Here is a 54,686-nt window from a genome sequence, read left to right on the forward strand (position 1 = left end):
GTGAGTGTAACGATCCCGGCAGTCTGAGTCGGGTCCTGTCTGGTGACTAGTTTTTCTGTTCGTGATCTCCAGTTTCCCGAGGGTTCGGGAACGCTCCGGGAGCTCTCTTGATTTCCGCACCTGCATCCCATCAGCAATCTGCACACCTGGTCCTGATCATCACCCTTCTTAGGCTCTGGCCTAACATCCAGTTCCTGCCGGATCGTTAGCCATGAACAGTAGGTTTACCAGAGTATCAGTCTTTGAGCCTAGCGTTAGTTTTGTTGTTTTTGCACCGTGTTGGGTTGTTGCTTACTTACCCCCCGTTTTGTTCCATCTGCAGTCACCCGTCCGGAGCCTTCATCCAACCTCTGCCTGGTGGTCGGCGGCTGCCGACCCAGGATGGGATCAACCACTGCACCCCCAACAACTAATCAACGCCGCCCGCTCTGTTCCCGGATTATTCAGCATCACTCTTGAATTTGTAATAAACACTCACCTTCGTTTCAACTTACCTTGTCCTGGTCTGCTTCTGGGTTCTGGCTTAGCAACTCGTGACAGAACGATCCGGCCAGTAATAGACCCAGCGGACCTGGACTCTGTTCGCCATGCCATTACCCATCAGGAGAAGATGTTGGGCCATCATAGCACGGTACTACAGGAGATCGCGTTGTCAGTTCGGAACCTTTCTACCGGTCTGACGGAGGTCCAGAACCAACGCAAGTTTCCGGTGGAGGATCCACTACGGTTTCACCCATCTCGCCTGCCGCTTCTGGAGCTGTGTCCTTCCGTGAGCCCGAGGTTCCGACGCCGGATAGATATGAGGGGAGCTGGGAAGATGCCGTTCCCTTCCTTATGCAGTGTGGATTAGTGTTCGATCTGCAGCCCTACTCTTATGCCACAGACAAGGCTAGGATAGCCTTTGTGATTGCGTTGCTGCGTGGTCGAGCGCTGGAGTGGGCTTCAGCCGTTTGGGGAACGACAAGACCCCTGCATGGCTTCATACCAGGGTTCACGGCCGAGATGAGGAAGCTCTTCGACCATTCCGTCCGAGGGAGGGACGCAGCTAGGCGCCTGTTTTCGCTTCACCAAGGAACTCGCAGCGTGGCCGACTTCGTGATCGAGTTCAAGACGTTGGCTGTGGAGAGTGGGTGGAACGAGGAGTTCTCTGCAAGCGGCCTTTTACCAGGGTCTGTCGGAGCAGCTCAAGGATGAGTTGATCTCCTATCCGGAGCCTAGTGACCTGGACAGCTTGGTAGCCTTGTCTATTCGGGTGGATAATCGAGTCCGAGAGCGAAGGAGGGAGAAGCAATGGGGTCCGTCCAATCGATCAGCTTCTCAGTTCCCAGTCGGGTCGGGTGGTGGACCAGATCACGTCGATCATTCTCCACCACAAAGATTAGTGGAGAGGTCCTCTCTCCCGATTCTGAACCCATGCAAGTGGGGCGGCACGGGTTAACCAAGGAGGAGCGTCAACATAGACGTAAGACCAACTGCTGCCTCTACTGTGGTAGCTCGGGACATTACATCTCCACTTGTTCCCGGCGGTCGTCAAACTGCCCGGCTCGCTAAAGTTGGGAGGACTTTTAGCGAGCCAGTTTCAACCTCTCAGTACCTCTGTCAGACCCCGTTTCCAGCTACCCTTGTGAACAGGAATCAGAGCTTAGCGATTAACGCTTTTATCGATTCAGGTGCCGATGGAAGCTTTCTTGATGCCGAGTTGGTGGAACAGCTGGGGCTTTCCAAGGAGCAATTGCCGGAAGCCATTGAGCGACCACTCTGAACGGCAGTAGTCTGGCACGTATCACGATGAGGACTGAACCGGTTAAGATGCGGTTGTCGGGGAATCATTCTGAGATGATTTCATTCTTCATTCTGCCGTCTTCCCATGTTCCTCTGGTCCTTGGATACCCCTGGCTGAAGGAACACAATCCCACGTCGATTGGGTGACGGGCAAGGTAACGAGTTGGAGCCTTGATTGTCATGCTAACTGTCTCAAGACTGCCTGCCCCATTCGGTTCCCAGTCAGGTGATTGAGGCTAAACCCCAGATTTGTCCCTGGTTCCCGAGACATATCACGATTTGGGGGAAGTTTTCAGTAAGCAGAAGGCTCTGTCACTCCCTCCCCACCGACCATATGATTGTGCCATCAACCTGTTCCCTGGAGCTGTCTACCCCAAGGGAAGGTTATACAGTATCTCCCGACCTGAACGTGAGGCGTTGGAGACCTACATCAAGGAGTCCCTAGCTGCTGGTCTCGTTGGTCCCTCGTCATCACCCCCTGGGGGCAGGATTCTTCTTTGTGGGTAAGAAGGATGGCTCTCTTCGACCGTGTATTGATTATCGGGGGTTGAATGACATCACCGGTCAAGAACAAGTATCCCCTGCCCTTGATGAGTTCTGCCTTCGACTCCTTACAGGGTGCTACGGTGTTCACTAAGCTAGACCTACGCAATGCGTATCACATGGTCCGGATCAGAGAGGGGGAACGAGTGGTTGACGGGGTTTCAATACACCGATGGGTCACTTCGAGTATCAGGTGATGCCGTTTGGACTGACCAATGCTCCAGCCGGTATTCCAGAGTATGGTGAACGGCGTCCTGAGAGATATGATCGGTCTCTTTGTGTTTGTTTACCTGGATGACATTCTGATCTTCTCGAAGGAACCTTCCGACCACGTCCAGCATGTCCGGCAGGTTCTGCAGCGATTGTTGGAGAATCGCCTGTTCGTGAAGGCCGAGAAGTGCGCGAGTTTCACGCCCACACGACATCCTTTCTCGGGTACATCATCTCCAGGGGAGAGATTAGGGATGGACCAGGAGAAGGTTAGAGCGGTTCTGGAATGGGCCCAGCCCGGTACGAGATTGCAGCTCCAGAGATTTTTTGGGGTTTGCGAATTTCTACCGCAGATTCATCCGGGATTACAGCCGTGTGGCCGCTCCGTTAACTGCCTTGACTTCCAGTATCAGGACCTTCAAGTGGAATCCGGAGGCGGATCGAGCGTTTCTGGATTTGAAGAGGCGATTCACCAACGCACCGATTCTCTCTCAACCGGACACGGCCCGTCAGTTCGTCGTTGAAGTGGACGCGTCTGATGTGGGGAGTTGGCGCCATCCTGTCGCAGCGATGCTCCACGGACAGTAAACTCCATCCCTGCGCCTACTACTCTCGTCGCCTTTCGCCTGCGGAGAGGAATTACGATGTGGGTAACCGGGAGCTTCTCGCGGTGAAACTTGCCTTGGAGGAGTGGCGCCACTGGTTGGAGGGGGCGGAGCAACCGTTTATTGTCTGGACTGACCACAAGAATCTTGCTTACGTGCAATCGGCTAAACGTCTCAACTCCCCCGTCAGGCCAGGTGGGCGTTGTTTTCGGACGATTCAAGTTTTCCCTGACGTTCCGACCTGGATCTAAGAACGGCAAGGCGGACGCCTTGTCCCGGATGTTCTCCAAGACGGAGGAGAGTGGGTCCAAGACCGAGACAATTCTCCCCCGGAACTGCGTCGTGGGAGCAGTTATGTGGAAGATTGAGGAGGAGGTGCTGGCGGCCCCTTCGGACTCAGCCCGGTCCCGGTAACGGTCCACCCGGTCGGTTGTTTGTGCCTGAGTCGGTTCGTCCTGCTGTCCTCAAATGGTCCCACGCCAGCAAGATGGCTTGTCACCCTGGCGTGGCTCGGACAATGGCGTTTCTTCGCAGACATTTTTGGTGGCCTGCCATGGCCGAGGATACTCGGGGTTTTGTTGCTGCCTGTCCAGTGTGTGCGCAGAATAAGAGTACCAATCGGCCCAGCTCTGGACTACTTCACCCCCTTCCTATTCCCGGCGACCATGGTCGCATCTGGCCCTGGACTTCGTCACTGGGTTGCCCGCTTCTGAGGGGAACACGGTCGTTCTGACTATCGTGGACAGATTCAGCAAGTTCGCCCCACTTTGTGCCAATTGCCAAGCTTCCCTCTGCCTCGGAGACGTCCGAGATCCTGGTTAGGGAGGTTTTCAGGGTCCACGGTTTGCCCAGTGATATCGTTTCCGACCGTGGCCCTCAGTTTACCTCTGCTGTCTGGAAGTCCTTCTGTTTGGCCATTGGAGCTACAGTCAGTCTCACATCTGGTTTTCACCCCCAATCCAATGGTCAGGCGGAGAGAGCCAACCAGAAGATGGAATCCACGCTACGCTGTCTGGTCTCTTCCAACCCCACCTCCTGGGTCTCTCAGTTGCCTTGGGTTGAGTATGCCCACAATACTCTCCCTACATCTGCCACTGGGATGTCTCCCTTCCAGTGCCTGTATGGCTACCAACCTCCCCTGTTCCCTTCTCAGGAGAAGGAGCTCTCAGTGCCTTCTGTTCAGGCCCATATTCGCTCGTTGCCACCGGACCTGGCATCGGGCCAGAAAGGCACTCCTCAGAGTTTCGGACCGGTATCGGCTCCAGGCGAATCGTCGCCGGATCCCCCGCTCCCACCTATACCATCGGAGATAGGGTTTGGTTGGCCACACGGGATCTTCCGTTACGGACTGAGTCTAGGAAGTTGTTACCGAAGTTCATTGGTCCGTTTGTGGTGGAGAAGGTGATCAATCCAGTGGCAGTTCGACTCAAACTACCGAGGACGCTCAGAGTCCATCCCACCTTTCATGTCTCCTGCCTCAAGCCTGTCTTCCTCAGTCCTCTGTTGCCTCCTCCGCCTCCTCCTCCTCCTCCTCGGATGATCGGAGGTGGTCCTGCCCACACGGTGCGTCGCATCATGGATTCCAGACGGCGGGGCCGGGGTTTCCAGTATCTCGTGGACTGGGAGGGGGTATGGTCCTGAAGAGAGGAGTTGGATTCCGCGGCGACAGGTCCTAGATGCTGACCTCATCAGTGACTTCTACCGCCTCCATCCTGGCGCTCCGGGAGTCCGCCCGGTGGCGTTCGTCGGAGGGGGTACTGTAACGATCCCGGCAGTCTGAGTCGGGTCCTGTCTGGTGACTAGTTTTTCTGTTCGTGATCTCCAGTTTCCCGAGGGTTCGGGGAACGCTCCGGGGAGCTCTCTTGATTTCCCGCACCTGCATCCCATCAGCAATCTGCACACCTGGTCCTGATCATCACCCTTCTTAGGCTCTGGCCTAACATCCAGTTCCTGCCGGATCGTTAGCCATGAACAGTAGGTTTACCAGAGTATCAGTCTTTGAGCCTAGCGTTAGTTTTGTTGTTTTTGCACCGTGTTGGGTTGTTGCTTACTTACCCCCGTTTTGTTCCATCTGCAGTCACCCGTCCGGAGCCTTCATCCAACCTCTGCCTGGTGGTCGGCGGCTGCCGACCCAGGATGGGATCAACCACTGCACCCCCAACAACTAATCAACGCCGCCCGCTCTGTTCCCCGGATTATTCAGCATCACTCTTGAATTTGTAATAAACACTCACCTTCGTTTCAACTTACCTTGTCCTGGTCTGCTTCTGGGTTCTGGCTTAGCAACTCGTGACAGTGAGAAAGGAGGTGGTTATCAAGGATTGGTCATTTCTGCACTTGAGATATACATTTGCTAACTCCCCACAGGGAGTCCTATAAGAATAAGGCAGAGGCTGTGCTAGTATAAATATTGAAACATAGCCAAGGTCTTGAGCACCTGTATGCAGTGATTAACAGTGTTTTCCCAGCCAGCCCTGCCCAGTCCAATACACTGCATTCGGTAAATGATGAGAGGACAAAGTCCTGTATGATGTGACAGTATATACAGATACCTCCTGTCTGAGCTGACCCGTGTTTGCAATGCAAATAGGATGTGTGACTGGCTGTTGCATTTCCAAGCTATCTGTGCAAACATTGGGGAATCAATTGATATTGATAGCCATGTCTTGTTTTACCCAAGTTAAACATATGATTAAACATCTTATTATGTAATTTAGGTGACTATCGATTTAATGCATCTTTTTAGATGATATCCCACACACTGGTTGAATCAATGTTATTTCCACGTCATTTCAATGAAATTACGTTGAACCAACGTGGCATAGACGTTGTATTGACGTCTGTGCCCAGTGGGATGGCACAAAGTCACCACAGCGTGTGTCTTGTAAAGTATTAGCAGCTATCTTGATCTATATCATTGACCTTAGAAAGTGGAAGAACCTGACACTCATCTCTACACAACTGAAACAAAAAGGTCCCCTGTGGCAGAAGATTCAGAGGGAAAGGGCAACCTTTTCTCAATGTTCTTCTCGCTTCAGGGCCCAATTTAAATCAGTTAACCGCTTTAAAGGACTGTCTATTGCAGAACTTCTGCTTTATGACTTCACCACTGTGACCGGATATGGATCTATCTAACGTGGTCCATCAGTAACAGCTCACCATCATTTCGATCTATGTTAGCCTGCTGAGCTAAAGCCTAGGCATTAGCTTTGGGATCCGACACAACTCAGGTCTCAGGCCAGGTTTAGTCATCACACAAGCAAGGTTCCGAACCACCTTCATTACACAAACAGTGATGCAGCCTTTATTTATCTTTTATGTGAGGTACAGTTTACTGTATTAGTAAAAGCATGAGGGTTAAATGCATCCATTACGTCCACTGTCTCATCTGTTATTGAGATGGCATAACCATAGAGATAGAATTACAGTACATTGACTTGAATGCAATTCTCCGTTCTAGTTATTCTATTTCTGTGGGCATAACCTGCAGAGGGCAGAGTGGTCCCCTTTAGGAGAGACAACTCCTCATGTAAACATTGACAGTACAGGGAAGACTAGTGGAAACCCAGGATGTACTTCACACAGTGAGATCAATCAGTCAGCCAGCTAAACCTTCGTTTGCGCAACAAAACATGACGAAACAACTGAGGGTTTCCGTTTAATCAACAACTGTAAAATGTCTCCACACACTGTATCTCAGTGGTATCTTTGCAAACAGCTCAGATCCATTGGAAGTATTGGAAAAGAAAGGCAGCATTCAATACACAAGATTCATAGCCACGCAATAGTGTGAATAGTTACATCATACCCTATTATTAGAGATATGTGCATGCACACATACACACACACACACACACACACACAGGCAGGCATGTACTAGAGCAGGGGTGGGCAAACCTTTTAGCTCAAGGTCCACATTTAGTTTTTGAAACCAAGTGAAGGGCCACATACTATATGCGTGACAAAACATGTGAAGCCTTTATTCATTTTCACATTGACACGCAACTACTAGTGTACTGTAGGTGTACATATGCTTGCAGAACAATTCTACCCTGGTACCATCTCTACCCTTGTTTTTTGTGAACACATTTTTCATAAAATTGATATAATTCATAACATCACAGACACAGTCAAACACACACACAGATCCTGCATCTCTACCCTTGTAAAGTACAATCAAACTTACAGTCGCAAACTTAAATATATATATATGTTATATGACTGGAGACATTCAAAATGTAACAGCAGATGGATTTTAAAAAAAACGATTCAAACATTTGAGTGAAACATATGGTAAGAGCATCTGTTTCAATTGGAATGGTCTGTTTTTGAAAGCAATCCTCATCTCCATTGTGAGCCATATTTACAGTTATCCAATCACCTCAGCCCAAATCTGACTGATTAGTTATTACCTGCATCCAAGTGCATTGCTGGATAATTCTCACTGCATAACCATCACCATGAAAAAGCATAATCCTTGCCTACCCCAGTCATGGTTATTCGAGCCTTAATGTGAACAATGGGTCTGATCACCTCTCTTGGCAAGGGCAACAAAGTCTGGTGTCATCTTTGATATAGAGATTCTCAGAACAGCTGACAAGTAGTCATTTGTTAGATTTGTTGTAATTCGAATAGAACAAGCATCCTTTGGCGTGCTTTTCAATGTTTGGAAACTTTGTTTCATTCAGTGAGCCATAGAACTGGTCTATTGTTGCTGTTTTGTACTTCTCCTTCAAAGCACTGTCACATTGGATGTCGATGAGCTCCAATTGTGCCTGGTGGTGCTTTCTCACTGTCGAAAGACAGGGGGCATGATACAAGCTCCAGCTCAGTCTCAATCTTGGTGAAGTCTGAGAAGCGGCGGGAAAACTCAGCATGCAGGTCGATCGAAGTGCTACTGTATGTCTCAGTCAGTGCAGCACTGCGATGTGGGCGCATTCAGTGCGTCCAGTGTAGGAAAATGAGCGAGAGACCGGCTGCTCATTTGTCCGGAGAACAACATAAGTTTGGCCTTGGATGCTTTCACGTTGGAATATAGTTCAATGACAAAAACACAATTTCTCTGCAGTTTTACATTTTGATCGTTCAAATGCCCCAATATGTCCACACCGAAAGCAAAGTCGCCCAGCCAGTCTGTGTCTTTCAACTCGGAGAAGTCGTCAGCTTTACCAACCATATTAAGGAACATACCTATCTCCCCTCTCAGTTCCCACACACGGCGAAGTACTTTTCCCAGTTTTATCCAGCGCACATTTGAATGGTACAACAAGTCCTGGTGCTCTGCCTCTGTGTCATTGAGCAGCTGAATGAACTGACAATGGTTAAGCCCCCTTGCCTGTATAAAGTTGACAAGTTTTACAACCCACTTTGACAACATTTTCCAGCTTTAACACACTTTTACCCCAGGCTTCCTGATGAATAATAAAGTTAATAAATATACATTCCTCCGAGTTAGGGCTTTCTTCTTTTACTTTGCTTGAAAAATGACGATTGAGATTATATTCCTTAAAAACGGCAACACTTTCTTGGCATGTTAGTAAAAAAGTATTTTGCTGTCCATTCTTCTTTAAACACATGAAATTCAGAGTCCACTTTTCTCATTTTCGCAGCACTCATTTTTCATGTCAAAAGTAGTCAAGCAATGAAGTGGCTATGATGGCTGAGGGCATTCTGAATCTGACTGTAGGCCCAACTACAGAGCGCGCTGCCAGGCTACAGCGCTATCTATTGGAGGTTGTTTGTATATCGTGGAATGAGTAATTTTAGGCCAAAAATAGTTACTCAAATATAATTATATTTAATACATACTTGTACTAGAGGGTATGGTAGACAAACGACTGACATTGTACATTTTTAGGCTGTTGTGAAGCCTTATTACTGAGTGAGTGAGGGTGTGTGAATATTTGCTTGTGTGTGTGCAAGAGCTCGTCTAAACAGAGATCATTCATTGAAACACATGGAGGTGACAACACACTGACTGTTTTAAACACTGTTGCATACTGTATACTTGTAATACACAGCATACTAAATGACTGATCTCAATCCATTTCCCACAGCTACTCTCTCATTTGAAGTCCTATGTATCCTTCAATTTGAATAATAAGACATATAACTTGCAAAAACTACCAAAGACCATATTTTTCCACACCATCAAGCCCCAAAATACAACATGACAAGTGATGATATTGTGCTATTGTAATAGTTTTGAAATCCAAACATAGAAAAGTTACATAGCGTGTGTGGCGCAGGGAGCAACTCTATCCCCCTGCTCTCTCTAAATCTACTAGTGGACTATGGTCCCTCCAACACTTAGTTTTGAACAAAGATTATATATATATTTAAGCTGGTTCCTTTCTGGTCCACAAACATTCTTACAGGTCACAAGCATACTCGTCAGGCCATAACAAAGTTGAAAACCCAAAACATCCAAGTACACAGTCAATTCCGCCTACAAGACATCACAACCTATGACAAACAAGAGCTCATGAAACATTCACCATGAATATCATTGACCCAATAGCTCAAATAGTAATAATAGTCCAAAAAAATTAACTCACATGTTACTTGTCTTCTGCTTGGTTGAGTTTGCTGCCCCGCCCCTCTTCTTCTGTTGGGACTGAGAGCCCCCCATGTTGACAGGACTGATACCCCTCCAAGGGGACTGGGCCTTTACCTGTCTATGTGTAAGTCTATACACGTGCGTTCTAATTTAAGTGTGCACGCGTGTGTGGGGGTTCAGTGTCATCCCAGGTCAAGTTAGCCAGTGTACTGACTATGATTCCTACTACTGTACTGCTGCAGTGAATGACGCTGCAATGTCCATCTGAAACAGCCCTGATACTCTGACAGTTTCTCTCAGCTGGCCCAAGCCTCCTCCCTCCCTCTCTCACTCCTATTGCTGCCTCCCTCTTTTTCCTTCTCTCTTTCTCTCCCTGGCCCCTCCTCCCTCCCCTCTAGCACACACATCCCTCCACGCACGCACGCCACACGCACACACACCCCAGTGAACAGACCGTGGTAACCATTTGGCTGGGAGTTATTGTACGCTGTAATAAATCCAGGTGGGGACAATAAAGGGAGGAGGCTGGAAGGTACAGCAGATAAAGGAGGCAACGTTTCTTTGCCATACAGAGATGTCATGTGAATATAATATGTTTTGCGTCCTAAATGGCACCCTATTCCTTATAGTGTACTACTACTATAGTGTACTATCCATAGGGCTCTGTTAAAAAGTAGTACATTATATAGGGAATAGGGTGCCATTTGGGAAGCATCCCAGATAGCAGGCACACAACAACCCATGAGAGCAAACAGGACTCTGCTTGATGTGACAACATGGTGATAGATACTTCTAGTTCAACCTGTTCCCATGCAGTTTAGGAAGGAGGGACGGTACCATGTTTTGACAAAAATCACCTTTTATTGCAGTACACAAAAATGTGAACAGCAGTCCAGTCATTCCAAACATTACAGTTATAAGGAAGCGATTGTCTGACCAGATAGCAATGCAATTGGTAGTTGCAGTATTTGGAACTCACATTGGATTATATGCCTTCCCGTCTATTTTAATGTTTCAGTACTTTTTGCACAGATAAGTGCTGTTTTGCATGACGAAAAGTCACCATTAGCGTACTGTAAGAAGAAAGACGCAACTTAGTGTGACAAGGAGGAGACACATATAACACAACATGAATGAGAATTTCCTTACAGTTATGAATCCACACTGGATCAATACCATAAATAAAAGCAAGAGCTTATATCCTTTTGTCAAAGAAGAACCATGGAAAAACTTTCAGACAACTTTGTTTCAGGATTCAAGTTCCCATAAGCCAGCAAGAACAGGTTCTGCTGCTCGCACTGACTAATCCTTTTCATTGCTGAACTAATTTACCACATCATAATGCTTCATCTCAGATTAACAGTCTATCTGGCAGGGTTGGGCCGTCAAATCCTGTTGAACACAATCAGTTTAGAAAGTGAATGAATTCATTTCATTCATGAAGAGCCCATATGGGAACAATGGGCAGTGTTAAATTAAATTAATTCATGAATTCATCACTCAGAAAAACCAAACATGAGGTTTCATTAGTACTTGTATCAACATTGTTTTCTTATCTAGCCTAGCCTACCGCTCAACAAACTGCCCCGTGACCTGTGCATAATAACAGAGGTCAAAGTTATATATACCAGACACCTCTCTATCACACACACACCAGGTCTTCATGTGACACATCTGGAAGAGTCATGTAAACAAATATTTTAGATACTGTACAGACTAAGCAGCGGTCGGCAATAGGTGGCCCATGGGCCAAAACCGTCCCGCAAGTGTTTTCTTTTTTTATCGGGGGGAGGTTTAGTTTTGGTAAAACAAGACTGTAAAATCACCAGGAATTCAACAAAAAAATATTTTTATTCACGAAATCGGTTCCCAAGTATTCCTACAAATAAAAGAGAGACATATTTGATCGTTTCAATGTAATCAAGGTATGAAATGATACTTATTTTAAAATACAATCTCTTTTTGGGTTTATTTGTGGTCAATTTGTAGTGTACAAATTATAATTATGTTCCACCCCCCCGACCATCCACTCGGACATACTACATACTGCAGAAGTACATACCTAGACATGTCTACTGTACGGACTAATATTACAGAGGTACATCCCTAGCCACTACAGGTACATACTGTCTACTACAGACATACATTACCTAGCCACGTCTACTATAGACACTACTGATAACAGATAAGAAGAAAAAATGCTTCTTCATTGAACAATAATAGCATCATGGTAGGAGTCCTATCTGTCTGTGCTGTTCGTGTTCACAATATTGATCGCAAAGATAGCCTTTTAGCCGACACCTTGGCATTGTCACATCGCCACCTTTCAAAGAGGATCATTCTTCCTTGATCATTTTCACATAATGTTCAGTTACATGTTTAAGAACATCAAATCAAACACTGCTTGAAATTAATTTGCTTAAACGTTGTATCCGTCCATACTTTTGAGAACCGATTTAGTGAATCGTTATTTTGCTGTAATCAGTTACAAACAGTGGCATGAAACAGGTTGAAAACAAAGACTAGGTATGCACAGCCTGACATCTACTGGTAGACTGAGAGAAATGGCATTGTTGGTAGTCGTTACAGGCTTAGTCCCTGAGAGGCACTCAATAGTTTCCCACTCTAGCCATGACATGATTTCCCAAAGTTTGCCTTAAATATCTTGGACAGGGCTTGCCATCATAATTACAAAACGTTTTATAATTTATAGTGTACTTGCTTTTTGTCTTTTTATATTTTAATAGTTGAGTCCCCTACTCATGCAGTAGGCCTCATTGCCATAATGGGACGAATGATGACCACTGAGATAGATAAATGTGACATAATGTTAAAGTGATCCAAATGATTCAATGTGTTTTGATGGGGAAGTTACTAGGCAACCTCACACACAGACCAGACACATATGGTGTAGGCCTTCAGTACATCCTAGCCAGCAGCAGTGACAGTGCAGTCTTACTCAGCGTTGGGTTTCCATTGAAAGGCAGGGGACCATGAGGAATATGGGGGTGAGAAACAGCAGTGTTGAGTCAACATATCCCTATTACTTCCTACTCAACAAATGATAACTCATCCACCCCAGTGCACCCAAACTACTAGGGGAAACACTTAAAGACAACAAACTCCCAGAGTCCCTTCCACAACTACAAGTCTTTAAATGGCAGGGTCATGGAGTGTCTGGGAATCTCTCCCTGTAACTCTCTTTTCTAATACTGCCTGCTGACATATTCCAATGGTTATTTTCTAATACTGATTACATATTCCATTGTTTTCTCCCTAGTGTTACTCAGAATGGTATAGGCCTCATAAGCTCAATATAAATGGATTGAATTCAATTGATTTCAATTCAGAACATTTGTGCTAGCAGCCATGGATATCTTCAACTCCCAGGAAAACTGGGAGAAAACTGGGGGAACTTGCATTCCAGTGCCCCAAAATGGGAATATTCTGGGAATATATTTATATTCCCAGAAACTGCAACTTGCTTCCCCTCCAAATGTTAAAAAGCAGACTGGGGCTGTGTCTGCAAATAATACTAGCTGTCAAATCCTTGTTTCCTCCCAAGTTTCCTCAATTCCTTTCAAAGCCCATTGGAGGAAAGGATCCAAGGTCCCGCCCTCTGACCTCCTTCTCCAATGATCTTTGAGACAAATTGAGAAAATAAGGATGGAGGAAGAAAATATTTTACGGCTAGTAACATTTTCACCCAGCCATATGTTGGCTGCTCCCGCCCCTTTAACCCCCACTTCCTGTTCAGCTGAGCCTCAGCCTCAGCCTGGGGTGTGTCGGAGAATGACCTCATCTTCCTTCCAGCTCCAAGGGCCTCGGAAATGTCAAAAACACAACAGCACATGATACAATGTGCCTGCCTGCTAGCTTGAGGCAACCAGTAAGCCAAAATGGAGAGTTTATAAGAGTTCTTCACTCATATTAATTCAGTCATAATGTAACTAAAAGAAAACACATGGAAGGTAATGAACTTTCCAGCACGCTGGCTGTCATTATTTGACCCTCTGTCTGAGCTGTTCTCTTTCTGGGGTTAACGCTGTGTTTGTGTGCTGTGAAATGGGAGTCCCACTGGGCACAGATGTCAATTCAATGTCTATTCTACATAGGTTCAACATCTCATTGAAATGACGTGGAAACAACCTTGATTCAACCAGTGTGTGCCCAGTGGGGTGTGTGCGTGCGTGCTTGGTGAGCATGTGTGTGTGGTGTGCACGCGCACATGTGTGAGGGTGTATGTGTGCGTGCGTGTATATTTGTGGATGTGGATGTATAGGCCCTGTATTTTAAGCCACGAGTTGCACCCTGGTCACTTCAGACAGACTTTCCATTGCCTTGTGTATAGTGCTGTGTGTGTGCTGTTGAGCCTTGCCTTGTGTATAGTGCTGTGTGTGTGCTGTTGAGCCTTGCCTTGTGTATAGTGCTGTGTGTGTGCTGTTGAGCCTTGCCTTGTGTATAGTGCTGTGTGTGTGCTGTTGAGCCTTGCCTTGTGTATAGTGCTGTGTGTGTGCTGTTGAGCCTTGCCTTGTGTATAGTGCTGTGTGTGTGCTGTTGAGCCTTGCCTTGTGTATAGTGCTGTGTGTGTGCTGTTGAGCCTTGCCTTGTGTATAGTGCTGTGTGTGTGCTGTTGAGCCTTGCCTTGTGTATAGTGCTGTGTGTGTGCTGTTGAGCCTTGCCTTGTGTATAGTGCTGTGTGTGTGCTGTTGAGCCTTGCCTTGTTGTCACGAGTTGCTAAGCCAGAACCCAGAAGCAGACCAGGACAAGGTAAGTTGAAACGAAGGTGAGTGTTTATTACAAATTCAAGAGTGATGCTGAATAATCCAGGGAACAGAGCGGGCGGCGTTGATTAGTTGTTGGGGGTGCAGTGGTTGATCCCATCCTGGGTCGGCAGCCGCCGACCACCAGGCAGAGGTTGGATGAAGGTTCCGGACGGGTGACTGCAGATGGAACAAAACGGGGGTAAGTAAGCAACAAACCAACAAGGTGCAAAAACAACAAAACTAACGCTAGGCTCTAAGACTGATACTCTGGTAAACCTACTGTTCATGGCTAACAATCCGGCAGGGAATGGATGTTAGGCCAGAGCCTAAGAAGGGTGATGATCAGGACCAGGTGTGCAGATTGCTGATGGGATGCAGGTGCGGAAATCAAGAGAGCTCCCCGGAGGCGTTCCCGAACCCTCGGGAAACTGGAGATCACGAACAGAAAAACTAGTCACCAGACAGGACCCGACTCAGACTGCCGGGATCGTTACAGTACCCCCTCCGACGAACGCCACCGGGCGGACTCCCGGAGCGCCAGGATGGAGGCGGTAGAAGTCACTGATGAGGTCAGCATCTAGGACCTGTCGCCGCGGAATCCAACTCCTCTCTTCAGGACCATACCCCTCCCAGTCCACGAGATACTGGAAACCCCGGCCCCGCCGTCTGGAATCCATGATGCGACGCACCGTGTAGGCAGGACCACCTCCGATCATCCGAGGAGGAGGAGGAGGAGGCGGAGGAGGCAACAGAGGACTGAGGAAAACAGGCTTGAGGCAGGAGACATGAAAGGTGGGATGGACTCTGAGCGTCCTCGGGAGTTTGAGTCGAACTGCCACCGGATTGATCACCTTCTCCACCACAAACGGACCAATGAACTTCGGTAACAACTTCCTAGACTCAGTCCGTAACGGAAGATCCCGTGTGGCCAACCAGACCCTATCTCCGATGGAATAGGTGGGAGCGGGGATCCGGCGACGATTCGCCTGGAGCTGATACCGGTCCGAAACTCTAAGGAGTGCCTTTCTGGCCCGATGCCAGGTCCGGTGGCAACGACGAATATGGGCCTGAACAGAAGGCACTGAGAGCTCCTTCTCCTGAGAAGGGAACAGGGGAGGTTGGTAGCCATACAGGCACTGGAAGGGAGACATCCCAGTGGCAGATGTAGGGAGAGTATTGTGGGCATACTCAACCCAAGGCAACTGAGAGACCCAGGAGGTGGGGTTGGAAGAGACCAGGCAGCGTAGCGTGGATTCCATCTTCTGGTTGGCTCTCTCCGCCTGACCATTGGATTGGGGGTGAAAACCCGATGTGAGACTGACTGTAGCTCAATGGCCAAACAGAAGGACTTCCAGACAGCAGAGGTAAACTGAGGGCCACGGTCGGAAACGATATCACTGGGCAAACCGTGGACCCTGAAAACCTCCCTAACCAGGATCTCGGACGTCTCCGAGGCAGAGGGAAGCTTGGCAATTGGCACAAAGTGGGCGAACTTGCTGAATCTGTCCACGATAGTCAGAACGACCGTGTTCCCCTCAGAAGCGGGCAACCCAGTGACGAAGTCCAGGGCCAGATGCGACCATGGTCGCGGGGAATAGGAAGGGGGTGAAGTAGTCCAGAGCTGGGCCGATTGGTACTCTTATTCTGCGCACACACTGGACAGGCAGCAACAAAACCCCGAGTATCCTCGGCCATGGCAGGCCACCAAAAAGCGTCTGCGAAGAAACGCCATTGTCCGAGCCACGCCAGGGTGACAAGCCATCTTGCTGGCGTGGGACCATTTGAGGACAGCAGGACGAACCGACTCAGGCACAAACAACCGACCGGGTGGACCGTTACCGGGACCGGGCTGAGTCCGAAGGGCCGCCAGCACCTCCTCCTCAATCTTCCACATAACTGCTCCCACGACGCAGTTCCGGGGGAGAATTGTCTCGGTCTTGGACCCACTCTCCTCCGTCTTGGAGAACATCCGGGACAAGGCGTCCGCCTTGCCGTTCTTAGATCCAGGTCGGAACGTCAGGGAAAACTTGAATCGTCCGAAAAACAACGCCCACCTGGCCTGACGGGAGTTGAGACGTTTAGCCGATTGCACGTAAGCAAGATTCTTGTGGTCAGTCCAGACAATAAACGGTTGCTCCGCCCCTCCAACCAGTGGCGCCACTCCTCCAAGGCAAGTTTCACCGCTGAGAAGCTCCCGGTTACCCACATCGTAATTCCTCTCCGCAGGCGAAAGGCGACGAGAGTAGTAGGCGCAGGGATGGAGTTTACTGTCCGTGGAGCATCGCTGCGACAGGATGGCGCCAACTCCCACATCAGACGCGTCCCACTTCAACGAGCGAACTGACGGGCCGTGTCCGGTTGAGAGAGAATCGGTGCGTTGGTGAATCGCCTCTTCAAATCCAGAAACGCTCGATCCGCCTCCGGATTCCACTTGAAGGTCCTGATACTGGAAGTCAAGGCAGTTAACGGAGCGGCCACCACGGCTGTAATCCCGGATGAATCTGCGGTAGAAATTCGCAAACCCCAAAAATCTCTGGAGCTGCAATCTCGTACCGGGCTGGGCCCATTCCAGAACCGCTCTAACCTTCTCCTGGTCCATCCTAATCTCTCCCCTGGAGATGATGTACCCGAGAAAGGATGTCGTGTGGGCGTGAAACTCGCACTTCTCGGCCTTCACGAACAGGCGATTCTCCAACAATCGCTGCAGAACCTGCCGGACATGCTGGACGTGGTCGGAAGGTTCCTTCGAGAAGATCAGAATGTCATCCAGGTAAACAAACACAAAGAGACCGATCATATCTCTCAGGACGTCGTTCACCATACTCTGGAATACCGCTGGAGCATTGGTCAGTCCAAACGGCATCACCTGATACTCGAAGTGACCCATCGGTGTATTGAAACCCGTCAACCACTCGTCCCCCTCTCTGATCCGGACCATGTGATACGCATTGCGTAGGTCTAGCTTGGTGAACACCGTAGCACCCTGTAAGGAGTCGAAGGCAGAACTCATCAAGGGCAGGGGATACTTGTTCTTGACCGTGATGTCATTCAACCCCCGATAATCAATACACGGTCGAAGAGAGCCATCCTTCTTACCCACAAAGAAGAATCCTGCCCCCAGGGGGTGATGACGAGGGACTGAACGAGACCAGCAGCTAGGGACTCCTTGATGTAGGTCTCCAAAGCCTCACGTTCAGGTCGGGAGATACTGTATAACCTTCCCTTGGGGTAGACAGCTCCAGGGAACAGGTTGATGGCACAATCATATGGTCGGGTGGGGAGGGGAGTGACAGAGCCTTCTGCTTACTGAAAACTTCCCCCAAATCGTGATATGTCTCGGGGAACCAGGGACAAATCTGGGGGTTTAGCCTCAATCACCTGACTGGGAACCGAATGGGGGCAGGCAGTCTTGAGACAGTTAGCATGACAATCAAGGCTCCAACTCGTTACCTTGCCCGTCACCCAATCGAACGTGGGATTGTGTTCCTTCAGCCAGGGGTATCCAAGGACCAGAGGAACATGGGAAGACGGCAGAATGAAGAATGAAATCATCTCAGAATGATTCCCCGACAACCGCATCTTAACCGGTTCAGTCCTCATCGTGATACGTGCCAGACTACTGCCGTTCAGAGTGGTCGCTTCAATGGCTTCCGGCAATTGCTCCTGGAAAGCCCCAGCTGTTCCACCAACTCGGCATCAAGAAAGCTTCCATCGGCACCTGAATCGATAAAAGCGTTAATCGCTAAGCTCTGATTCCTGTTCACAAGGGTAGCCGGGAAGCGGGGTCTGACAGAGGTACTGAGAGGTTGAAACTGGCTCGCTAAAAGTCCTCCCAACTTTAGCGAGCCGGGCAGTTTGACGACCGCCGGGAACAAGTGGAGATGTAATGTCCCGAGCTACCACAGTAGAGGCAGCAGTTGGTCTTACGTCTATGTTGACGCTCCTCCTTGGTTAACCCGTGCCGCCCCACTTGCATGGGTTCAGAATCGGGAGAGAGGACCTCTCCACTAATCCTTTGTGGTGGAGAATGATCGACGTGTTCTGGTCCACCACCCGACCCGACTGGGAACTGAGAAGCTGATCGATTGGACGGACCCCATTGCTTCTCCCTCCTTCGCTCTCGGACTCGATTATCCACCCGAATAGACAAGGCTACCAAGCTGTCCAGGTCACTAGGCTCCGGATAGGAGATCAACTCATCCTTGAGCTGCTCCGACAGACCCTGGTAAAAGGCCGCTTGCAGAGACTCCTCGTTCCACCCACTCTCCACAGCCAACGTCTTGAACTCGATCACGAAGTCGGCCACGCTACGAGTTCCTTGGTGAAGCGAAAACAGGCGCCTAGCTGCGTCCCTCCCTCGGACGGAATGGTCGAAGAGCTTCCTCATCTCGGCCGTGAACCCCTGGTATGAAGCCATGCAGGGGTCTTGTCGTTCCCAAACGGCTGAAGCCCACTCCAGCGCTCGACCACGCAGCAACGCAATCACAAAGGCTATCCTAGCCTTGTCTGTGGCATAAGAGTAGGGCTGTAGATCGAACACTAATCCACACTGCATAAGGAAGGAACGGCATCTTCCCAGCTCCCCCTCATATTTATCCGCAGGCGCGGAACCTTGGGCTCACGGAAGGACACAGCTCCAGAAGCGGCAGGCGAGATGGGTGAAACCGGTAGTGGATCCTCCACCGGAAACTTGCGTTGGTTCTGGACCTCCGTCAGACCGGTAGAAAGGTTCGAACTGACAACGCGATCTCCTGTAGTACCGTGCTATGATGGCCCAACATCTTCTCCTGATGGGTAATGGCATGGCGAACAGAGTCCAGGTCCGCTGGGTTCATTACTGGCCGGATCGTTCTGTCACGAGTTGCTAAGCCAGAACCCAGAAGCAGACCAGGACAAGGTAAGTTGAAACGAAGGTGAGTGTTTATTACAAATTCAAGAGTGATGCTGAATAATCCAGGGAACAGAGCGGGCGGCGTTGATTAGTTGTTGGGGGGTGCAGTGGTTGATCCCATCCTGGGTCGGCAGCCGCCGACCACCAGGCAGAGGTTGGATGAAGGTTCCGGACGGGTGACTGCAGATGGAACAAAACGGGGGTAAGTAAGCAACAAACCAACAAGGTGCAAAAACAACAAAACTAACGCTAGGCTCTAAGACTGATACTCTGGTAAACCTACTGTTCATGGCTAACGATCCGGCAGGGAATGGATGTTAGGCCAGAGCCTAAGAAGGGTGATGATCAGGACCAGGTGTGCAGATTGCTGATGGGATGCAGGTGCGGAAATCAAGAGAGCTCCCCAGAGCGTTCCCGAACCCTCGGGAAACTGGAGATCACGAACAGAAAAACTAGTCACCAGACAGGACCCGACTCAGACTGCCGGGATCGTTACACTTGTGTATAGTGCTGTGTGTGTGCTGTTGAGCCTTGCCTTGTGTATAGTGCTGTGTGTGTGCTGTTGAGCCTTGCCTTGTGTATAGTGCTGTGTGTGTGCTGTTGAGCCTTGCCTTGTGTATAGTGCTGTGTGTGTGCTGTTGAGCCTTGCCTTGTGTATAGTGCTGTGTGTGTGCTGTTGAGCCTTGCCTTGTGTATAGTGCTGTGTGTGTGCTGTTGAGCCTTGCCTTGTGTATAGTGCTGTGTGTGTGCTGTTGAGCCTTGCCTTGTGTATAGTGCTGTGTGTGTGCTGTTGAGCCTTGCCTTGTGTATAGTGCTGTGTGTGTGCTGTTGAGCCTTGCCTTGTGTATAGTGCTGTGTGTGTGCTGTTGAGCCTTGCCTTGTGTATAGTGCTGTGTGTGTGCTGTTGAGCCTTGCCTTGTGTATAGTGCTGTGTGTGTGCTGTTGAGCCTTGCCTTGTGTATAGTGCTGTGTGTGTGCTGTTGAGCCTTGCCTTGTGTATAGTGCTGTGTGTGTGCTGTTGAGCCTTGCCTTGTGTATAGTGCTGTGTGTGTGCTGTTGAGCCTTGCCTTGTGTATAGTGCTGTGTGTGTGCTGTTGAGCCTTGCCTTGTGTATAGTGCTGTGTGTGTGCTGTTGAGCCTTGCCTTGTGTATAGTGCTGTGTGTGTGCTGTTGAGCCTTGCCTTGTGTATAGTGCTGTGTGTGTGCTGTTGAGCCTTGCCTTGTGTATAGTGCTGTGTGTGTGCTGTTGAGCCTTGCCTTGTGTATAGTGCTGTGTGTGTATACTCAAAGATGAGGTTTAGAACCCCTCTACATACTTTACATAGTCTGCAATTGTCACTCTATCCTCCAGTCATCTCACTAGGCCTCCTACTTCAAAGAACCTTAAGTTACCTCACCTTACATGACCTCACCTTTCAGTTAGATGGCTTTTCTTTACTAGCAGGTTTACTAGAAGCTGTGTAGCCTGCCTGTGTTAGCCTAGAATTCAATCCAACCCGCATTACAGAAAGCCCAAACTGTTGTACTCAAACATGAACTAACAGTGTTATGAAAATAATGGGCTGCACCCACTGGGTTCAGACTTTTTTATTTTACAACTTTCCTTTTTCATCCAAATAAGGTGCATCAGTGCATCAGTGCATGGATAAAGTATCCTGTGGTTTAATAATTCTTAAACATGAACACATCACAAAGATGTGGTAGAAAAGCCATAAACAACGAGCTTAGAGGCATGAAAATGTACAAACTAGTAGTGCTCACACACAATCAAAGACACTGGCTGTGGCGTCAACTCAGCCGGTTGTTTCCTAGAGCTTATAAAAAAGTGTATAACATTGCCACACTCCCACACTGAATAATAAAAGTCATGAGAAAAATGAACACTTTAATAGTAATCCTCTCTTGCCAGAACCCCAATGTCCAGACAGTTAATGGAGAGTTTAGGAAAATTAGGAATTAGGTTCAAGCAGAATGGACAAACTACAAAGAAAGATGATTCAGTAGAAGAAAACATTTGCTCTCATAGAATCTCCTTCCTCGAGGACAAACCCTAACCCTAACCCTAACCCTAGCCTATATATTATAGAAACAAATATATATTTGCATGTGAAAATGTCATGGGATGCATTTGCTCCATTGAGTCCCCTATTTGGTTCCACTTTACTTGAACCCTATGTCATAAGGTCTAAATAAAACTGTTATAATCATGATACAACAGATTAACAGTCCTAACTAGCCTAATGGTGTGATCTTATGCTAACTGACTTCACATAGTTATAATAGCCTACCTTTATGAAATGAATACAACACAAGATCTATCATCATAACCAAGAGACTATAGGACCTATGTTAGTCCAAGTTTCATTCACAGGAAACTTGGTGAATAGATGAGACAATGGCTTCAAATCATGTTTTAAAAAGTAATTGCTCTCATGGAATGTTACTCTTTAAATACAGATATTGTGATGATGATAGGCTACAGACTTTGGTGTCTGCACAAAGGTTTAGAGTGTGACTTTTAACATGCACGCTTCTTCTTCAACCAAGAAATTGCCATAACCATAGAGATCCTGTTCTAATTCCTAATTCCATGGCCATAATAACATACGCCTATGATGTTGTGCTAAAGTGAGTTTAGAATAAATGTTTAAAGCAAAACTCTACTTCAAAGTGTAATATAATTAATATTCCAAATTAGTAATGTGATGTTAAATTTTTGTAGATGCCATCACGATACATAACATAACAGCATTATCAAAAAATGTTTTAAACAATTGCGTTGTCGAGAAGGAACCTGCAAGTAAGCATATCTACTAAAACATTAAACCTTTTTTTTGTAATAGGCAAGAACAGTCAACACAGAACTGGCAATTATAGCCTATCGTCCAAAAGTTAAATGTCCTACTTTTCCAGTGAACTTTCCGGATAAATCAGCTATCCAATTTTCCACAGACGTCAAAGATGGTATTATGGAGTTATTTTCTTCACTATGAAAACGTTCCTTGCGAACCAAGATGTGAGAGGCAGTCCCAATGCGCGTTCTTCGAAGAGAAGTGGCGTATATTACACGCGGATAAATGGGAAATGAACTTTCCAGGGCAATATGCTAGGAATGTGACTTAAAGAAACAGTCAGTTAATATACGAAATGAATCTTACGAATACGAACACAATGTTCACCTCTCTTTGGAGTACAAGGCTAAATAGGCAACAGTGTGGCATGAAGTCTACTGTAGTAATTTGATAAGCCTATTATTGGCTGCTGCAGACAGTCAAATCCTTGCAGGCTTTATGTCTGTTATTCATCACCCCAAACCAACCCCCTCTTTTACGCTGCTGCTACTCGGTTTATTATTTATGCAGTCACTTTAACTCTAACCGGTGCCCCCTTACATTGACTCTGTACCGGTAATCCCTGTATATAGCCTCCCTACTGTTATTGTATTTTACTACTGCTCTTCAATTATTTGCAATTTTTTATTTTTTACTTAACACTTTATTTTTTATTTTCTTAAAAACTGCATTATTGGTTAAGGGCTTGTAAGTAAGCATTTCACTGTAAGGTCTACACCTGTTGTATTCTGCGCATGTGGCAAATACATTTTGATTTGATATATACACTGCTCAAAAAAATAAAGGGAACACTTAAACAACACATCCTAGATCTGAATGAATGAAATAATCTTATTAAATACTTTTTTCTTTACATAGTTGAATGTGCTGACAACAAAATCACACAAAAATTATCAATGGAAATCAAATTTATCAACCCATGGAGGTCTGGATTTGGAGTCACCCTCAAAATTAAAGTGGAAAACCACACTACAGGCTGATCCAACTTTGATGTAATGTCCTCAAAACAAGTCAAAATGAGGCTCAGTAGTGTGTGTGGCCTCCACGTGCCTGTATTACATTTACATTTTAGTCATTTAGCAGACGCTCTTATCCAGAGCGACTTACATGAGCAATTAGGGTTAAGTGCCTTGCTTAAGGGCACATCGACAGATTTTTCACCTAGTCGGCTACGGGGATTAGAACCAGCGACCTTTAGGTTACTGCTGACACACTCGGCCACATGAGGTCTAGCATTGTCTTGCATTAGGAGGAACCCAGGGCCAACCGCACCAGCATATGGTCTCACAAGGGGTCTGAGGATCTCATCTCGGTACCTAATGGCAGTCAGGCTACCTCTGGCGAGCACATGGAGGGCTGTGCGGCCCCCCAAAGAAATGCCACCCCACACCATGACTGACCCACCGGCAAACCGGTCATGCTGGAGGATGTTGCAGGCAGCAGAACGTTCTCCACGGCATCTCCAGACTCTGTCACGTCTGTCACATGTGCTCAGTGTGAACCTGCTTTCATCTGTGAAGAGCACAGGGCGCCAGAGGCGAATTTGCCAATCTTGGTGTTCTCTGGCAAATGCCAAACGTCCTGCACGGTGTTGGGCTGTAAGCACAACCCCCACCTGTGGACGTCGGGCCCTCATACCACTTTCATGGAGTCTGTTTCTGAACGTTTGAGCAGACACATGCACATTTGTGGCCTGCTGGAGGTCATTTTGCAGGGCTCTGGCAGTGCTCCTCCTGCTCCTCCTTAAACAAAGGCGGAGGTAGCAGTCCTGCTGCTGGGTTGTTGCCCTCCTACGGCCTCCTCCACGTCTCCTGATGTACTGGCCTGTCTCCTGGTAGCGCCTCCATGCTCTGGACACTACGCTGACAGACACAGCAAACCTTCTTGCCACAGTTCGCATTGATGTGCCATCCTGGATGAGCTGCACTACCTGAGCCACTTGTGTGGGTTGTAGACTCCGTCTCATGCTACCACTAGAGTGAAAGCACCGCCAGCATTCAAAAGTGACCAAAACATCAGCCAGGAAGCATAGGAACTGAGAAGTGGTCTGTGGTCACCACCACATGCAGAACCACTTCTTTATTGGGGGTGTCTTGCTAATTGCCTATAATTTCCACCTGTTGTCTATTCCATTTGCACAACAGCATGTGAAATTTATTGTCAATCAGTGTTACTTCCTAAGTGGACAGTTTGATTTCACAGAAGTGTGATTGACTTGGAGTTACATTGTGTTGTTTAAGTGTTCCCTTTATTTTTTTGAGCAGTGTATATATACACACACACACTACCAGTCAAAAGTTTTAGAACACCTACTCATTCAAGGGTTTTTCTTTATTTTTACTATTTTCTACATTGTAGAATAATAGTGAAGACATCAAAACTATGAAATGACACATATGGAATCATGTAGTAACCAAAAAGGTGTTTTATATTTGAGATGCTTCAAATAGCCACCCTTTGCCTTGATGACAACTTTGCATACTCTTGGCATTCTCTCAACCAGCTTCACCTGGAATGCTTTTCCAACAGTCTTGAAGGAGTTCCCACATATGCTGAGCACTTGTTGGCTGCGCTTTCCTTCACTCTGCTGTCCGACTCATCCCAAACCATCTCAATTGGGTTGACGTCGGGGATTGTGGAGGCCAGGTCATCTGATGCAGTACTCCATCACTCTCCTTCCTGGTAAAATAGCCCTTACACAGCCTGGAGGTGTGTTGGGTCATTGTCCTGTTGAAAAACAAATGATAGTCCCACTAAGCCCAAACCAGATGGGATGGCGTATCACTGCAGAATTATGTGGTAGCCATGCTGGTTAAGTGTGCCTTGAATTCTAAATAAATCACAGACAGTGTCACCAGCAAAGCACCCCCACACCATAACACCTCCTCCTCCATGCTTTACGGTGGGAACCACACACGCGGAGATCGTCCGCTCACCCACACCGCGTCTCACAAAGACACAGTGGTTGGAACCAAAAATCTCAAATTTGGACTCCAGACCAAAGGACAAATTTCCACCGGTCTAATGTCCATTGCTTGTGTTTCTTGGCCCAAGCAGGTCTCTTATTCTTATTGGTGTCCTTTAGTAGTGGTTTCTTTGCAGCAATTCGACCATGAAGGCCTGATTCACTCAGTCCCCTCTGAACAGTTGATGTTGAGATGTGTCTGTGACTTGAACTCTGTGAAGCATTTATTTAGGCTGCAATTTTTGAGGCTGTTAACTCTACTGAACTTATCCTCTGCAGCAGAGGTAACTCTGGGTCTTCCATTCCTGTGGCGGTCCTCATGAGAGCCAGTTTCATCATATCACTTGATGGTTTTTGCGACTGCACTTGAAGAAACGTTCAAAATTATTGAAATTTTCCGTATTGACTGATCTTCATTTCTTAAAGTAATGATGGACTGTCGTTTCTCTTTGCTTATTTGAGCTGTTCTTGCCATTATATGGACTTGGTCTTTTACCAAATAGGGCTATCTTCTGCATACCCCCCTACCTTGTCACAACACAACTGATTGGCTCAAACGCATTATGAAGGAAAGAAATTCCACAAATTAACTTTTAAGAAGGCACATCTGTTAATTGAAATGCATTCCAGGTGACTACCTCGTGAAGCTGGTTGAGAGAATGCCAAGAGTGTGCAAAGCTGTTATCAAGGCAAAGGATGGCTATTTGAAGAATCTCAAATATATTTTGATTTGTTTAACACTTTTTTGGTTACTACATGATTCCATATATGTTATTTCATAGTATTGATGTCTTCACTATTATTCTACAATGTAAAAAATTGTAAATAATAAAGAAAAAGCCTTGAATGAGTAGGTGTGTCCAAACTTTTGACTGGTACTGTATATACACGCACGCACGCACGCACGCACACACACACACACATATAGTACTAAATTGCTGTATAGGCCTATATAATAATAAAATGTGAATGATGAGAATTACAGCTTTTCTATATTTGCAAACAAACTACAATGAGCCCATAATCAAAGTACATTTAAAATGCATTATTATGCAAACGGTGCATTAGGTTTAGACCAAAAACAACAGTTTATGTAAACGACTAACCTCCAGATCAAATCAAATCACAATTTATTTAAAGTGCATTTAACAAAAGCCTCACAATTATTATTTTTATTTTTTATAATAAAATCATACAAATGTGATGTATAGCATGCTTCCAGAGTCTCCTGTATTAGAAGCATTATACACAACTCAAAAGCTCCATCCTTTACATTGACATTTGGAGATGCTAGAGAAGGATTCCCTTCCCTTCATAGATTTCCCTCAAAAGCAGCAGCACAGTATCCTCGGAATCCCTGAAACACACAAGAAAACATGAGATAACTGCAGAAAGCTAAAGAAAACATGTAAGATACCAACCCTAGCTCAGTTGTTCTTACCAGTAGCAGAGATGGCTCTGAATGGCAAACAGATACTCGTTGAAGCTCTCTAGTGGTTTCTCCTGAAGGACGTAATCAAACCGACGTCCGCCATTCAACATTCCAACACTGATATTCCTCATCTCTGTAGGTGAGACTGTACCATTTGGGGCCCCACTACCTGGAAAAGAGTATTGAGGGAACATTCATGTAACACAGTTCAAACTTTATTGTCCCCAGAGGGAAATTTGGTTGCAGACAGGGGTAACATGATAAAAATACACATAGTACATACAAAAAACATGTCACACAAAGAACATATTACACAGAAACGTCACAATATTTACATCATGTTACATTACGTTGCTGTTAAAGGGATACCTGTATAGTTATGCTGTAATTTCTACAATAACATTTGTTTTTGGGACTATGAAGAATAAAGTAATGAATGTATGTTAAAACATTGCACATGGTTCCTAATGAATGAATGAATTAAATTACTTGCACACCGGTCTCTCACCTTCTGACTCCTGAGGTGGCAGTGTGTTGACAGGTAGCATGGTGAGGGTCTGCCACACACCACGGACAGCACTGATGGAGAGCAGCAGATCTGAGCTGACTCGCGTCAAGTTGTCTTTCAGCTCTGGGGGACACAATTTCAACACTGCATGGGAAGGTGGATGAAAGCTTTCACACGCTCACTGGAAAACAATGATGTGTTAATTGAAGGGCAGTGTTTTTACATTATCAGACAGGTCAGAGCTTTAGCAATGCTCCCTAAGGGTCCTAACATAAAGCTCATTACATATGGGGCTACCATTGACCAGTGGTAAGCAGCAAGTGTATTTCTTGAAACGTTTCTGTAACGTCCATATCAAAGCTTTACGTCTCAGGTCTCACCAAGATGCATCCTCTTCCTGCCCTTGTGATGTGGGATCAGCATGGGGGGCAAGTCCACCCCTGGAGACACCACCATGGGCTCAATCCTGTAGGCCACTGGGTCAAACTGCATGGAGGAAGAACACATAGTCAGGTCCTTATGAATATTCATGACTTAGATGGACTTTAGCTACATAAAATATTCACTAACACATGATCCATAAACATACTGGATGGTAGATGTTATAGAAGCTTTTGCAGGTGGGGAGGCTGTATTTGGGGTCGATCCTCTTCAGGCCGCGCACCGTGAGGAACATTCCTATAGGAGAGCCCAAGGCAAAGAAAGCCTGTGGCTGGAAACCTAGCTGAGGGTACACGATGGACACCTGGGAAGGAAAGGAAGGGGTTAATGGTTAATAGTAATTCAGTATGCGCCATATGTACATTCTGCATTTCTTCACTTTCTGTAACTAAGGATGGATATCAAAATGTATCAACATTTTCAAATGGAATTAAACATTTAATTCAAGTAGATTTTCAGTTGTATTAGTTGGGCCTCATGCTAACTCCTCTAAGACACTATTAAGACATTCTGTCATTGTGACTGGAGGAGAGGGAGGGAGACAGAGGAAATGCCTGTCTACATGTAACAGAATGCTGTCACTGTTGCTTGTTTACCTGGCCAATGCCAACGTCAAGGTACTTGTAATCCACTGGGCTGGTGGAGAGGGTGCCTGAAAGGAGGGTCGGGTGTTCTTGGACTTGGGAATACACACCGGCAATGCCAGGAACTGGGTGTGAAGTTCCTGTCCTGAATTCCTGCTGCTGGGCCAGAGAGCGAGAGCGAGAGAGCGAGAGAGCGAGAGAGAGAGAGAGAGAGAGAGAGAGGAGCTCCAATAACAATCTAAACAATGGGTCTACATCCCAAATGGCACCCTATTCCCTACATAAGTGCACTTATTTTGACCAGGGCCCAAGTAGTGCACTATGTAAGGGAAAGGGTGTTTTTTGGGACACAACCTGAAACTATCAGACTGCTACTTCCTGCTTCCAGCCTTTTACAAACAGTTAGGATGGAATAGTCATGGTCGAGACAGACAGGAAGCTATGCACAATGGCTCCAATAGACTGGAATGTTGGATCAAAGACTTTGAACACTGGGGAAACATTTTACATGGTGGTTATGTGCAATGACTGAATCAATTTGGATGTGAATGAGAGATAGGTCATACCTTTCTCCATCTCTTCAACAAGCACATTATCTTCTTACAGGCCCTAAGGGTATTCCCAAGTCCTTCAAGTATGTCTCTGAACAGAGCACCTAGTCAATTGACAGAGGACACAGTCATTAGACAGTCACACACACACACACACATACATACACACATATACACACACATATACACACGCACATGCTTACCAGTGATTCTAAGTCCATCTGCTCCTTTGTAAGCATTTGGACATACTTGCCCAATCCAAAGTTCCTAAGCGTGTCCTCAAAGCTCTCAAAGTATTAGGCTTGGTGGGGACTCAGGTGCAGAGACGGACACACGGACAACAGAGGGTGAATTAGGATGTCGTTTATTCAGCGTGAATTGGCAGAGAGAAAACAGTTCAGGGTGGAATAGCTCAGACCCGGGGTAGGAGCTGAGTGGGGGGAGAGCCAGTAGTCCGGAGAGCTGGATGACGAGGACATCAGACAACAGATGAGCAGGTTGCGGCGTGGGAATGGCAGGTAGGCAGGCAGCAGGAACAGACGGGATCTGGTCGAAGGAGAGACAGGTTACAAACGTGGCAGAAACAACTATAATGCTGAGATAGTAACAACTAGGACTGAGATTGCTGTACGGGGGCCAAGTTGCTACAGGTAGTGTAGGAAGCGAACTGGCGCTGGAGAGGTGTCCAGCCCGGGTAGATAACTGCTGGTTGATTGGTGACAATGAGCCGCAGCTGGAGGTAACTGAGCATGAGAGAGAATGGCCACGCCCCCTGACCTAGATCCTCTGCCTGGGCTGCACAGCAGGGGGAGACAGACACAGACAACACACACAGGGGAAAAAAAGGAAAAGGGAAACAAGCGGGCAGGACCAACAGTGCCGGATCGCAACAGTACCCCCCTCAACGGGCGCCACCCGGGCGACCCACCCGGCTTGTCAGGGTGGTCCCTATGGAAATCAGCCACCAGCTGAGGATCCAGTATAAATCGTCGGGAATCCAGGACCTCTCCTCGGGACCGTATCCTCCCAGTCCACCAGGTACTGAAGCCCTCTACCACGCCTCCGGACGTCCAGCAGTCTCCGCACCGTGCGTAGGCTGGATGGTAGTCAACAATACGCGGTGGCGGAGGGGGATCCCACAGGCGGACACAAAGGGCTGGAGGACCAGCTTCAGCTGGGACACGTGAAATGTAGGATGGACTCTCATGGCCTGGGGAAGCTTCAGCCGAACAGCCGAAGGGTTGATGATGGAATCGATCTCGAAGGGGACCCAAATACCGGGGCGACAGCTCACGGGAGTCAGTGCGCAGGGGGATATTGCTGGAGGAGAGCCAGACCGCTGACCAGGCTGGAACTGGGGAGCGACTACCCTGTGCCTGTCCGCCACTCTCTTGATTACGCTCTGCTGTCCGTAGAAGGGCCTCACGGGTGTCCACCACACACCTTGCGGCAGCGGCGAAGGTTATCCTGAACTGACGGGATGGCTAACCTCCCTTTCCCTGGAGACGGGAACAATGGCGGTTTGGTACCCCAAAGCCGCCTCAAATGGTGAGAGCCGGTGGCAGAGGAGGTGAGGGAATTGTGGGCGCATATTCGACCCACGGGAGATGTTCTGGCCCAGGTGGACCGGGTTCTGGGATGTCACACAGCGTAGAGCAGCCTCCAGGTCCTGATTGGTCCTCTCAGTCTGGCCATTGGACTGGGGATGAAAACCTGATGAGAGACTGACGAGAGGCACCCAGGAGCAGAACAAAACTCCCTTCCATACCCGAAATGAACTGTGGGCCCTCTATCGGACACTATGTCCACAGGTATTCCATGGGACGGAATACATGTAGGACAAAAGGTCGGCTGTCTCACTGGCAGATGGTAATTTTGGTGAATGCAACAAAATGGGCAGATTTAGAGAGAATCTGTCCACGATGGTGAGTATGGTGTCATTACCCTCAGACATGGAAGTCCAGTGACGAAGTCCAAGCCCACGTGAGACCAAGGGCGACTCCACTGGGACTGGGAGAGGCCGCAGCAGGCCGGGGGAGCCCTGTGGGACGCCTTGTTTTGGGCACAGATGGAACAGGCCGCCACGTACTCCCGGACGTCAGCCGGCGGATGGACACCAAAAGTGCCTCTTGGTAGCGGACAGTGTACGGTTCATACCAGGGTGGCAGGAGAATCGTGAGGTGTGGATCCAGTTGAGCACTTGCGGCCGCACGGCTGCGGGAACATAGAGAAGGTCGGGGGCCATCGGCCGTCCAGGTTCCAACTCTTGTGCCGATCGGACGAGGACCTGATTTCCCAGTGAACAGCCGCCACCAAACAGAAGCGGGCAGAACAGGTTCCAGGATTGCTGAAGTCTTCATTGTCTGTAAACTGGCGAGAGAGAGCATCAGGCTTGACATTACGTGTGCCAGGTCGATATGTTAAAAATAAACTTGAACCTGCTGAAGAACAGAGCCCATCTGGCCTGACGGGAGTTTCAGCCTCTTGGATGACTGGATGTAAGCCAGGTTCTTGTGAGTCTGTCCAGACTATGAAGGGTTGCTCTGCTCCGTCTAGCCAGTGCCTCCCACTCCTCAACGCCAACTTGACAGCAAGCAACTCCCGGTTACCCACGTCGTGAGTTCTTCTCAGCAGGGGTCAATCTCCTGGAGAAAAAGGCCACAGGATGGAGCTTCTGGTCCGTGGGGGGAACGTTGTGACAGGACTGCCCCCACCCCCGAATCAGAGGCGTCCACTTCACAATAAACTGCAAACCAGTGTCTGGATGAATAAGAACAGGTGAGGTGGTGAACAGTTCCTTCAATGTACTCACAGCTGACTCGGCCTCAGGCGTCCACAGGAATGGCACCTTAGGGAGGTGAGCTGGAGTCAGGGGGGCAACCACTCGGCTGAAACCCCTGATGAAGGAAGGCGGTAGAAGTTGGCGAAGCCCAGGAAGCGTTAGCTGCTTCCGAGACGTGGGTGTGGGCCATCCTGCAACCGCTCTGATCTTGTCAGGTCTGGTGACACTTGTCCCCGCTCGATAATAAAGCCCAAAAAGGGGACGGACTGCCGGTGGAACTCACATTTTTCTGCTTTCACATACAGTTTATTTTCCATGAGGCGTTGGAGAACCAGACGGACGTGGGAGACGTGTTCATCCTGTGACTTAGAGAATATTAGAATGTCATCCAAATAGACAAACACAAAACGGTGTAGAAAATCCCTCAACACATCGTTAATCAGGCCTGAAACACTGCTGGGGCGTTAGTAGAGACCGAATGGCATGACTAGGTATTCAAAGTGTCCGAGAGGGGTATTGAACCCAGTCTTCCATTCGTCTCCCGGCCTGATCCTAACGCATGGTGGTGTTACATGTAGGTCGAGTTTGGTAAACACGGTGGCACCATGAAGGGGTTCAAATGCTGAGTTGATGAGAGGCAGGGGGGTACGTATTTCTGACTGTGATGTTATTAAGTCCTCTGTAGTCAATGCAGGGGCGTAATGTTTTGTCCTTCTTCTCTACAAAAAAGAACCCAGCACCAACAGCGGAAGATGAGGGACGAATGATGCCAGAGGCTAGGGAGTCGCCTGTAGGTTTCATAGCTTCTCTCTCAGGACGGGACAGATTGAAAAGCCGACTGACGGCAAAAGGGGCTCCAGGCAGTAACTCAATAGCGCAATCGTATGGCCTATGAGGTGGTAATGAAAGTGCCTTGGACTTACTGAATACCTCGGCCAGGTCCAGGTACTCCTCAGGGACTGAAGAGAGGTCTGGGGTTTTGACAGGGGAAGCAGGGGAACCTACCGAGGGCGGAATAGCCGACCCAAGGCAAACAGAATGGCAGTGAGTGCTCCAACTGTGTATTTTGTGGTTTTGCCAGTCTATGGGGTTGTAGAATCGGCTAAGCCAAGGGAAACCCGAGGATAAGTGGGGGAGGCCGAGGAGGAGACTACTTTAAACTGGATGGTTTCCCTTGTGATTGCCGGACAGCATGAGAGAGAAACGGGGACAGTTTGATGGGTGATGTTGGCAAACTGATGGCCGTCAATAGCGGTTACTGTTATAGGCTTAGGCAGGGGCTTAACAGGGATCTCAGCCTGAGTGACCAGGTTAACGTCAAGGAAACTATCCTCAGCACCAGAGTCGATGAGAGCAGCTAGTGGGAGAGAAAGATTCCTGAACTGGACTGTAGCTGGGATAACTAGACGGGTGCTGTGGGCATTGAGTCAGGTGTAGCACTCGCAAGTATGCCCACTTTTACCTGCGAGCTTGGTCTTTTGGGCGAACCGGACAGTTAACCAGGAAATGAGTGCGGTCCCCACAGTACATGCACTCACCAGCCCGCATGCGCCGTTCCTTTTCGGCAGGGGACAGACGAGCACGGCCCAGCTGCATGGGCTCGTCTAGTTCCGTGGAGGGATCCGCTGCGGTGTGGACCCGACTCGCCCCTCTCCTGTCTCCTCTCCCGTAGCCTGTTGTCTATTCGGTGCAGGGGAAACGAGAACATGAAGGTTAGCAGGCTCATCACGAACAGCTAGTTCATTCTTTAATCGTGTCACTTAGACCGTTAACAAACGCTCCCTGAAGAGCTTCGTCGTTCCACTTGGAATCGGCTGCCAAGGTCCAAAAATCAATGGCGTATTCAGCCACGCTACCCGTGCCCTGTCGTAGCTTCAATAGTCTCTTTGTGGCGGTCCCGGCATGGTCCGGGTGATCAAACACAACTTTCAATTGAGAGGAAAAATCGTCAAACGACAGGCTGGCAATCTGCTGAGTAGAACAAGCCGCTTCTGCCCAAATCAAAGCTTTGCCCCTCATTAACCCCAGTGCGTAATGTACCTTTGAGGATTCCGTGGAGAAAGACAGGGGCTTCTGTTGGAACACGCAAAGCGGCACTGAAGCAGGAAACCACGGCATTGTTCAGGTCCCCGGTGAAAGGTTCGGGTGAGGTTGTAGGGGGTTCCCGAAGGGCAGGAGCGGAAGCCGAGCCTGGAGCCACTGTAGGAGGAACAGGCGGGAGGAGAAGCAGAGGGAGGAAGGGTAGTGAGTGTTACCAGGTTAGCTACCTGAGAGGTGAGATGAGATACTTCGATCCAACAACTGCTGGTTGTTATCCACAAGAGTCCGGATGAGTTGGTCGTGTTGTCCCAACAACATTCCCTGTGAATGGAGGGCGCGTTATGTCGCCATCACCCGTTGTTTCATGTGGCATCTCTGCTGAGTCCATGTTTGGCCAGTTCGTTCTATTAGGCTTGGTGGGGACTCAGGTGCAGAGACGGACACACGGACAACAGAGGGTGCAATTAGGATGTCGTTTATTCAGCGTGAATTGGCAGAGAGAAACAGTTCAGGGTGGAATAGCTTCAGACCCGGGGTAGGAGCTGAGTGGGGGGAGAGCCAGTAGTCCGATGGAGCTGGATGACGAGGACATCAGACAACAGATGAGCAGGTTGCGGGCGTGGGAATGGCAGGTAGGCAGGCAGCAGGAACAGACGGGATCTGGTCGAAGGAGAGACAGGTTACAAAACGTGGCAGAAACAACTATAATGCTGAGATAGTAACAACTAGACTGAGATTGCTGTACGGGGCCAAGTTACCACAGGTAGTGTAGGAACGAACTGGCGCTGGAGAGGTGTCCAGCCGGGTAGATAACTGCTGGTTGATTGGTGACAATGAGCCGCAGCTGGAGGTAACTGAGCATGAGAGAGAATGGCCACGCCCCTGACCTAGATCCTCTGCCTGGGCTGCACAGCAGGGAGAGACAGACACAGACAACACACACAGGGGAAAAAAGGAAAAGGGAAACAAGCGGGGCAGGACCAACAGTGCCGGATCGTAACACAAAGTCTATTGGGGTTGCTTCACTTGGACTGCTGACGCTACTCTGAAGCAGAAGACATATAGGATTAACATCAAGTTAATCAGAATAACAATGCTGGTGGTTGTGGCCATGACCAAAATTGAGTTTTGGCAGTAGCCTGTTACTTACTCCCTCTTCATCTGTGTTCTTTCTTTCTTGATTTGTCAGAAGGTCAAAGAGGATCAGAGAACCTAGAAAGTCATAAAATTAAAGAATATTACTTACTATAATGGTTATCAATCCTAGCCTTGTCTAAATAAAGACTAAATAGAGAGAGAGAAAAAGTTAGGAGGGGTCTTAAAAGGTTAGGAGAGGTTTACGGTGGGTACTGACCCAGACTGTGTCCAGCCAGTGACACTGCCCCAGTGAATTGTGGGTGGCGCTGGAGGAAGACTTGGTGGATGCGGTTGATCTCTGAGGCCACGGTGTCTATGATAGTCTGGCAGTATGTGGGCTGTTGTGAAGAACAGGTCCAACACCGTGCTGTTGCTGAACTGACGCAGACGACTGATGCTGGGCAGGGTGATCCTCTGGATATCGCTATATGGAGGGGTGGGTGAGTGTCAAAGTGTGTTTTTAAGAGCCGAGATAGAAGAGAGTGAGAGTGAGAGAGAGTGAGAGAGTGAGAGAGAGTGAGAGAGTGAGAGAGTGAGAGAGTGAGAGAGAGAGAGAGAGAGAGAGAGAGAGAGAGAGAGAGAGAGAAGGGGTGTGTGTGTGTGTGTGTGTGTGTCCCAAAGGCCTTACTCGTCCACCCCAGTGGCGTCACCATGCAGCACCCGGTGCCAGTCGACTGGCAGGGAACTCAACACGGCCCATGTGGGTCCCATCTTGACTCTGCTTGAAGGTGACTTCTCAGTAGGCTGAGAGAGGCACCCCGGAAATCATTCACTACATGGGGGAGAGAGGGACAAAAGAGAGGAGGAGGGCATTAATGTATTTAGCAGCATTTCTATGGAAAAATTAGAAGGCAGGGAAAGGTTTAGATTTAGGGTCAAATTCTATACACACCACACTGAACGACCCCACGCAGCTGGATGTCACAGGTTGGTCCAATGCCATGCACCATGAACACAAGGTGGTCCACTTGGTCAGGCTCTCCTGAAAGACCAATAGTACAAATAATCTATACTGTGTAAGTAATTGTCATTTGTTATCATGTAATTACCAACATGTAAATTATCCTTGAATGCATTAGAGGTTTCAAAAACCTGAGATCTCTGTACACAATGCAGTAACTGTTGTTCAGGCCAATTACCAGTACTGTTGCCATTAAATACACATGGTAGTACAGTACAGGAGTGACCATCTTACACAGAGCTGTAGAAATCTGGCTCACACATTTACCTTCAGGTATCTCTACTCCTAACACCCTCCAGCCCCCTCTGACCGTCCTGGGTTGACTCTGCTCAGAGGGGAGACTTATCCAGTCCCTTCAAAGGGGATCGTCCGTTGCTGTGTCATAAGCTATTGGAGACAGAGCAAACTCTTGAGTTTGCATAAGTTCTATTTTACAGTGTAATATTGACCAGGTCTTTACAGACAAACAGCATACTACAGTGGGCTAATATGTAATTATGAATGGGAGTCATACCTTAGGGCTGTGTAACACCACCGTTTCTCCAGTGGGGAATTCTAACTTCCTCTTCCAGTCATTCAGCGTCACTGCCATCATGTAGGCCTCCTGTAAATACAGTGATTCAAATGTAACGGACTCGGGGTTTGAACCTGGGTCTCTTGCACTCCAGGCATTGGCTCTGGGAGTTAACGCAAGTCTTGGGGCATACAGTTGACTCGGGGTTTGAAACCCAGTCAGTCATATTATGTTATTGACAATGTTATCAAGGTTCAATAAATTGACAGATTAACAAGGTCATCACCAATCTGCAGTATACCCTTTCAGACTGTAGGAATAAGTAAATATGGCCCCACAAAACTACAGGTACTAAGATAAACACCAAGATAACAGGGTATATATTATATCACTTTGTAATGATTTGTGTTTTGTGCGTCCGATCATGGCACCTATTCCCTATATACAGTAGAGCATTACTTTTGACCAGGGCCCTGTGTACTATATAGACACTAGGGTGCCATTAAAGACTGTGTCCTACCTCCAGGACTAGGCTGGTGTCCTCTGGATAAGGGGTGTAGAGATGTCCTTGTCTCCTTTGTGGAACCAGGAGCAGCGCCTCACCTCCAAGGGGGCTGCTCCCAGTCACACCGCGTAGCACCTCCTCTCCTTCAGCCTCACGTCAAAGTGCTCCCTCTGTGGCTACCACCACCTCCTCTTCTTTCTCCCCACTGGTCTCCCCTGTTAGAGCAAACCCACAATTATGATGATATCATTATAATCATCTTTATCATTGCTGTTATCATCAGAATTCACTTAATTAAACTGTAATTAAGGGTTATCTGGGCAAATAATGTTTTCATTCAATTCAATTCAAAATTGTGAGTAACTATAATCTGTTACCATTCTATTACCATGCTACTACCACTTTATTCCATGCTCTAATGCAAAGTGCTACCGTTTTCTTAATATGGGCTCTATTGCATGAACAATAGTTCACTCAGAAGTAGGAATGAGTTATATTCTTGTTTCGGGGTAATACATCACATACTTTGTGGTATAGAGGGGTAACAATACAAGAACAATGTCTTTAACTGTATATGTACACTTGGCATTTAAAATGATTTCCCCCTGTATAAATAAACAAATTAATGAAAATTAAATGTGTATTAAATGTGTATTAAATTAAATGTTTATTAAATGTGCATTTGTTCAAGTGTGATGAATAGTCTCATGCCATGTTTGTGTGTCTCCTCCAGCCGTAGAGAGTCCTCTCTGCTGAACGGGATCCAGGAGCCTCTACAGTCCACCGGCTGCTGGCAGTGGAACCAATGGTGCTGCACCGGCTCAAATACACCTTCCATGGCAGAGAAGCTAAGTAAGAGTTGGAGTAAATCAAATATATTAGAATAGAGTAGGACAGAATAGAATAGAAAATAATAAAATAGAATTCTTAGATTTTCCCCATAGGGGACTTTCATATTTTTTGTCTGCTTTTAAAGAACAGAACGATACAAATAAATGAAAAACAAGCTCACCTACTGTCTGGCTACTGTATGAAGACAGATGGGTAATTTGAGAGGCTCAGGTTGGTCACCTAGGCAACTTTAATGTACCACCTGGGAATCACTAACAGCATTCTAATATGTACACATGCATCTGGTGCTAGGTTTCAGGGAAGATATCATTGTTTTAGATGCTATATAGGAACTGACATCTGGATCTTTAGTATACATGGATAGATTGTGCATACCATCTCACAACATACTGGGAATTTTTGTTTACCTTGGAACTTAATGATGGGGCTGGGATTGAATATAGTCAATTCATCACTATACTATTTAAACTCAACATTGTTTGAAGTAGAGAGCAGACATCAGAAATAGCTACATACCTTCAATGTTCAGCTAATATTATAGTATGGCTCTATCAAATATGGCAGTTCCTCCTGACTGGATCGCTAGGATCTCTCTCTCTCTCTGTTGAAAGTTGCAAATAGTCTTCCTTAGAATATATCAAAATCCAAAAGCAATCCGAAAACCCACCAATGTTTGTTGAGTTTTCCAACAGGGGTGACTTTCCTGATTCACTTTACACGTCGCAAGCTTGTCCCAACACTCGTGTTCTGAATGACGTCACCGGTTTAGTGATTCAGTAGTGGGATCAAAGGTCAATTCCCATGATGATAGAGATATGGGGAAATAGCAACACAACAGTAAACCTCTAGGCTATAAATCACTGGCAAAATCCTAGAGAGATTACACAAATCTTACTCAATAATAATACTTAGCTAATATGATTCCAAGCTTTGAGTGGGGAATGGGAACATTTGCAAAGCTTTACGACTATTGTTTTATTACATTTAGTGTGTGTGTGGGGGGTGGGGGTAAGTAAAGCAAAAATGTCAGCCTTTACACTTCAGTCAGTCCATATCTACACTTCTATCTCAACATATCTAGAACAGACTGAAGTTTAAAGGCTACTTGCCAACTGAATAGGCTAGGTGTCAGTCTGTTCTGCTTTCCATGAATCATCTCCTACATAGGACACAATGTTCCAGCTGTTAACCAGTGGAAGCTGCTGAGGGGAGGACGGCTCATAATAATGGCTGGAACGGCGCTAATGGAATGGCATCAAACACATTGAAAACATGTGTTTGATATCATTCCACCCATTCCGCTCCAGCCATTACCACGAGCCCGTCCTCCCCATTTAAGGTGCCACCATCCTCCTGTGTTGTTAACATACTGTACTGTAGAACATGAACCACATGGATGATAGGCTTCAGAGATAGCATGGGTGAAGTTCCCTACTCAACAAACACTGTGAAAAACCATATTGACAATGTAAAGAAAGTTTGCTGAATCCGTACATTCCCTGGTAAACTTTATTGGCACAGTATTGTAAACAACATACTATACATATAGTATCTGTAGCTGCATTTGGCATCTTAAGTGATCAAGAAAGAGTCCATATGATTGATTAATTAATTTTCTCATTCGATTTGGATTACTCTTAGATTTGTAAAACCCAGAGTGCTAGCATGGTCCCTTACTTGTGATCCAACGTAACCGTGGTGGTCCTTTAACTTCTATACAATTGGTCCTTCAAAGATCAGAAACATTTATATTAGCATGACAGCCTGGGAATGCAACCCTGTTTTTACAGTAGTACTGTTTATCATTTGACATTTACATTTTAGTCATTTAGTGACGCTCTCTTATCCAGACATTATTTTTTTCATACTGGCCCCAGTGGGAATCGAACCCCACAACCTTGGCGTTGCAAGCGCCATGCTTCCACCAACTGAGCTACATGGACTGAGCTCAGCACTGATTGAGTGAGGAGCAGGATACTTGGTACCTCTCCTCTCCAACTAAAGTTATTATTTGTTTTCCCCCTGTGGGAGGTCTGGACCCGTATTCATAAGGCTGCTGGTCTAGGATCAGGTCCCCCCTGTCCATATAATCTTATTAATCATGATCTGAAAGGAAACTTTCTCCCAAAGTGTGCACTTGTTCACTTCACTTCATGGATTTGATAGGAAATTACTGGTACATGGAAACTCCCCTCTAGCCCATTCACCAATCCAATGCTTACACATTTGTGGAGTACTAAACGACAGTGCACACTTCCAGGAAGAAGGAGAGATTATGGGGATGCACCCAGTACAGAAGCAGGCCTGGGCTCCTTACAGAGGCAGAAGGTATCCTGAGTTGGCCTGCTGCTCCTGCTGCTTGCGCTCCTGGCCGCGGGACTTCTTCCCGATGCACCAGGGGCCTGTGGCTGTCGTGTCACTGAGAGACGGGTAGTGCTGCCAGTAGCCCAGACAGGCAAACACCAACCCCAGCAGCAGAGAGCCCACCAGGACCTGGAGAACAAAAAGATTAGAATTATGTTCAGTTTACTTGTATATTTCAGCAATTTAGTGCAATGTGAAGTTCATTAATGCATGATCTGTAACCAGCCAATATAATTGTAATTTGCCACACTTTAAACATGGGTTGTGTTGATATTATTTTGAAAATAAAGACATCAAAAAAGTTGAACAGGGCTTCTGAGAGCCAATGACAAAGCCTGAAGGTCAAAGCAAAGCCAGTTGCCATGTGGGAGAAAACACTTAATCAATAGGCCCCTGTTACAGTGAGAATGCTGCACTTTAACCTCATTGTCATTGTATTATTTCAAATCTAAAGTACTGGAGCACAGAGCCAAAACAACCAAAAATGTGTCACTGTCCCAATACTTTTGGAGCTCACTGTTTATTTACAGTGTATTCATAAAGTATTCAGACCCCTTGACTTTTTCCACATTTTGTTACGTTACAGCCTTATTCTAAAATTGATTAAATAAAAAATGTTCCTCATCAAACTACACACAATACCCCATAATGACAAAGCGAATAAGTATTCAGACCCTTTGCTATGAGACTCGAAACTGAGCTCAGGTGCATCCTGTTTCCATTGATCATCCTTGAGATGTTTCTACAACTTGATTGGAGTCCACCTGTGGTAAGTTAAATTGATTGGACATGATTTGGAAAGGCACACACCTGTCTATATAAGGTCCCATGGTTGACAGTGCAAGTCAGAGCAAAAACCAAGCCCTGAGGTCGAAGAAATTGTCCGTAGAGCTCCAAAGCACGATTGTGTCGAGGTACAGATCTTGGGAAGGGTACCAAAAAATGTCTGCAGCATTGAAGGTCCCCAAGAACACTGTGGCCTCTATCAATCTTAAATGGAAGAAGTTTGGAACCACCAAGACTCTTCCTAGAGATGGCCGCCCTGCCAAACTGAGCAATCGGGGGAGAAGGGCCTTGGTCAGGGAGGTGACCAAGAACCCGATGGTTACTCAGACAGAGCTCCGGAGTTCCTCTGTGGAGATGGGAGAACCTTCCAGAAGGACAATCATCTCTGCAGCACTTCACCAATCAGGCGTTTATGGTAGAGTGGCCAGACGGAAATCACTCCTCAGTAAAAGGCACATGACAGCCCGCTTGGAGTTTGCCAAAAGGCACCTAAAGGACTCTCAGACCATGAGAAACAAGATTCTCTGGTCTGATGAAACCAAGATTGAACTCTTTGGCCTGAATGCCGAGCATCACATCTGGAGGAAACCTGGCACCATCCCTACGGTGAAGCATGGTAGTGGCAGCATCATGCTGTGGGGATGTTTTTCAGCGGCAAGGACTGGGAGACTAATCAGGATCGAGGGAAAGATGAACGGAGCAATGTACAGAGAGATCGTTGATGAAAACCTGCTCCAGAGCGCTCAGGACCTCAGACTGGGACGACGGTTCCCTAAGCACATAGCCAAGACAACGTAGGAGTGGCTTCGGGACAAGTCTCTGAATGTCCTTGAGTGGCCCAGCCAAAGGCCGGACTTGAACCCGATTGAATATCTCTGGAGAGACCTGAAAATAGCTGTGCAGCGACGCTCCCCATCCAACCTGACAGAGCTTGAGAGGATCTGCAGAGAAGAATGTGAGAAACTCCTCAAATACAGGTGTGCCAAGCTTGTAGCGTCATACCCAGAAGACACAAGACTGTAATTGCTGCCAAAGGTGCTTCAACAAAGTACTGAGTAAAGGGTCTGAATACTTATGTAAATGTGTTATTTCGTTTTTTTATTTGTAATACATTTGCAAAATGCTTAAAACTAACTTTTGCTTTGTCATTATGGGGTATTGTGTGTAGATTGATGAGGGAAAAAACAATTTAATCAATTTTAGAATAAGGCTGTAACGTGAACAAAATGTGGAAAAAAGTCTGAATACTTTCGAATGCACTGTATGTTCAAATTGTTACCAAACGCTTTAGTTCCACACATCAATGAAAACGCTTTAGTTTCTGCCGAGCGTTAGCTATCTAGCTGCCTACCTTGCCCAGTGGTGTTTGTAGTCGCAGAGTCCTGGACATGGCGATGAGGATGGCCAAGAGGAGAGGGGTGAGGAAGGCACAGAGTCGCCAGGCTTTGCCCCGTCCTGCTGGACTAAAGCAGTGCAGCTTCCCCGCCACATACAGAGCAGTGAAGCCCAGACCAGCAAAGGCAACTGAGAAGGCAGCGCACAGAGAGAAATAGAAAGGTCAGGGTCAAGGTCTTGTGTATGTACAGTATAATGTAGTTAGCTGACCTAAATAACTGTTTGTGACCTAAAAGTGTTGAGTTAGTTGTCATCAACTGGCGCCAGGTGTCATGAGTGTTACTGGTAAAGTGCGTGGAATGGCGTAAGTGTGTGTGTGTTTGTGCGTATGAGTGCGTAGACCTTAGGTCTGCTCACACGAGGAGTGTCCGCTAGGGAAGCTCTTCCTCCCCTCCTCCACGGTGTCGGGGTCTCCACTGCATCGCAGCTCCGTGTTCATCTGACCATCAGGGAAACAGCGGTAGAAGAAATCTGGCCGCGGCCTGCCCACTGCCAGTTTGATAGCGTTGGTGAAAACCCCATTGAGTACCAGAGTCAAAGTCACAGCTGAAAGGAAGACAGAGACTGCATGAGAGACATCTTTTGTATTATGTAGTATGACGTGACATTATTTGACGTGTAAGTCCCTCAGAAAGAGGCTTGTGTGGCCTGTGTGGTCCAGCGGTTACAGCCGCTCACCCCGACACACATGTATGCCAGAGCCGGCATGGGTTCGTCTCCGACCCACTGCCCTTTCACTCCCGTCTTTCCAACACTTTACTATCACTTCAATAAAGCAAAAAAATTATGAAAGGATTGGGACTGCCTCACTCATTAAAAAATACCTTTAAAAAAGGTGTTGCTCATCATGAGTCAAAACATGTTCATGGGCTATCTACAGTAAAAGTAGATATGAGCTTTTCATGTAAAAGCAAGTTTATCTTAGTTCTTCAAAATGTCAATAATTTGTGAAACGATTTATTGCATTGAAAGCGGTCTATGGTTGCGTTTAGACAGGCAGCCCAATTCTGATATTTTTTCACTAATTGGTATTTTGACCACCTGTGTAAATGCAGCCAAAGACTTTATGGTCTCAATCCTAACCCTACCCTCTGTGGGGTCAGAACAAACGGATGCATCCGGTTTTCAGGGGAAATGGAAAGAGAGCCTGTGACGCGACTTCCACTTTTGGACGTTAACAAGGCGACGCTCCATCTTAACTCCTCCTCCACATTTACTGGATTGGTTCAACAGCGCAGAAGAGAACCTCCCCCGACAGTTGTTTCTTTCTCATCAGGACCAGAAAGAAAGAAACGCAGCTTAGTCATTTATTTTACACCTGCTACGTTTGGTTACCCTAACCCTAGCCTCAACCACAACCCTAACTCTAGCTTCATGTCCACATCCCGGTTTAACCAACACTAACTCTAACCGTAGTTAATTAAACTGTTATCTTGCCTTAAAGGGAAGTCCAAATCCATTGAGTTTGCCTTCAGCTACTCTGCAGAAAGGAGGGGTTTACGAGCATGACACTGTACCTACCCAGAGAGGCCTCCTTAATGTCCCTCTTCTCTGTCTTGTTCAGGAAGGCAAACAGCATGATGACAGCCATTGGGGTGAAAAGTGCAATGCTCTGCAAAAACAGAGGGAAAGGAAAAAACAGCTGTATGTGTTTGCACTAAAAATTAAGACAGGCGTCAACAATCACTCAATCCAATTTGATTTGTTCTGATACTAATTTTGACATTGAAACCAAACTATCTTCACAAAACTCAGGCCCAAAAGAGCAAGCCTACAAGGCGATAGTGACAATAGGAAAAACTCCACTTGGAGAGGTAGAGACCTTTTTAGGAACCAGACTATTGAGAAGAAGTTCATTTCTTTTGGCTGGCTGTTATTAATACATTATTATGGAGGTTAATTATGCAGACTGTCATTAGTAGTACTGGTACTTACAAACATGAGTTTGGTAGGAACGTGGTCATTCTCAACATGGTGGAACTTGTAGAGCCACAGCTCCTCTGGCTGGATCTCACGAGTGAAAGGAGGTAGCACCTCTGTCACACTAAAAAGGACAGAGATAATCATTGGCAGCTGTTCTATTATTACAGAAGGAAACACTCAATATACTCCTATGGTGATTGATTGTCATAGGACAGCACAAACAGATCTGGAACCAGGCTGGGCAACAGCACCTATACACATTAATCTAAAGTTGCTGTATGCCTACTGTTAGGAATAGTCGATTTGCTCAGGTGTGGGAAAAGTATGGATGCAAAGACAAGGCGAAGACTTCTGTAATTTTCAAAGGTTTAATAGACAGAACATTGCTGCGCAAATGAGATCGTACGATACTCAGAGTTCACAACAATCTGACCCTCAAGGCCAGAAAGCTAGTTAAATACTCATTACATTTGTATTTGTATTTTATTAGGGATTCCCATTAGCTGCTGCCAAGGCAGCAGCCACTCTTCCTGGGGTCCAAAAACACATTAAGGCACATCACACAAAAAAATGTAACAGTACATCATATAACATTATTACACCACTACATATCTACAACACAAAATGTACAATTCCACCATACAACCATAGTACAATATACTGTACGTGTGTGTAGAGTGCGTGTGTATAGAGTGCGTATGCTTGTGTGTGTGCCTGTGTGTGTGTCTCTTCACAGTCCACGTTGTTCCATAAGGTGTACTTTTATCTGTTTTTAAATCTGATTTACTGCTTGCATGAGTTACTTGATGTGGAATAGAGTTTCATGTAGTCATGGCTCTATGTAGTACTGTGCGTTTCCCAGAGTCTGTTCTGGACTTGAGGACTGTGAAGAGACCCCTGGAGGCATGTCTTGTGGGGTACTGTATGCATGGGTGTCTGGAGTACCAGGTTCTACTATATGGTGATTCAATGATTTAACATGTACAGAAGGAACTTACCAGAACACTGCAAACAGCAGTAGACGGGTCAATACATCAAAGACGAAACAGTCATTTGGACTCCTCCACATCTTCTAGCCTAGCTTGTCATCAAACTATCCCAGGGGTTCTGCTTAGGGCTTAAAGGACAGGAGGAAAAGGGAGACATGTCATAAACTATAATAGAGTTGGATGATTCAGGAGGGCCCAACTTTGAAAGTCATTTTGTCAGAGCACAACATTGATAATTAAAAGTCTGACAGACATTTTATCAGTGAGTGAGTGAGTGAGTGTCATCATGGCATGTCTCTGCCTGTATGATGCAAATAAGAACATTCCTAAATGAGTCGATTGATATACATTGTTTTAATTTTGTTAAACAGCTACTGAAGCTACCCTCATGCATTGCTATCCCGTTTCCTTGGGACGTCCATACCCTAACCTAAACCCTAACCATTTGAAAGTTCAACTTCAATTGGGGGTAGGGACGTTCCAAGGATTCTGCATTGCACGGACCATAACCAAACAAAGTGACATCAGTCTTAACTTTCTTCAAATTAGCAGACTACTAGACTAGGTCTAAATAATGCTGCACCATGCATAACATAACCCTGGGCAACAGACAGAGAGCAGTTGAGCATTAAAGCTGGACTCAATGTAAACATGACACGTAGCCTACTGATACAGCATGCCAGGTGTCGTAGTAAATATATAATGTTATAGCTTGGTCTGACTAAAATCTTGTGCATGACCCATCTTGTGTTGGGCCTTTGTATTTAATACAATGCACAAAAGACTTCTATCTTGTCAGCCTTATCAGCAGTGTGGCTATGGACAACACCCACGCCATAGGTCTCTCAGTTCTTCCAACTCACGAGTTCTTGCTCTGAGGACACACACACACACACCCACACACACACACACACACACACATCATCACTGATAAACACACACACACACACACACACACAATCTCACACACACACACACACACACACACACACACACACACACACACCACTGATAAACACACACACACACCACTGTTAAACACACACAAACACACACACACACAAAAACCCCCTTCTCTTAGGCTGAACATCTGAAGACAGAGAACCCGACTCAGAGCCAATGCAACAGTGACACTAGCCTGGAGGTGACCTCGCCCAACTCATCAGGACCAATCAGAAGATCAGAACTACTAGAATCAACCTACTTCATTTTATTGTATAAAATGTCAGCACACAATGTTTAGGGGGCTCTCCTCAGATATCTCCCTGCGAGATTGACGAACGGGTCCGTGCACGCTATTTACAGATATCTTTACCTCTGAATAAACTGCCTTATATTATACAATTATCCACCTTGTCCGAAAGTCTCTACTTGGTCTCCGTTCTCCAGTAAACTTGTGATCATCAACACAGGTATGAGCAGGGACGGCCTGTTCAATAGGGCGATATGGGCGACGCACTGCCAAACGGGGAAAAGGAAGGGATTTTTTTCTAATCAATTATATCACGGCAACAGTAGTTATCAGTGTTGTAATCTATACGTCTGATCTGCCACAGTGCCACACTGCCACTAAATGTCGAATCAGGCTAAAGTCGTGCTTCAAATGGCTCCACCCCCTTTTGGGGCGATTTCAGTCAGATTGAAAATCGCCCAGAACTTCTGTCATAGACTCCCATGTAAAATCTATTTTTTCAAATTTCAGAGCCTTCAATACAATCTCAATGGGTGTCTGTGGGCTTGCACTTACGCGCTTTCGTCACATGAACGTAACTAAGAAAAGAGAGGGTAGCAGCGTCAATCAATTCACTACTACTATCAACATGGCTAGGCTTCAGTGCAACTCGATTGTGTCTTTGAAAGAATTTCCTTTTTGTCGGTGAACAAATGAAGATAAATTGGCAACTGAAAACAATTAGGACCTCCCAGACCAAATTAATAATTCAACAGGTTTCTACTAAAGGGGGAAGTCCTACACCCGAGGATTTTCCAAAAAAATGGTACGAAACGAAAAAAATAACATTGCCACTCAACTGGATGAGGGATACAGGGCTAGCTGTCCCCCGCCACAACGATGAGGTTAGTGTTGATAATCACAAGTTTACTGGAGAACTGAGACCAAGTAGAGACTTTGGACAGGGTGGATATGGTTATATTGCGATATTGTCAATACAGTATATCGTAAAGTATCACTATGTAACTCGATTTCTTTCACCCCCAATCCCTCAAATTAACGGTAAATAACTGAATTGTTTGCCCCACATTTTAGCTAAGATGATTAGCTAGCCAGCTAAAATGTTTTATTTAGTTAGCAGTCGCATCTACAATAGTTTACTGTCAATAACATGTCTCCAAAAATGACGTGGTGTCTCCAATTGTGTTGACATTTTACAATTGCGATGCGCATCCATGAGTATCCACTTTCTGTAGCTCAGCTGGTAGAGCACGGCGCTTGTAACGCCAAGGTAGTGGGTTCGATCCCCGGGACCACCCATACACAAAAATGTATGCACGCATGACTGTAAGTCGCTTTGGATAAAAGCGTCTGCTAAATGGCATATTATTATTATTATTATTATTATTCCAGCCTTGTGTAGGTCTCCAATTTTGTCCCTGACATCCTTGGAGAGCTCTTTGGTCTTGGCCATGGTGGAGAGTTTGGAATCTGATTGATTGATTGCTTCTGTGGACAGGTGTCTTTTATACAGGTAACAAGCTGAGATTAGGAGCACTCCCTGAGATCAGTCAATAAATGATTCTGGTATTGACTTATATGCTGCCCCTGTCTTCATGTTGTTGCTGGACATATCTTTTTAAAAATGTGTGTAGGTCACCTAAATCATCAGGAAAAATTGCCCCTCCTGAGAATTTTTTCAGGAGCCGCCACTGGGTATGAGTAAACCGTGCGTAATTCGCCCAAAATCAAATTATTTGGCCAAGTCCCCATAGGCTCTTTAAAGTTCAGGCGGGCAGCAAAATATATGAGTTACGGTGGTTTATGTATCGGATTACAGAGTAATTTTCGTAGGCTACCTACAAGCATGCCACAATCACATCTGGCTGGATACTAACTTGTACATCCGTAAACACGATACCGTAGGCCTCGCCGGTTCTATCCCCACTCCCCCTATTTTTACGCCGTATAGTATACAGACCTTTGAGCGCATCAAAGTATGCCAATCTTCGTCGGCTGTTGAACTGTGGCGGTAAAAGATGGAAAGAAAAACCTTATCAAACTATTGTAGTCATCGTTTCACTACTATTGTTGCGCCCGACCAGGTAACTCTGGTTCGACCTGCTACGCAAGAGATCATTACGAAACTGACTGACTGCGGAAGACAATACAACCCTTGCCTGTCACTACATTAGAGTGACATCTAGAGGAATAAGCTACACACCTCATCAGGCCTGAGTTGTACCAATTTGGTACACTAATGAAATGAAATGGCATAATCACAGGTGAATATTCAGGTAGCCTACATACAGTAGACTACATATTTTTTGTATCAATCTTCATTGTTTGTAATGGACAATTTCTGATTTCTGGGAATAAATGTAAATTTATTTTCCTTTCTTGAACGTGTGATGTAGGCTACACAAATTAATGCTTGAGGCCCTAGAGGGTATTAACAATCTAAGTAACATAATAAAAAAATCTCCATCAATTTAAGATAGGGATAGGCAGTGGCGACCCAGTTTGCAAACAATGTACAAAAAAATAAAATAATTATTGAGTTAATAAAGCTACATAAATACATAAATACATTTGCACGGGCCAGACGAATTACCAGGACGTGTACTCAGAGAATGCGCGGACCAACTGGCAAGTGTCTTTACTGACATTTTCAACCTCTCCCTGACCAAGTCTGTAATACCTACATGTTTCAAGCAGACCACCATAGTCCCTGTGCCCAAGAAAGCAAAGGTAACCTGCCTAAATGACTACAGCTCCGTAGCACTCACATTGGTAGCCATGAAGTGCTTTGAAAGGATGGTCATGGCTCACAACAACACCATCATCCTGGAAACACTAGACCCACTCCAATTCGCATACCGCCCCAACAGATCCACAGATGACGCAATCTCAATCGCACTCCACACTGCCCTTTCCCACCTGGACAAAAGGAACACCTATGTGAGAATGCTGTTCATTGACTACAGCTCAGCGTTCAACACCATAGTGCTCACAAAGCTCATCACTAAGCTAAGGACCATGGGACTAAACACCTCCCTCTGCAACTGGATCCTGGACTTCCTGATGGGGCGCCCCCCAGGTGGTAAAGGTAGGCAACAACACATCTGCCACGCTGATCCTCAACACAGGGCCCCTCAGGGGTGCATGCTTAGTCCCTCCTGTACTCCCTGTTCACCCACCGACTGTGTGGCCAAGCACGACTCCAACACCATCATTAAGTTTGCTGACGACACAGTGGTGGTAGGCCTGATCAGCGACAATGATGAGACAGCCTATAGGGAAGAGGTCAGAGAGCCCCTATTCATATAGACGGGGCTGTAGTGGAGCAGGTTGAGAGTTTCAGGTTCCTTGATGTCCACATCACCAACATTCTATCATAGTACAAACACCCCAAGAAAGTCGTGAAGAGGGCACTACAACACCTTTTTCCCACTCAGGAGACTGAAAAGATTTTGCATGGGTCCTCAGATCCTCAAAAAGTTATACAGCTGCACCATCGAGAGCATCCTGACCGGTTGCATCACCGCCTGTTGTATTCCGCGCATGTGACAAATACATTTGATTTGATCAGTAGTTTGATTGCTAGCAGCTAACGTTAGCTCTTGTTTTTGCTCAGGTCTGTGACCCTCTTTTTATAGCAGCCTCCACTGATCGAGAAGGGTGAAATTGCGGCTTGCAATTCGGGGTGTTCCTGCATGTGGGCATTCCTGCATCTGCAGCAACCCCTCTTTATACTTCTATTGGTCAATCTTTAAGCTAGCACAGGCGGGAGGCGGGGGATCTCCAGTACAGTAGTTGGCATTAATGCATAATAAAGTTGGGATGCCAGCGGCCGATAAACCCCACAGAAGAAGGGGTGGTGGCGACAACCGTAGCTAGCTAGCTGTACACCCGTAGGCAGTGTCCTTCATCCCCGCCTGTCAGGCACTGTTTTCCCACAGTTCTGTTAACGACTGCGAAGGCAGGTGTTCGGCAGGTGGGAGCGAAGGACACTGTGTGCTAGCTTAGCCAGCTAGTCCAGTAAACAGCAGGCGGGAGCACCACCGTGTGCTAACTAGCATGCTAGTGCACACGGTGTACCTAACTAGCATGCTAGCTAGGTTAGCTACACACAGTGTCTCTCAAGCCTCCACCTGCATAGTGCAGCGCGGCGAGGACCGAACGGTAGTAGTGTCCTTTGCCCCTAACTAGGCAAGCTAGCACATGGTGTCCGCTAATAAGCTAGCTAGTAAGGAGGACTCGGGAGGCAGTGGCAAAAAAGTCAGATAATACCAATGGGGTGGAATGCCCACATGCAGGAACTCCCCGAATTGCAGGCTGCAGTTGCAGACTATTGGACCCAATCTGTCACTGCTGAGTGAGATCAGTCAGAGTTGCCATGTTCGCGGTTTTGGCAAATTGGGCTACTTTGAAAACGATGTCGCGTTGAAAATGTATTGGTTGCGGTTTTTTCGGCTACTTCTAAGTTACACTGCGGCCGCTTATGGCATTTCTCCCCCCAAAATAATATATTTCACTGTGACCTGCTGCAGCTGACTATCATGCAGTGAGGCAAGCTGTTGCTGAGTGAGGGGGTGGCTGTGTGTGTTGAGAGAGTGCTGCATCATGCAGTTTAGTCCACAATTGGCTGAGTCACGTGAGTGAGAGGCTACAGAGCAGCACACGCGCACGTCGTGACAACTTTTTACCAGTTGTAGGTAGGCTATTTAACTTGTCATTATGCGGGAGTGGAAATTTGAAATGGAAGTTACGGAACTCCCTTGTGTGCTTCTGTTATGGGAAAAAGTACTCAATGAAACTGACATTAAATGTGGAGAATTATACATTTGCATCGGTTGGCCATCAAGTAGCCTATTAATTTATATCCCATTGTAGGCTACTGTAGGCTACCATTTGATACAATAAATATGTAGAAATGACTATATCACTCGAGTCATTGAAATTCAATTTGTGCCACTTGTGTAGCCTACCTGGAGCTGGCAAACGGATTTAATAAATAGCCTAGAATTTCAGTGTATTGTTGTTGTAGCCTATTATGCAATTATTAATGGCCATGTTTAGTTAATTAAATTGGAAGTTGTCAAAGTTGTTAGAATTCATTAGATTGATGGTAACAGTCAGTCAGATTAGGCTACAGGTAAAAAAAAAAAAGAAACACTGGTTAGTTGTTGACAAGCATATTCAGTTCATATACATATTAATATTTAATTCAGTGATTGAAATTATGACCTCATCCTCAGTAGCCTATTTCAGCAGGCTATGGGGAAACAAAAACACTTCTTACCTCGAAATCGTCAAACTATTCATGTTGAATAAATGAGTCTGTTAATTTGAACTAAGCAAGCTGCTAAATCGTTGAGTTTATATTTTGCCTTTTTATTTTATTTATTTAACCTTTATTTAACTAGGCAAGTCAGTTAAGAACAAATTCTTATTTACAATGACGGCCTACCAAAGGCAAAAAGGCCTCCTGCCGGGAAGGGGCTGGGATTAAAAATAAAAATATAGGACAAAACACACATCAAGACAAGAGAGACACCACAACACTACATAAAGAGAGACCTAAGACAACAACATAGCATGGCAACAACACATGACAACACAACACGGTAGCAACACCACATGACAACAACATAGTAGCAACACAACATGGCAGCAGCACAACATGGTACAAAATTATTGGGCACAGACAACAGCACAAAGGCAAGAAGGTAGAGACAACAATACATCATGAGAAGCAGCCACAACTGTCAGTAAGAGTGTCCATGATTGAGTCTTTGAATGAAGAGCTGGAGATAAAACTGTCCAGTTTGAGTGTTTTTTGCAGCTCGTTCCAGTCGCTAGCTGCAGCGAACTGAAAAGAGGAGCAACCAAGGGATGTGTGTGCTTTGGGGACCTTTAACAGAATGTAGCCCGAATGGGCTCCCGAGTGGCGCAGCGGTCTAAGGCATTGCATCTCAGTGCTTGAGGCGTCACTACAGACCCCCTGGTTCAATTCCAGGCTGTATCACAACCGGCCGTGATTGGGAGTTTGTTACGGATACAGGTATCCTGTGTCTTTTTGTGTTTTTCATCTCCTTATGCCCTAATCACAGGTGTCCTTTATGTTCCTGATTGGTGGTCGTTGGGGGTGTCCCACCTGTCCAACATCCGTTTGTCTGCTGATTGCTGAGGTGGACCAATCAGTGGACATTCCTCTGTATTGCACCACCTGTTTCTGGTTTCCCACTTACACCTCCCATTGTTTAAAAGCCAGTCAGTTGTGTTTGTAGAGAGAGACTATTTTCCGTATGTGAGTATGGATACTGTGGTGTCCTGTGTTTTGTGTACTCACGCATTTGCTGGTTACTCTGTTTGGTAACTTTGTTGTGTGTTTCTGGGAAAAGGGGAATTTAAGCAAGTTGCCCTTGGGCATACATTACCCGTAGGAAGAAAACTGTCTAAAAACACTAGTTAGACCTGAGCGGACCACCCACTGTCATTTTTGTTTGATTAGCAGTAGCTTAGCGGTTCTTGAGGCAGGCAAGATCAGTTTAGTTTTTTTTTACACTATTGTTTCATTTCTTGGGTCCTGCTCAGCCCTTTTTCCCAAACCTTTACTGTGTGTTCAAAATAAACATTTTATGTTTGACGGTAGTTTATGGTTGTCGTGTAGTTTTTGTTCTCACTGTTTCCATGTCACGATTCTAATTTGCATGAATTATGTTACCGGTCTCTTGTCCATCCACCCTAGACGTTTAAAGCCACAGGGTTCGTAACAGAGTCCCATAGGGCAGCGCACAATTGGCCCAGCGTCGTCCGGGTTTGGCCGGTGTAGGCCATCATTGTAAATAAGAATTTGTTCTTAACTGACTTGCCTAGTTAAATAAAGGTGACTGGCAGAACGGGTATTGTATGTGGAGGATGAGGGCTGAAGTAGGTATCTCAGATAGGGGGGAGTGAGGCCTAAGAGGGTTTAATAAATAAGCATCAACCAGTGGGTCTTGTGACGGGATATACAGAGATGACCAGTTTACAGTGGAGTATAGAGTGGAGTGATGTGTCCTATAAGGAGCATTGGTGGCAAATCTGATGGCCGACTGGTAAAGAACATCTAGCCGCTCGAGAGCATCCTTACCTGCCGATCTATAAATTATGTCTCCGTAGTCTAGCATGTGTAGGATGGTCATCTGAATCAGGGTTTGGCAGCTGGGGTGAAAGAGGAGCGATTACGATAGAGGAAACCAAGTCTAGATTTAACCTTAGCCTGCAGCTTTGATATGTGCTGAGAGAAGGACAGTGTACCATCTAGCCATACTCCCATGTACTTGTATGAGGTGACTACCTCAAGCTCTAAACCCTCAGAGGTAGTCATCACACTGGTGGGGAGAGGGGCATTCTTCTTACCAAACCACATTACCTTTGTTTTGGAGGTGTTCAGAACAAGGTTAAGGGCAGAGAAAGCTTGTTGGACACTAAGAAAGCTGTTGTAGAGCATTTAACACAAAATCTGGGAAGGGGCCAGCTGAGTATAAGACTGTATCATCTGCATTTAAATGGATGAGAGAGCTTCCTACTGCCTGAGCTATGTTGTTGATGTAAATTGAGAAGAGCGTGGGGCCTAGGATCGAAGCCTTGGGGTACTGCCTTGGTGACAGGCAGTGGCTGAGACAGCAGATGTTCTGACTTTATACACTGCACTCTTTGAGAGAGAGGTAGTTAGCAAACCAGGCCAGAGACACCAATACTCCTTAGCCGGCTCACAAGAATGGAATGGTCTACCGTATCAAAAGCTTTGGCCAAGTCAATAAAAATAGCAGCACAACATTGCTTAGAATCAAGGGCAATGGTGACATCATTGCTGATTGTCTGAAAGCTGTGGCATATCAGACCGTACGTATACCATGGGAATGACAAAAAATTCCTTTTACGTTGGTGACCAGTTTATAATAGCAATAAGGCCAATAAGTATATGGCCAATATACCACGGCTAATGGCTGTATCCAGACAATATACCACAGCCCTTAGCTGTGGTATATTGGCCATATACTCATATCCCCTCGTGCCTTATTGCTTAATCATAGTAGTCAAACGAAGTTAAATTGACATCCATTGATGGAAAATAATCTGGCGAAGTTTATTTAAGGGCTTTCCTTGTGACATATTCAAATTAGTTTATTAAGTCATGTCATAGTTTGCAATAATTATTATTTTGTTAAACTGAATTTTGAAGTCAATTTGTGGAATTTATTTCCTTCTTAATACGTTTGAGCCAATCAGTTGTGTTGTGACAAGGTAGGGGTGGTATACAGAAGATAGCCCTATTTTGGTAAAAGACCAAGTCCATATTATGGCAAGAACAGCTCAAATAAGCAAAGAGAAACAACAGTCCATCATTACTTTAAGACATGAAGGTCAGTCATTACGGAACATTTCAAGAACTTTATAAGTTTCTTCAAGTGCAGCCGCAAAAACCATCAAGCGCTATGATGAAACTGGTTCTCATGAGGACCGCCACAGGAATGGAATACCCAGAGTTAACTCTGCTACAGAGGATAAGTTCATTAGAGTTACCAGC

The 54,686-nt window shown here is 46.4% G+C and overlaps 1 protein-coding gene and 1 pseudogene across 1 annotated transcript; both read right to left on the reverse strand.

Moving 5' to 3' along the window:
* Window positions 1-26,244: 26,244 nt before the first annotated feature.
* On the reverse strand, window positions 26,245-36,804 carry LOC123481326 (annotated as a pseudogene).
* Window positions 36,805-41,977: 5,173 nt separating this feature from the next.
* Window positions 41,978-48,268, reverse strand: LOC123489662 (phospholipid phosphatase 5-like). Its single transcript, XM_045220098.1, is given in 7 exon segments — window positions 41,978-42,007; window positions 42,009-42,154; window positions 42,383-42,571; window positions 43,547-43,637; window positions 43,961-44,069; window positions 44,947-45,065; window positions 48,090-48,268. Coding segments are annotated over 6 exon segments (636 nt in total). The 5' UTR covers window positions 45,018-45,065; window positions 48,090-48,268.
* Window positions 48,269-54,686: the final 6,418 nt, after the last annotated feature.

This window comes from Coregonus clupeaformis, unplaced genomic scaffold (assembly GCF_020615455.1).
Source record: "Coregonus clupeaformis isolate EN_2021a unplaced genomic scaffold, ASM2061545v1 scaf3143, whole genome shotgun sequence".
Lineage (NCBI taxonomy): Eukaryota > Metazoa > Chordata > Actinopteri > Salmoniformes > Salmonidae > Coregonus > Coregonus clupeaformis.